Source organism: Drosophila obscura, unplaced genomic scaffold, assembly GCF_018151105.1.
Source record: "Drosophila obscura isolate BZ-5 IFL unplaced genomic scaffold, ASM1815110v1 contig_208, whole genome shotgun sequence".
NCBI classification, from domain to species: domain Eukaryota; kingdom Metazoa; phylum Arthropoda; class Insecta; order Diptera; family Drosophilidae; genus Drosophila; species Drosophila obscura.
In genome coordinates, this window is record NW_024542799.1 from 477,643 (window position 1) to 545,483 (window position 67,841).

Sequence of the window (67,841 nt, forward strand, 5' to 3'; positions counted from 1 at the left end):
ATTCTCTGTGCACAGAAGTGACTTGTGCGCCCAGCAAATGCAATTAATTATAATTTTTAATTAGCTCAACAGCAGCTACAGGGGGTGCGGGCTCCAGAGGTGGAACGGAACTTGTGCACAATAATAAAAAAAAAAAAACGAAGAAAATTCTATTCCATATTGCCGACGCATGACGCGCCTCGACACGCGATTAATAAAAGGGGCCAACCGTGGAGTCAAGTGGTGGGGCCAATGTGGTGTGGGGAGGGTACCCGGCGACAGCAAGTGAAAGGTATTTAGTCACGCGGAAAGAAATGTTTACTTTTATTAGACCCGAACCAGGATTAAAGTGGGAGAAACAGGGAAACTGCACTGCACAAAAATTCATGATATTTGTAAGATTTTCCCTGGCAGCTTCGATTTTGTATAAAGCCTCAAAACTGACACAATACCAAAAATCGATCGTATACATTTTGCACTTAATAAAAGATATGGAAGGAATTTCCATAATATATTTCCATATACATTCTCGCCGTGTGGAACCTGGGAACCCTGGGAGAGTGGCCCTACATGTTGTGGCACACTGAATGTGGATTAGCCACGCCCCCTAGTCAATGTGTTGTTTACGTGCGAATGTGAAATTCTCATTTATATTTCGTTATTGTTTATTATACGTATTGTAATACGCCCACAGTCCACAGCCTACCCCCCAACCCGAAAAAGGATGATGATGATGAAAGCAGAACATGGCCAGAGAGGTAGGGTCGGGCACTGGGTGAACGTTAAGCCCAAACCTTTGCAATCCATCAGCCCGAATGGCTTTAAGCGCGCCTTAGGCCCGTCAGTCTGTCTGCGAATTGTCGTTAATGCCAGCTCGGCCTTGGCGTTCCGTTCCAGCTTCAAGGTCGCCTGTCGCTGAGCAGCTGCTAAGGCGCAAATTAGATTTGGCTGAGCCAACCCGTGTGCCCAGACAAAGCTGGCAAAACAGTGACAGATCTGGGGCCAAAGGGACACCACCGACCGCTGAAGCTGATGCTGGAAGCTAAGAAGGAGCAGGCTGTCTCGTTGTTTGTTGCTAATTAGGCAAAAATTACATTTTAAAAGTCTTTCAAGCGTAAAATGGAAAAAGTTCCCCAACAGAGCTGAATTGTTCCCTGCCCTGCCCTGCCCTGCCCTGCCCTGCACCGAGTTGCACTCTCTGGATGGTCGACTGCTGCTTGCTGCCACGAGGAGGTCATCTCCAGCAGGGAGTGCTGCCACACATGCACAACTTTCAGTGCCTGCCGCCTGTCTGCCTCGGCCCCAGTGGCATTATAATGACTATGACATAAACGTGATGCTGCCACATATTTGTGGAGAGCCAGGAAATGCCAGAGGCGAGTGCAACTTTTATACGCCTTGAACAATGGCAAGGATGAAATTTTTGCACTTAAATGAAAGCCACATGTTCAGGGTCCGCTTTGCTTACAAACTTACAGCTGCATTTGGGGCCCGCCCTGCATTTGAGCCCAACAAATTATTGGCAACCATTCTTGTTTGTGGACAGCAGCATTATTTTTGATATGTGTGCAATTTTGTTTTTGGCATTTCGCTGTGAGGCATTAAATATCACATACATAGCTAACAAACCACCGTAATTTCAATTAGTTGAGTGATAAATGCAATTTTAGAATTCCCGCCAACATCACGCATCATCATTAGCAAAACCAACAAAGTGCACAACAATTTCGGGTTGCAACAATCGCCCCTTAGCAATGCGAGTATTATAGGAATTTTTAGTGCAAATATTTTGTACTTCATACCCTGTAAGCATCCCTTAAAAGAGTGCGGCTGTGATGTATTTATTGTATTTATTTATTTGTATAGTCAAGTTTGTTTTTTTTATGCAAGAAATAAATTAAGAAATAATTTAATAAATAAATAAAAATTAAATAGCAATGATAGCACCACAAACATGCCCAAGTATTGGGTATCTTCGAGTCGTTATATTCGATCTACACAAAATGTAATTTCCAAGCCAAATATGTGACGCAATTATCGACATGTTTGGCATTGCGAAAACAATGTTAGATGATTTATTAAAGCCACAACTTGAGGCCCACTGAACAGAAATGTATACAAAAATATACCAAAAATTTATGCCGGAATCTTACTACACTAAGCCAATAAAAATTCACACAAAAATGGAATGACAGGCCGCCAAAAATGTCAGTGGCCCATCAAAAGGGATTGACACCAAACTCTGGGGACAGACGGCAGCACAGCACAGCGACAGGAGGCAGGAGGCAGACGATGGGTGAGAATGGGTATGACAAGGAGTTGGGCTATTTGCGGCATATATTTTACACGCTTTTCTACTTCGTTTACACGCACGAACCGGAGGACGAGTACCGGAGCAGGACCGAGAAGCTGCGAGGACCTTGCTCTACTCAATCTATACTTTATGCATAGAGTCTCGGGTATATGCAGAGGAGAGAGGAGTCCAAAGTATCTGCTGTGTGTGTGTGTGTGTGTGTACTAGTGCGCATATAAAGTGAAAACATTTACACATGTTTGATTTATGGGTCAAGTGTGTGATAAAACTACAAAAGCAGTCGGCACACACACACACACACACACACGCTGAAGATGGCTGTCTCGCACTGAGGCAAAGAGGATAGAGCGCTGGATAGCGAAAGGGAGGGGTGGGGACATAGAGAGACACTGAAAGAGATGGCGTAATGAAATCTGAGTAAATCATGCAAAATACAAACGAAAGATGAGCACATTTCAGCATGGCCATACAGCAAAATTATGCAGTCACGAGGATGTGCGAAATGTCGCAACGCGAGAGAGTTTGCAATAAAACACGAACAAAATTACAAAGGGGAGGGAACTCACCTCTGCCACCCCCACAGTGCCTCCACTACTCTTCTTCCTCCATAGCGCACCACTACCAGAGAATGTCCATAAAAATGTATTTCAGTTAAGTGCCCAGAAATTGGATACTGTCCAGGGCCCTGGACGAGTGGGTAAACCTGCACAGAGTCCAGCTTAAATAGCATTAAATGCATGCCACACAAGGGGCAGAGGTAGAATTCCCTTTCTGAATTTAAAAGCTTACAAATGGGGCACAAAAAATATATAGTTGCAGGCTTGGAAATCTCGTTTAATCCATTGATTAACATTGTGATGGGAACGTTATAAAATTTTACACGAATATATGAATATTTTATGCAAGTTTGGTGACAAGTTTTGGTATCCAAGTTTTAATCTAAGTTCTGTAAAGTTTTGGTCGCAAAAATGTTCCTGACATCTTTGTTTGAAATTTGCTTCGAAGAAAGTCAAAGAAATTCAGTAATTTCAAACGCTCATCACTCATATTGGGAGAGTTGCAGCCAGAGAACCCCAGTGATTGCATTTGAGGTCAAGTAAAGTTTATTAGTAACGACACTCGCCTACAAAATCCACTTAAATTGTGGCACTCATGATCAGACAACAATTTTAGTTGACGGTAATCTAAGTGCTGGATACACAGGATTCACAATTTTTGTAGCTAGAATTTCTGCACAAATAAACAATTTGCATCTCTAAACGAAATTGGAAAAATAATTATTTACACAGCAATTTGAGTGCAATAGTAACTCTTGCAACAGAAACAAGAACAAATAACAGAATAACAAGAGAGACACCAACAAAGGACAGACAGACAGACGGACAGACAGACCGACAGTCAGGCCTAATTTATGTGAACGAAATGCCAAAAATTCCATTTGAGACAAAGGCCAGGCAGAGGAGCAAAAATTGAAAATGACAAATTGCATTAGGGGCAGGACTAGAGCAGCGGGCTAGTGGTGCGGCAGGGCGGCAGGGCGGCAGTAGGTTAGGGGTAGCAGATATGAAGTAGGAGTGTTTGACCACAAAAATGACAGCACAAAGTGTGCAAAAAGTGAGCAACAAATTTGTCGGGCTTGGTTATTCATTTATGAAGACAGGCACCAACAAAACAACACAACAATGCGACACATAGCCAGAAGGCAATTGTCAGCTAAAAGGGTTTCGTGTTCTCCACCCCCCACTCACCCACATGGGATCACTGGACACAGGGTTTTTCCAACCGTATAGGTTGAGCTATAGGAGTAGGAATATAGGAATGGCTTTGGTCCTAGAAGCATTTTATATATATTTAGATCCAATGTTTCTATGGTAGATAGATAGCTGCATTTGCAAATGATATAGTGATCCGATTTGTGGCTTTATCAACACTACTCTTGAAGAATATTTACCGGAAAAAATAGGTAATAATAATATATATGAACTTTTCGTAATATCCTCTTAAAAGAAAAACAAAACAACCAAAAAAAAACACACACAACGCAGCCCGCTTAAAGCGATTTCATAATCAAAGCCGTATTACTTCCCTAACCTCAAACCACACACACACACACACATGCAAATGCACTCGAACCACCCTCCTCCACCCTTACGCACCAGAGGAAAATTCAATTATGAGCCCAGAGTACACAAAAATTTTCTGTTTGCTGCTCTGTTTTTTTGGCGTGAAATATAATTAATTTGCTATTTTTAAAGGCCAAAATGGGAAATTTGGTTGTAAAACTGGCGCTAAGATAACACCCATCTGCGCCACCATATTTCCCCTGGCTACCGACTACCCCGTGAATAGCATGAGTAACCGCAGAAATTTCATTACATCTGTAAACAATAAAGCAAATAAATTTTGTTGCTGCCTTTTGCGGGTATATGAGAAATCCGGAAATTATTATACATACTTAATTATATTTCACGCTGTACGAGAGCTATGTATATAATTAGGGGGTTGGGCGGCTAGGGGGGAAAATAACCGGGAAAATATACAATAATTAATTAATTAAATAAGAGTTACAACTGTTTATGTGGAGCCTGGGGACGAAGAGATTAGGTATAAAAGATTGCCACGCTCCCCGCTCCACACTGCTCAGGGAAGCGATTACTTAGAATTACTTGGGAGTCTGCTTCAGAAGTTTCAGTCTAATATGTCGCTCTTTTTAATCTACTTACTAACACTCAACAAGCGCATACTTAAGACCGTACCCAATAAATAGGAAATGCATCATTGGAATGCATTTCACAACTCACTTTGCTGCCATTTAAATTGTCCATCAGAGCGGCGCCTTTGGTATTCGCTTTGACAACGTCACAAACACGCAACGGAAGAGAGAAATGTGACACAGAGGGTAACTGTGACAGCGTAAAATGTAGGGTGGGATGGGTGGATTGGGGATGGTGGGGAGTTGGGATGAAGGAGTTAAAATCAGTAACATAATGTACAGTATTCCATTTGGCAGCTGGAGGACAGAATTTGGCAATACCTGACGCGGCTTTGGCTTCACAGTCATGTCAATAAATTATGTACTGGATTTACACACAGATACAAGTCCACACAAACACATACACGTGTTCTGGTGTTGTTTATTTTGCATTTGAAGCCTTAGACAAGTGATTTATGTTCAATATGAGAAAATCATACGGGTAGAGTACTCGGGACAGAGAACCAGAGAAATATACATAAATTGCAGTGCACTCCGGCTACAAACGAATAAATGTGAGTCGAAGCGGAGGAATAAAATCAAATCATATTTTTACATTAAAAATGTACCCGAACATAACGGCAGCCAGGTAGGTCCTGGCATGCCCAATAAAAGCGAAACGTGTCATTCCCGCTCTGTCTGTGTTTGCGTTTTTTCTTTTCGCCCGTCAAAGAAAAGTAAAATTCTTCGCCAAATTGCCAGAGTTTTTTTTTTTGATCATGTTTTTCCTGCGAGGATGTCTACAGGGTGCGTGTAGGGTGTTTTTAGGCAGTGGAAGGAATGCGACACAATGACAATCACGTTGACAAATGAAAATGTCACAATGATGATAATTTATATTCCTTTTCTCGATTGCCCTGCCACTGCCACTGCCCCTGCCCGGCTGCGGCTCTGGCTCGGACGCAGCCGTGTACCACATTCCACGGGCATTCTCGCTTTCATCTGACGTCAGCTGTGACCCACCCACCAGAGCAATGCGCCATTAAAGGTAATATTCGACAATTGCTCTCGGGCTTGAAATTTTCCAGAAGCTCCAAGTCTCAAAGGGAGGGCTCAGACGGTTCTTGAACTTCAAATAAAGGTGATCCGGTCTGGTCGGGATAATATGTAATTTATATTCTTGCTTTCGTTTGCTCGTTCCATCGAATGAATATATCAGCAGCCATTTCGTAGACTTAAGTTGAGTTAAAGTCGAATTTAAATCGTTTAAAACATGCCTAAAACAGTCACACATTTAAGTATTTTCAGGATACGCTTTTGCCTCTATCCAGTAGCTTGAAAACGTATTTTTAAAATGCTACAACAATTTAAAATACGACTCTTTATAAAATATATCTACTACTACGAATAAAACCTAAAAGAGCATTAGATTATGTGCCACATTTGTGCCAAAGAAAAGGTTTTGTACTGCCGCCTATTAAGATAAATTATTTGTTTATTACCTAAAAAACGAATAACTATCAGAAAGAAACAAACTTATAAATGATAAAAGGGGTAAAAGGAGGGACGAAGAAAATGTAAATACTCACTTGTTTCCATTATTTAATACCTCACAAGTTGAGTGAGAAATGTTGAGCGCATTATTTCCGCAAAGCAAAAGCAACGGCACGATATGAGTGTTTTTTTTTCACTGTGAGAGCGCGAGTGAGCGCAATTGCAGGATAGTCTATAAGCCGGCAAGCTCGGGCATTTGTTTCTCCTCGCCTTTCTCTCCCTACCATTCAGAAAGCGAAAGTGTGTGACCGAGCAAGAGCGTACATACATATACATACACTCATATGTAGTTGTGTAGATACGTGATGGGCACGAGTCATAACGGAGCAGACAAAACAAAACAAAAAACCATCACCGTCGCTTGTTTTTGCTTTTATTTGCATGTGCGTAGCGAGATCGCGGCTTCGGAGCATTTTTTCCGCTTTTTTGACGCCAAATGACAGTGGCATTGTTTTTGTAATGTTTCACGGATCATTGTACGCGCGCGACGACCGTCTTGGACGAAAAACATAAAGGAAAGAGCCGCGGCGTGCTCACCTCTGGAGTAGATCTCACTCGCTGTTAGCGCGCTGCTAAATTAACATGCCTCTGGAACAACACTATTGAAAATGTTAACTCATTTTCTGCTGCGCACTTACTTCTCTTTACACCAGAGCCTGCATCTACTTAAAACAAAGTAGTTGTTGGAAAATATGTCGCTCTGACATTTCGGAGAAAAAGCGCTCAAGCAAATACGAACAACCCGGACAACGAATTGGAGCCTGGCCAACTGATATTAAACTTGTTACTTGGGATTAGTAAGTATTTCAAATACGAGAGAGAGTGGCACAGTGGACGAACGCAAAACTTAACGTATTCCAGATCGATTCTACAAAATGTCCCGGCGCCATCCTAAACGTGAGCAGGAAATGCGTGATCAGCAGGTGCTGTATACACGCGGACACGACTCCCTCAAATGGGAGCCTAGCCGCAGCTCCTCTGTAGATTGTGGCAGCAATCGTTCCAGAAGATCCACAGAAGAAGGCTCACCTGAGCGAAAACGGCGTGACGAGAGGCGTTACCACAGAGAGAGCAAGCCCAGAGATCGTTCCAAGGAGCGCGACCATCACTACTCCAGACGCACCAAGCACAGTCGTCGTTCGGATTCGCCAGTTACTGGAGACGACAGTCAGCGACGGCCACCCACAAACGAATCTGAGCAGGATGACCCGGAGAGCCAGTCAAAGGTTGCAGCCTCCGATTCCTCGTCTGCGGTGGGGGACTGTCACAACGCAGACACGGACGAGCCGTTCGACAAGGAGCGCATTCACCGAGAGACGCAGCAGAAGCTAGAGAAGCTGCGCGCGACCATGTCCAAAGAGGTCAAAGTGCATCCCCCAGCCAAGCCGGAGTCGAGCGGCTCCTACTTCGCCAACGACGGATCTTTCATGGATATTTTCAAGAAAATGCAAAACGAACAAATTAAAATCACCGCTCCACACATTGGCGCCTCAGCTCCGCCGCCCCATTTCGTGGGTCGTCGTCGTGGTGGCAAGATCCTGAAGACTGGGCGGTTGCCCAAGCTAAAAGATTCCACTGAAAAGAATGTGGATCCCAAGGACTTCTGGTCAGTGTACCAGGCCGAGGTGAACAAGTACCAGACCACTGGCTGTGACAAAGAGGAAGGCAATCGCAAGTTGGTCAAGTAAGACCATTTGCCACACCGTTCCACGTAGAAAGTTAGCCATTGTTGTCCATTGATTTTTTTTCTGCTTTATTACAATATAATTAGAGTTCGATTCCAGTGCCCAAATGAACTTTATTTAACCTATAATTTAGCCAGCAAAGCCGTTGCTTATTTATTGGATTAGAAGTATATAATTGCATGTCCGAAAATTAGTAGGTAATGCTGGAGCTGGGCTCTCGATATTTATCGCGAGTGGTTCGCTGTGTAAAGCTGCCATGCCATATCCGCCTGCGATTGTGGAAGTTCATTCTCTTTTATTTGCAACACTCCTCACTCCCCATTGATCTCCATTGATGCCCACACAGATCTTCTGTGGCATTGCAGTCCATTCATCTTGCAAAGAGCCCACAAAGCGGGTATTCCAATCATCATCATCATCGCATTTAATACCTTCCCTCTCCGGTAGAACGTGGCGGGGGGAGGGGGTAAACTTTCCGGCTCATGTGCCGCCTTATGCGCCTTATGCGCTTCTTACGCTTTCCACTCAATTCGGTTTGATGGGCGTAGCAGGAGGTGAGGCATTGGGGGCTGTGTGACGCGTTGTGCGCTATTAAACTTTTTGGCATGATATTACCGTTATTCGACTTGGCCAACAGACAAAGAGCGAGACAGAGACAGAGAGAGAGAGAGAGAGACACATGAACATATGTATGCATGCATGTGTACTATGTATATATATATGGCGATAGAGAGAGAAATATATGTACTTACTTGTCATATAATAAACTTTTATGTTAACGGCTTTTGATGTCTTACCAAAACGGCAAACAGAGTCCTGCCACAGGATAGCATAGCGCACACATGGCCTAGTCCTGGCAGCCAAAGGCAGGCCATCCGACAGCCATCCTGCCAGGCACTTAATGCCCATTCCCTGCCATTCCTTTCTATTCGTTTCCCGGCTTACACTTTTCTTCTTGCCGTTTGCACTGCGGCTTTATTAGGCTGAAAAATGGAAAATGCCGGCCCCCCCCCCCAACCGAAAAAATACGAAGCAAAAAGAACAGAGAGAGAGATGAGAGAAACTTGCAATCTCCCAGTGGGCCAGGCACTCACGTTCCATTGTCTGTGTGTCGAGCCCATTTAAATTCTCTGGCTAAATGCATGAATAGCAATGGAAAATATTTGCATAAATCTTTTCCGGACTCCCAGCACAGCGGGTGGCAGGGCCATCACAGCGTAAAGCCCACCAGCTACAGCTACAGCTCCAGCCCAAAACCAAACCTAAAAATCACATCAATAAGAGAAGAAGCAGCACAGTGTGTGTATTACATTGTATTATCATTGGGATGGTAATAACCAAAAACGAAAAATCTTTATTGAATTTTCCATACCGATTTTCATAGTTGCGTAGCTACTACGCCGCTTAAAAATTAAAAACAATTTCCATAATCTTTATAATGCGTTGCCATTTTTTGTTTGCAACAAAAAGGTCAACAAAGTTTTCTTTTTTCTGATTTTTTGTATTTCTGTTTTTCTGTTTTTGTTTTTCTGTTTTTTTGTATTTCTGTTTTTTTTTTTTTGGTTTGTATTTCTGTTTTTATTACGGGCTAGTTTTACACTTAAACATTATTTTATTTGCTTAATTGCAATTATTTTTATGGTATATATTTTCTCTCTGTTCCGTTTATAGCAACATTAATTTTTACCCATTAAACATTCATTTACATGTCGCGACTAATTTTGCATGCGTTTCGGTTTACATTATTTAAATACATATTTATATATATGTATGTATATATATGCTACATATATATGTATATATTGTATGACTACCACACATAAATAGTTGAGTACAGTTTATAGTTTATTCATAGTGGTATATGCATTTTTATTTACAATTTTTATCGAATAAATTCGGGCCATGAGTGACAGTGGCCTTTAGTGGATTTTTTTTTTTAAATGTGTGCCACACGTACGTGTTAGGAGCTGCTATTGCACTCCCCTTCAAGACCTGAACCTGAACAGCGTTCGGTAAATGGAAATGCAAATACATATATTTACTCGGCAGTGAGTCGGCAGTTCGTTCCGTTCGGCCAGGGGCTGGCTGGCTGAGAGAATGCAACCGGACATGCTGCCAGTAGAAGCTCTAAATATTGCTAGAGAGGGCAAGAAACCCATTTCAGGAATTGGTAACGGGAACAGGAACTTCCCCCCCCACATGACTGGCACTAACCAAAGTAGTAGCGTCCCTGCCCAACTGCCAGCCGCTTATCCTTCTCAGCCCAGGGAAAACTCTTAAATAAATTGTTAGCCTCAAAGTGCAGCTAGCTTTTGGCAGGAATTTCTCATACAATTTTGATGTCCCCCATAGATTATTATTAAGAAAAATAAGAGCCAAAAGAATGCCCCCCAAGGGAAAACTCTGCCACGTAAAAAATTCTTCCAAAAAGAAAAAAGAAAAAGGAGTTTAGGAACCTTTGACAAAGTCCACACATCGAAATATTGTACGAGTACATAATGTACTACACTGCTATTGTATTCCTAACTATTTACACGGCTTAAGGTCTAAGCTATACAAGAAAAAAATCAAAAGCGAATCGAATCGAATCGGAATCGGAATACCTTTAGTATTTACAACAATCTGAGTAAATCTTTTCACTACGCAAATGTCTCTATATATATATGTGTATATAGTATATTCAGTATGTGTTTTTGGTATTCTATAAGCTATCAATATGATTATAATTTATGTAGTTTCGCTTATTTGATGATTCGTTACCAAATGCCTTCGCCATTTAGCCAAGTTACTTGCCTGGGCTCTGGCAATTTATGTGAGAAGTTTTATGTACACCCTAACACCCGAGAACACCCTTCTGCTCGGCCAACTAGATCCTTGCACACTTAATTAGAAACACACTCTTACTTACAACTTAGGTAGAAGGAGCAGGCCACAGGAGTAGCAGCAGCAGCAGCAGCAGCAGCAGCATCAGCGGTTGCAACATCTTCATCATCATTAGCATAATTAATTCATTTTTTTGTTGTTGTTTTTTTTTTTGCAGCTCAACTCTGAAGAAAAACTTAAAAGAAAATAGCTGCTTCTGCAACTTCTGCTTCCCCTGCTTCCCCTGCTTCTGCCTCAACCCTGTCTGTGGCTGCTATAAATCATTTCTGCTGCAGCTCTGCCTCATTTAGGTGGCAGTGGCTGCTGCATTGGCGGTGGAATTCCAACGTGGCGACATTAATTTATCACCGTGCATTCCTGCTGCCATTATTGACAGGGCAGCCGCCGCCGCCGGGCGTCCTCATCGGAATGGACATGGGCATGGGCATGGGCATGGTCGTCTCCTGGCCAGCACGGCAACTTGTGGCGGGTCTCTCCTTGGCACGACATCGGGTGGGGCCTCCTCCGCCGGCAGCGCCACCTGGTCCACCAGCAGCGCCCTGGAGCAGCAGCGAGGAGCATGCCTCCAACAATACAAATGCCGCGACCATTGTGCTAATTACTTTGACCGCCTGAGTGGCCTGGGCCGTGTGGCAGGACCAACAGGCCAAAGCGACGGCAGCCGGCGCCGCGTTCGTTTGCATGGCCTCCGGGCGCTCGCCTGTCCAAAGAGAACGAAAAAGCAGAGGAATTCACTTGAATGAGTAACAATTTGTAGTCGTCAGCAGCCGACCCACGCCCCCTCCCCATCCCACCGAACAGGCCTGTTCTCTCGTCGTGCTTTTGTGGCAAGTTCATAAATTGCATAAAGTTTGCTGCAGAGCAAAGAAGCGGAGAGCAAAGCCCGCAAAGATGCAACTTTTAATGCATACAGATCGAGGTCAAGCAGATGCATGAATAAAGAATTTACATTATCAGACTTTAGCATCGAATTAAGGCGGCCTTAAAGTCACAGCACTGGGAGAGAGAGCGAGAGAGAGAGCTCTGAAACCGGAAACGGAAACAGCCCAGAGGCCCAAAAGCATAGCAACAGCAAACACTTACCCTGCAGGACGTGGACGCGTATGCTGGCTATCTCCGAGTTGGATGGGTAACAGGAGTACTTCCCCGAGTGTAGTAGGTCCGCATCGTAAATGAGCAGAATGGATTTGGTCTCCTCCGATTTGATGGTCTTGAATTTCAGACGTCCTCCGCCAGTCTCCTCGCTAAGCACCTGCGGACGATGGGTATGGGGGGTGTGGGTGTTGGGGGGAGTGAAGAATATTAAAACCAAAAATTTTCCCTTGTTAAAAAGTTATTTTCAAAGTGTGTGTGTGCTGGCAGAGTGGGGGGTGTGGGTGGTGTGGGTGGTGGTGCGGCACATAACCTAAATGCAAAAGCATGTTTTCTCATAATCATAAAAGCCAAAATTAAATACGTTGCGTAAACAAACGCGAACAAACTCGCACTCGCACTCCAGCCCCGCACCCCCACAGCCAGCCAGCCTGCTCCATGTCCGGGGCCACACCCTGAAGAGAGGCGCCAGCCCTCGAAGCTCATAAAAGTTAAAAACGTTTATCCCCCCAGCAATTGGCTGGGCGTGGCTGGGTCCTTCCCCGGATACGGTACTCTCTGGTACTCCACCCTCCTGCCCATGCCCTTGCGCTTTTTACTGCGCACAAAACTCAATTATTGCAAGATAATTTGGCACCAAAAAGGAAAACCTTAAATTGGTTTTATTTTTTTCGTGCGTTGGTTCGCTCGTTCGTTTTCCCTGTAAATTGATTTGAAGAGTGCGGATGGAGCAGGGCAAGGCGGAGGATATGTACTTACCTTATCCTGGTGATACCAAAAGATATGGGTCGGCGGCTCTGGGCTGAACTTGATGATGCATGTGAGATTTATGGTGCTGCCCTTGTCCACGTACAGATCGGGTCCGCCCAAAATGGTGGCTGTAGGCACTGTGTGTGTGTGTGTGTGTGTGTGTGGGGGAGAGAACAGAACGATACATTGAAATTAGTGAACATTTTGCAGTTATGCCATTCATTATGCCTCTCAAAATCCTGCTGCCCCTGGCCCTGGCCCCGCTGCTCTCTGTCTGTTTTCCAACGGCAAAGCCTGTCCTGCCACTTGAGCTCTGCCAATCAGTAGGGGTTACGTCGCCTAATCAGCTCCGTTCACAGCCTCTCTCTCTCTCTCTATCGCCTCTGACGAGTTGTGAAATTCCGAAATGGTCATCACCTAGCCCACTGCCATTGCCACTGCCATTGCCAAGCCATGTCATGGCATGGCAGAGCTAGAATTTTCCCAGCAGCCTGTGTTTGAGTTCCATTTGACCAGTGACAAGTGCCGCTCCAGGCTGCCGTTATAGCCCCAGCTCTCCAGCCCCAGCTCCAGCTGCAGTCCCCAACACTTGGCTGGGGAATATATTTTCATAGTTGAAGAGGAAATGTTCTGCCAGTCAAAGTCACTACGTTAAATAATCGATTACGGGCCCCGTCATGGGTGGGAGGATAGGATAATGGGAAATGGGACATGGCTGGGCATTTCCATTCTGTGTACCAATACATTTCTGTGATTCCTCTTTATCGCTCAACATTCGTTCAACATTTGTCCGGCTCGGCTCGGCTCCGTTGGGACTTTTTAAATTTAAATGCCAATCAACGGTGGGCTGTATATGTATGTTTGTATATATATATAGGGGAGAATCAGTATACCCTTTGGACAGTTATGAGCTTCTGCAGTTAGATGTTTATAGTTGTCTAGAGTTGATCAATAAAACTGATGCAGCCTGGGTCTCACTTTATTGCGCCGTTAAATTCTGCTGTTAAAGAGTGGAACACTCGCTCTCTGGACTAGAAGAGATCAGATTGAGCTGGCATGAGTTAACAGTGGATACGAATTGAGAGAAGCTAGCGAAATAGAGAGAACGCTGTTAAGTTTCTTTTCAAGCAACTGTTGTCTCATCACTTGCGCTCTCTTTCGAGGACCATCTGATTGTCAGTTTGCATGCAAACAACAACAATCAAAGTGATTGCTATCTCTTTCTAACGCGTGTCTCTCTGAGAGCCAAGAAAAAGTCCTCACCACAGCGCAGCGAGGGACCAGCGCTAGAAAGAGATAGCACACGTTCTGCACTCTTCGTTTGTTATTGTTTGCATGCGTGATCCATTCCATTCCATTCCACATCCAATAACTGTTGTACTGAGTAAAATAAGCCCCGATAAGTATAATTTCATCATGCTGAAGCAGGTCTGCTTAAGTATTATTAACCTTAAATCCACCTTATTAGAATATTCACTTTGTGCTCTTGTATGTTGCTCTCTCTCTGAAATCTTGCTCTCTCTCTGTAATTAACCGCAAGTATTTCTCATTCACATTCTCACTCACTCTTAATCTCACAAGTAAAATTTTTCAACACTCAGCAATCTGTTTATTACCGTTTCCACACAGAAAAGAAACACAAAACAGTAAATTTTCGTTTCGTAATTGGTATTTCCTTTAAACTTCTGCCATGGAACATAAAACTCAACTCCTGATATCTGTTGCACCTAACAAAAACCACTTGTAGCAGCAGCTTTAGATGCATTAACCAAAATAGGTTTCAGGCACAGAAATGCAACCATTGCAGTTGGTTCTGCTGAGTTTCGGGCTCTGGCTAAGATGCTGCCTGGCCATAGACTTTTGCGAGATTGAGGCATGCCAGGGCATGACGCATTTGGGCTGCAACAACAGCATGGTAAGCATGCAGCATTCGAAGAGCTCTTCTGTTTATTCCTTTATTTTATTTCTCCATTACTTAGAAATTCGATGAAAGCTGCCTGCGGGATCGCCGCTTGGTCAACATGGAAATGTACCGCTCGTATCTGTTGGCGATGCACAACATGTATCGCCAGAGAGTGGCGAGCGGTGAAATCAGCGGCCTGCCAAAGGCCCAGCACATGCCGGAGATGGTGTGGGACATCTATCTGGCCCTGGTGGCCGAATATCATCTGAAGCGCTGCCTGCGTGAGCTGCACGATCTGTGTGTGGCCACGGATGATTTTCCGGATCCCATATTCAACTACGGCGACGACCTACAGCCGCGTCCCACGCATCTCCTTTCGAATATGCGGCAGGTGACCTGTCTCACGGAACGGTGGCTGCACGAGGTCTACCTGATGAAGGGCATACACGCGGAAGCGGCGCCCCATGCGATACGCAACATCATGAACGACCGCGCCGCCTACATGGGCTGTGCCGCTGGCCAGCACTACGACAATCGGAATGTGCGATTCGTGCTGATATGCTACTACGATCTGGAGCCCCCGCGCCACCAGGGCCTCTACGCGACGGGCGATTTCAATGGGAAGCGCTGCCCCAGTGGCAGCAGGAGCAACCGCTACGCCAATCTCTGCAGCACGTTGCCCAAAAACGACTAAAAAAAATACTGGCAGCATAAATATTGCAAGCGCTTTGAGCATAATTAAATGTGCCCACCACTTGGGCAATCAAAATGGTGGGGCAAATAGTTTCACACAAAAAACAAAAACAAAAAACAAAAAAAAAAAGGAAAAGGTAAAAAACAGAACGAGCAAAAGCAGTGAAAAACTGCGAAAAGTGGTGGAAAATAATAAGAGGAGTAGCAAGTAACAAGCGGGCAGAAGTTAGTTGGTAAAAGCTGCTCGGAAAGCAATTTGTTCGTCATGAGCCAGAAAATTGTTCGCTCAAGGCGCAGCAGCAGCACTTAACTCCTCCCGGTGCCCGAATGATTTTCCTTTTTTTTTTCCCCCGTTTGCCATTTCCCATTTCCCATGTCGCATTTCGTGCCTTTCCGAGTACCACACCTAACCAATCCGGCTGGTGGCTTCCTTCACTTTCACTTTAGCCCACAACCTGAGCACGGAAAATGTTGTAAAATATTAAAAAATAATATGCATGCATGGCAGCCCTCAAGCACTTTCCCCCAATCCCCAATCCCCAACCACCAACCACCCTTTTTATGCCACACTTGTCTGTCTCTCTTCGTGCTCTCTATCTCTTCATCTCACGCTTCTCCATCGTGTGGTCTGGGTGTCTGTCTTCATCCGGTTTTTACATCGGTTAGCTTGGCTTGCGGTTAGACTTTGTCAGCATGCGCCATACTACGCGTATGTAAGAGCTTTGGAGGAACAAACCGGCAACTGTCTGGATGGGCCCAAACATGCCAGCGAATTCATCATCGCTGGATTGATACACCCGATCGGCGGCTATATAGAAGGCGTCATCATTGTAGTACTGCTGCATCATGCTGCTGGTCTCGGCATCAATCAGATCTGGCCCCAAATCGGTAACCAGAAATACAACACATAAAAACGAAAAGGAAAGAAAAATAAATAAACAAATGAAATGTAAAAATAGAAACTGTGAATAAATCAGTGAATAAATTATAACCGAAAAAGGTAAACTTAATTAACTTAAAAAGTTAGAAATAGAAATCAGATATATGTAGAACTCTCTCTCGCCCGCCCACTCTCGTCCATTATAATTATAATTAATGCTAGCAGCTCGATAGCTGAACTTTTTTGTGTGTGTTGTATTTTCAGGTCAGGTCTAATGTCTGTTTTTATTTTAAGCTTAAAACAAACTCAACTCATACAAATAATTTCAATAGAAATTCGACTGCTGGACTTAAACATAAAATGTATTTTCCATATGAATTTCTGGTGGCATTTTTTCTCCACACCTTTACTCGCGTATTCCTGTCAATATCAATATCTGTTTTTGTGGGGCTGGAGTTAAGCCAGTTGGCTCGTCGCTCGTCGGTTTTTCAGTCCATCAATCTACCCGAAAGCATTTCAAAAATTTCTCCATGTCCTGTTTTTTTTGTTTGTTTTTATTGTTGTTGTATCCTGTATATTCGACGATTGCCAAGTCTGCATAATTTACACTCTTGCAAATTGCATGAATATGCAAAAAAAAAGAAAAAGAAGAAATTCCCCAAACAACCCCAGACCAGACCGGAAACCCAAACCCCAACCCAACCACCCAATGCCACAGGCATGGATTGTTTTACGTATCCTCGTCAGTATATTACGCATACGCAGCGTAGCGCAGCGCATCGCTGCCGGAAGCCAAACTGAAAAATGCAGCAGATATCGAGGCTCAGCCCCGAAAGCTCCACACCCCATTGGATATTTGTATAGTCCGACTTGATGGACTACTGTATGACTGGACGACTGTACTCACCCACAATGTTCAAGTTGACCGAGTAGCTGCGCACTGGCTGTGTCGATATCTGGCACTCGTAGATGCCCACATCCCGCTGCTGGGCGTACTTGATCTGCAGTGTCCACTCGTCGATGTCCCGATGATAGGAGGTCTGGAAGCGCTGATCCGTCGTATAGGTGTAGGTGCCCACCGTGAGTATGTGCAAGTCCCGATGTCGTATCCAGGCCACCTAAGCAACAGCAACAACAACAACAACAACAAAATCCCATTAATACGTGGCCAAAAGTTGTCTCCATATTTTGTATTTTTTTGTTGTTTATAATTTGTTCTCGTTGTGCGGGGGGGGGGCAAGCAAAATTTATGCAGCTCACAATCTAGAATCGTTTCATACAAGCTGAAATTAGTGTGCTAAACGCATGAGAGACCCGGAAAATGATACTCGGGATGCCTCGGTCCGTGACTCTGACTGAGTCCTTCCTCTCTTAGTGGCTGGCTGGGTTGGCTGGGCTGGCTGCCTCTTCATTTCGACATTCAGTCGACATTGCCCTCACTACATTTTATGCCTGTGCACAATTTTTGAGTTGGATTGCTTTTGCTGTTGCCTTTTCTTTTTAGGGTGGGGTGCCCAGTTTTGGTTCAGAGGCTCCTTGTTTATGCGGCTAACTGTCTAACCAATAGCACACACACACACACACACACACAGTCCACACCAGCGACGAGAGGGCAGAGGCAGTGGCAGTGGCACTGCGTCAGAGTCAGCCAACTGTGTGTTGCCATGTGGCATCCATCTGTGCAGTTCCACTTCTGTCTGTCTGTCTGTCTGTCCTTCCATCTGTCTGTCTCTCTATCTAATTCTGCAATAACAGCACCAACAAAAAAAAAAGGAGAAGGAACCGAAAAAAAAAAGGAAGAGGCGAAAGTAAACTTGTGCCCAGTCTGGTCATAAATTTACTGCTGGCCGAGCGCCGCACTCTCTCTCTCTCTCTCTGTCTCCCTCTGTGGGCTGTCCGTGTGTAGTTTACTGATTGCGGAAGCGGATTTGGCTATGTGCAAATCTATGACCCGGCCTCAGCCATGACTGGAGCTAAATCGCTTAACGTAATCAACGTTGCCACAGCGTTTCGGCTTGCCAACACCTGCAAACTTTCCCATGCTGCAAAGCTGCTAGGCGGAAACATTTTTGGCAAGTGCGTGGAAAGTATTTCTGACGCTGCGGCATATGGAAACAGGATATAGGCAGACTGCCACATGCCCCTCTCCACTGCCATTTGTTATGGCAACCACTTTTCAGTTTGATTGCTGAAATGCAACACTTTGCTGCCTGGCGGGCGGTTTTTAAAGTGCCGCCCTGGGAGTTCTGCTGAAAGACGAGACTTTAATTGGGGCAAGCGAATCAAGTGACGCCGCCATCCAAGGGCTGGAGTTGGTTATGGCCAGCAGCAGCAGCTGGCTGTCTGCTGTTGTCACGTATTACATAATAAACTGGCACCAAATTTAATAAGCATCCTGCCGGAGATGACTACTATCTCGTGGCTGCCATCTAAGTGGACATTTGGTGGCATATTTGCCACACTTGTGGCCACAAATACCCACAGCCAGCCGACCCCGGGAACTCCGTCGGATCTCTCTTTGTTTATTAAATGTAAATAAAAATCAAGATTATTATTAATACAGCAGGCAAGTGTCTCCGTTGTCGACCACTGACCATCGACCACCAACTCACCGTCTTGTTGCCCAGATGCTTGACACGACAGCCCAGATATGCGGACTTGCCCACCAGCGATGTGATGTTCCTGGGCATGGTCAGATCAAAGTACGGCTCGTTCCATTTGTGGCCGTGCGGATAATGCGATGGCGGCATGTGTGTGGGCTTTGAGTCGGCATTATTGTGATTGTGATTGTTGTTGTTGCTGCTCACAGATTGCCTCTGGTAGCACACGGCCAGTCCTGCAAAGTAGCAAGAGAGATAGAGAGAGAGAGAGTGTGTTGAGAGCAGTGATAAATGTGGGGGAAGCTTGGTGTTCGTGTGAGCAAAATAGTGTGGCAAGTCATAGCAAATGGCTGACTCTAATGTGGCAAGCACCTGCTTGCTTGCTTGCTGGTGACGCCACAAGGACCCTCCACTCCTCCACTCACTCGGCCACATTTGTCTGAGCTTAAGTGTGGCCGAAATGTGCCACAGAAAAAATGAAAATGCCACCGAACTGAGCTGCACCTTAACGTGTTTCACGTTGTTTAATTAAAGCGATGACACCACCAGCACTAGCACTTGGACTTGGTCAGAGTTGCTGTGTGCAATTGATACCCTGCTTTAATGGTAGGGTAAATACTAATGTTTAATATAGTGCAGTTTTGTGGGCTGTCTGTCTGTGGCAGCACTTCCGAAAGTGACAAAATTAATCTCTACAAAGTTAAGCTATCTACCGAAATATATATTAAAATTGTAATAATTAATTAATTAATTAATTTTTTTATATTATATTATATTAAATTAAATTAAATATTAAATTAAATTATATTATATTATATTATATTATATTATATTATATTATATTATATTATATTATATTATATTATATTATATTATATTATATTATATTATATTATATTATATTATATTATATTATATTATATTATATTATATTATATTATATTATATTATATTATATTATATTATATTATATATATATATAAAGACGGAAGAAAGAAATTTTTAATTTAATTTATTATTTATTTCTTATTATTATTGTTATTAATTTTTAAAATTTTTTAATTAATGTTAGACTTTAATTAGATATTTTTTCGCATATTTTCTAGAAACTTAATAGGCAACTGAAGGGCATCTGACAGTCGTTGTTGCCTCTAACTAATTTTCCTACTTATATTTTAGTTTTTTTTTTGTAGTCTTTCATTCAATGCGAAGCCTGCGCGAGCGCGAAGAGTTGGCTCGAGCGGGCCCATGGCTGGCTGATTCGCCGAGTGTGGACCATGTGGAGTGGCAGTACGTACTGCTGCTGCTGGTTGTTGTTCCCTTAGTTGTTTCTGTTGTTCCCATTCCCCCTACCCATTCCCATTGCCATTCCCGTTGCAGCGGCAGTTGTTACATTTTCATTTATGGCCGGCTGGTTGGGGTTAATTTTCTAATTACTCGACGCGACGACGACGACTTTCTATGACTTCGTCGTCGTCAGCATTTGGCAGAATGGCAGAAAAGCAGAAAGCTTTTATAGCCCACACTCAAACCAGTGGGTGGGGTGGGGCTGGGTGGTTGTGTGGATTTTAGCACAAAACCCTTTACCAAACGGCAACAGCAACGGCAAAATGGTAAAACTGTAAAACTGCAAACATTTCATTTCCGCCTAAAAGGAATCCCAGAAACGAAAACAAAAAACTAAAAAACCAAAAAACAAAACAAACAACAACCCAAACTGACTCCCAAACGGCGCTGTTCATAAAACTTTGCCATTTACCAAAATGAATGAGGGGAGGGGGAGGGGAACAGGATTGGAGAACGGGTATCTGCAGAACGATTTAGCAGTCAACGATTTTGAAGCTGAAATAATATTGCGTGTGTGAAAAACAAATACAAAAATTAAATCACAGGAAAAACAGCTTAGAAATTCAACTGAAATTTATATGTGGAAATCTGGATAAAAACTATTGGGTTTCCACCCACAATTTCATGTGGGAAAAATTCTGGAAAATAACCACAAACCTTCCTATAATTGAAATAAGTATTTGCAGCATTCGAGCAAGCCTGAAAGCCAAAAGAATTCATGCCACAAGCCGCAGCACACACACACTGGGCGAAAGAGGGAGCGGGGGGGGAAAGAGTGAAGGATACTTTTGGTGGGATAAAATGCATTCAATGGGCAGCTACTCGAGTAATGGCATTACCTCTCGCTCAACTCGTGCTCAATGCTCATTTCGAGGAGAACTCAACCAGTTTGATTTTTTTTTTCTTTTCAGAGCCAAGCCAAAATGTCGCTTGGCCAAACGAATTTGTGGCTGCCACAGAGAGAGAGAGCAAGAGAAAGAGACCTTAAAATAAGATGCAGTGGGGCTGAAGCTGGAGCTGAAGCTGTAACCCTGAAGCACGACAAGCGCCTTTGATGGGTTTCATCCCCAGTCGGAGGCAAACAACATTGCAGGAAAGTGAATGCAAATACCAGCACCAGCCACAGCCACACAGCTACAGAGCTACAGCTACAGCATTGGCATGCTGGGCATACGATATGCATATTGCTTTTATAAAACTGCAAATACCTGACGAAAGACCCATCCACCAGCTCCCATCCCCCATGCAGATTGTTTGTACGGACTCGTTAGCAATGGCCTTTGTGCTGCTGTGGCTGCTGCTGCTGGCCCTCTGTCCGAGGTGGGGGCCACCTCACTCATTCATAGAAGCAATTTAAAGGTGAATCAAAAAAACGCCCCCGAGGTAAATCTGAGCCGAGATTCGAATTATTCAGAGCGGCGACGACAGAGCGGGATTCATGACAAATTTCCGCTAAAAGGTCAAGGTGCTCCAATGGAGACAGAAAACCGCCCTTGGGCACACAGCGTCACAATCGAAACTTGTGCAATAAATATTAATGCTTCGGTTACAGAATTAATTCCGGGCAATAAATCAATTAGTATTCCCCAGAGGGGGGGAGGGCAACCAGAGTCAGAGGCAGAGGCACAGACACAGTCAGGCAACAAAGCCGGACCGGCACACCGTGAAGTGGATTGTGGAGCTGTTGACAATTTATGATTGATTCGCATTGCGGGTGCACTGGCCCCGAGCCACCACAGGAGCCAGGACACAGACCCCCCAAAGGCTCTCTGCAGACCTCCCCCGTTAGTGGCTCTCCACTCATTGTTCATTTGCATATATGCAACATGCAACGTGTCCTGTGGGCCATGATTCGAGTGCTGCGGCTCTGGGTTGGTGGGGGGGGCTCTGCTCTCATTTTACGCAAAATTAGCCTTGGCATCCGCCGCAGACAAGTGCTGCAGTGCTGCTACTAACGGCAAAACAATTGCACCCCCTGAACATGGACCCAGGTAAGGCAGCCACGATAACGATTACGATAACGATTACAGCCCCCTGGTCGCAGAAGAAGCGTTGTGGGGAGTGGGGAGTGGGAGAGGCGGAGAACTTGGCTCAAAGCTTCGAGGAAACAATGGCCATAAAACGCTTACTGCTGGCTGCATGTTTGAATGTGGCCAGGATTACGCATGCCACTCCCCCCGTTCTACCTCTCTCTCTCTCTCTCTCTCCCTCTGTGTGTGTGTTTTTGTGTGGACTGTGGACTCCCATTGCCGTTGTCTGCTTAATGGTCTTAAATATTTATAAAGCAAACGCTGGGCAGCCGCAGCCGCAGCCGCAGCAACTCCAACAATGATGTGAGCAGGGCTGAAAGGGTTAACGATTAATTGAAACCAAGTTGGGCTGAACTACTCCTGTGGGCACAGCTGGCTCGTTACATATTTAAAGAGACAGACAGCCGGACAGAGAGACGCATAAGCACTGAGCTCCCACTCCAAGCTAAATTGAATATAATTCAACTTCGCTGGGAAAATGGACAGAAGCTTAGCTTGGAATCGTTGGCCAACGAGCAGCCAACAAGCAGCCAACAAGCAGCCAAATCGCATAGCCAAAAGCTGATTAAATGCTTACTGCTTTGCTTTGCTTTAACTAACTGACAGTTCAGGCACAGGTTACTGTCTCTCAGGTTGTAATTTTGCCTATAAGAAGTAGGAGAGTGAATAAATGATGTTAATTTGTTGATTGTTCAACGATCCTTTGGCTGTAGCTTCTCTGTGTATATCAAATATATAGAACCATGCTGTTTATGCACACACGATTATCCTTCGCTCATTTTGCCGGCAACTGTTTCTTTGCGCAGCTCAAATCTAACAGCGGAATCTGCCACATCTGCTGTAATTGATGTTGTTGTGCCCCATACAACACTGAAACCCACTCAAAGTTAAGCCCAAAACCAAAAGCGTTGCCCACCCGAAACACACACCAACAGATAGACACACACAGACAGACAGATGGTAGGAGGATATGAAAAGTGTGCCCAGCGGAGCGTGGCAGACAAGACAGGGAGGGCTTTTGTTCAGCTGAAGCTTTTGCTGTTCGCTTTTTACCGTTTTTTTTTTTGCATGCAGAATGTTACCTCAATTAAAGATAAGTATCAAAGTGCATAGTAATCAGAAGGCAGCCAGGCAAGCGACGGGGCCAATGAGTAACGTAGCCACACAGACACCGCGTGGCAAAGAGGCGGGCGTGGTGGGGGCTCAGTTCAGCTCAGTGCGGTGGCAACACTGGCAGAGTAGAGTGCTTGTCAAAATGATTGTCTTACATGCATTACCCTCTTTCCTAGGTTCCGCTCCTCCCCTGCTATCATCCTCCATTTCCATGTTTCATGGGTCTCATCATTCAACCATTTTATGTTTGCCTGCTGGTCGTACAGGAGGGGTTGGTGCTGGGAGGGGGGCTGTGCACCTGGCGTATGCGCAATTTTTCGTGCTTCCCGTGTTACTTATTTTCGTTTTGTTCCCTTTTGTTGCACATCGTTTTTCAGCCACAAAATGTAAAATTTTTGCGCCATTTTTACTGCAATTTATGCACATTGGCAACAAAGAGAAGGCACAGGGAGTGGGAGACGCAGAGGGGAGAGAGAGAGAGAGAGAGAGAGAGAGTGGGAAAGCAGCGACAACAAACCAGAGCCAGACCCTACGAAACGGGCTGGGAGGTGCCCACTTTGGTCATTGCTTGTTAACACACCCAATGGGAGTTATTAATGTTTGCGGGGCTTTATTTACGGCTGGCAGGCAGGCAGGCAGGCATCGAGAGCGAGCTCCTCTCCGGCTGGACAGAAGGACAGCGCCGGACCCAGCGAGTCGATTTTTTACGACTCCCAACGGCCGAACCGCTGCCGAAGGATTCGCTGACAGGCACAGTCGTCCGGGCTTGGTCCGGCCCCATTCCTGCTCCTGCAGTTGATTTAAATTTGGTGTAGTTAATTTTTAACCCAATTTTTACCCAGCAACTTTTTTATTTATGTGTGCACCGCCCTTTTAATGTTGTTGCAACATTTTATTGCCTGTATAAAAATATACAAAAAAGAGAAGAAAAATTGGTGGCTTAAAGGATTCAATTGCCCGAAGCGCTGTTGATGGGAAAGATTATGGACTTGGTTGGCTTGGGGACTCCCTGACTGCTGTCGGACATATTTTAGCGAGAGCTTTCACTCATTTTTAATCAGTTTGAAACCTTTAACAAACATTTTAATTTCGCTTCAAACTTGTCACATTTTCCAAGAATTTTTTGCTGTTGCTTTCTGTTGTCGTTTGCCGCCCCCTCCTTCGCTGACAATTCTTGACTTGGAAAGTTTTCCACTTCAATTTCTTGCCATGTTGCCTTACCCTCTGTGTCATTTGCAAATCAAATTGTAATTGAAGAAGTTCTGTAAGTTGGTGTGGCCCGTGCCCCATCCACTTTCCACCCACACACAAAATGTCAGAGAATATCTTGAGCAGTATATATTGTAAGCAGCATTTCTATGCGAGTATAAGAGTATATGTATATATATATTTATGTATATATAAGTGTATATGTACTGTGTGTGTATTTGACTTGTGGCATATCGAATTCAGATCTTAATCCAGTCAGCATTTGCATGCAAATGTGTGCCGCAGACTGAAACTGAAATGAAAATGTTTCTTAACAATATTCGTTCCGATTTGATTTGCCGACTCTCTAGCGCTGTTTGATTTGGCCTATTAGAATATGCTACAGATATATCCAACAGGAGTGCAGGGTTCACAGGGGTTCACTCTGGGTAGGTAGACTCTGGGTAGGTAGACTCTGGGTAGGTAGACTCTGGGTAGGTTTGTATGTCAATTGCTTGATGTGGAAAAAATCAATAGTATAAGCCTTTCCGGGAAGCAATATTGTCATCTGATTAAAAATGCATATTTTCCATGTTAAAGTCCGGTTGTTGTTGTTGTACGTACGGAGGGAGCCGCCGGATGGGCCCGCACGGCCCGAATGTCACGCACTGTCTATTTGTGCACAGTGCGTGGCACAACTGTAGGGACTGTATTATTGGCTGGCGTAGGTAAGCCAAATGGAAGGCTTATGGAGCCTTCCCTTTTTTTTGAGGCGATTGCCTGAACATAAGCCCTGTACTTATATTGCTGAAACGCACTGCCAGTTGGCAATGTGAATGACCAACAGCCCAACATGCAAATACGTGCAACACCACACACTCCGACTGCTGTTTTCTTGAGCGAGAGAGCGAGCGAGTGCTTCGTGTGCGCCCGATTCGTTGCATGCCACAGCGACTTGGGCTTGCCATAATTCATATTTCATATTTCAGCTGTAGCGTACTCCGCCCGCTGATGTTTATTAATGTTTATTTGTCGTGGTGTTTATTTAAGCAATTATTGCTATTCAGTCATGTCAGCCAGCCAGCAAGCAGGCAGCCAACAGGCAGGCAACAGCCAGCAAGCAGGCAGCCAACAGGCAGGCAGGCAGGCAGGCAACTTGCATGTGGGCGTGGCTGAAATGCTAATTAGATTCTGCAGCTGAATGAATGGAGAAAGGAAGAAGCACGAGCGGACGACAACTATTAAATGGCCATAAATTGAAAATTAATTGAATTTGCGAATGAAAATGAAAAGGAAATATTGCTCTGACATGCGAATCAACTGTCAATTAATGTTGTTACCCGCCAAATGTTGTTGCGCTTTCCATTAAGTAAGTCAACTGGCGCGGCTAATAAATGCCGATGATCCGCATCCGCGTCCAATCCGAGTTGAGGCCGCTAAGCGCATTATATGAAAATATTTCCCTGTTTTTTTCTTCTTTTTTTTTTGTATTTGTTTTGTCTGTTTTTTTTTCCATTTTTAACAAGTGTCCATAAAAACCCGCTTATAAATGAATACGTAAACATGATAAATGTTCAGTGGAAAGGTCTGGGGCGGGCAGAATTTTGTTGTTTTTTTTGTGGTAAAAATATTTGCGCAATTCACACATCAAACGAGTGGAAAGTTATTCTCTTTTTTCCTGTTTTTCCCATTGAGAGATTTTTCTGTTTGATGTTGTTCAGAGGCGGAAATTGCACAAATTGTAGCGCCGCCACTTGCCGGCCACTTTGCCACCCATTAATCCCCCCCGACTCATCGCTTAGATAGCAAACTGTTTTTTTCTTTGTGTGTGTTTTCTGTGTGTATGTTGTGGCATCCATTGGCCAGGCCTTAATTGAATTATGTTTGCCGCACAATTGGCCGTGTGGCCAGGGAAAACAAACCAAAAGAAACCAAATTAAAAGCGAACATTGAACAGTTTTGATTATTGGCTTAGAAATTAAAAATGTATGATGCACAAACACTCTACACCATACCAAGGGCAATCCACTCATCCCCTAAAAACCATAAATTCAACCTCAAAATTTCCATTGAAATGTGGATAAAAATTAACAAAAATCGCATGCACAAATGAACTGCACAAACAGCGCAACAAAAAACACAACTAAATTAAATCAAGTGGAATCGCATTTCAAACGAAACAATTAAATCAGAAATTAATCGGAAACCAAACCCCAACCCCCCGGTGTGTGCTCACACTCTTTTGGAAAATTCTTCGTGCAAATGAAATGAATTCATAATCAATTGGAGCACATAAATAATGGATATGTATAAGCAATATGCAAATACAAAAAGGAAACGGGGCAAAATTCCATTAAGAAAGTTTCAATATTTATGGTGCAGCCAGCACTTTAAGGCTAAGCTAGAAACGGCAAATTAAATTGTATTTATACTATAAAAAATGGGGAGAGTATTCAAAATTCTCAAACATCAGATTATATAGCATTATATAGCCAACTGTCATGTGGCCTTCTACATTTCTGATTGCCCTGGCATAACCCTAATCACTCCTCCATTAGCTGACACTGCCTGACCCTCGCACAGCTACAGTCACAACCACTTCGGAATTCCACTGGCTATCTGGCTGTTGAGATCAATGTTTTATTCATTCCGTTGATGACCCACCCGCACATAAGCAGCTCCGAGCAGCTCATTACAAACAATCAAATGCCAATACGAGCTATAGCTAAAATTACACAGACCACAGGGCTTATGCGAGTGGTTAAGGCCGTAAAAGTAAATAGTCCCACAAGCCCAAGCAAACAAACAAACAAACATAATATATACCATGCGTTCCATGCTATATATAGTGCCAAAAATAAATGAAACAGTAAAACTTAATTTGGTGTTTATGCCAAAAGGAACGGGACGCGCTCTAATGACAACCGCCCAACAACAGCCATATCCTTTGTCTTTTGTGTGGGGTCCAATCTCCTTGGAGGATTAATAAGGCACTGGGATCGCTAATGAACTGTGCCAGCCGCACTCGCACTCGCAGTCTCTGGCAATGAGCTTAAGTCCTGGCCTACGCTGCGTATGTGTGATGTTCGTACGCTGATTGTCAAATGCCTTCTGGCAATTGTTTTGTTTTGTTTGGCCAAAAGTGCCGCTCTCTTGGCCCCATAAAAAATAATGAAGAAAAATAACTTAAAGCGACGGACTATAAAATAAATGATCCGGCAATGGTTGACGCTTCGGTTCGGTTCTCCGAACATCTCCTCCGGCGTAGAGCAAACACATTCGTAAATTGTGTGGAAATTTGCGGCCAAAATGCCCATGGCCTGCGGTCATAGGAATATGTGTATATATCTGCTTACATCTGCTGTATGGCTGTGCATATTTGTCGGTCATTTGCATTTGGGTTGACAGACAGACAGACGATACCCCAAGCACGGATCGGGCTGGAAGTTTTGCCTCAAAGCCCCATTTATTATGCTCCCATGTATGGTGGTGGTTGACATTTGCTGGGAAAGTGGCCAAGTCTCTTGTTTGGGGAATTCTCGCATCGCATCGCATCGCAAAACCCCACCCATCAAGGACAAATAAATCAAAGCCTACTTTGCCATTTTATTGGAATTTTTGGCCAAATTTTATTTCCCCCCCCATCTGCCGCCCCATTCCGTGGATCCACGCAAAATATCATCAAATGGATTTGTATTTTTAGCGCAAATTGCATAAATCAAAAGTTTTGCTTTGTCCAAATTTTGTGTGTTGTTTTTAGTCTGGTTTTTGTCGCTTTTTTTCCGGGCAACAACAAAAGTTTTGATTGCCTTTTTGGATGCGTATATGTATGTACAAGTCCGTGGCCTACGCATAGTCCGCCTCGGAGTCCTTCGAAACACTTCAAACATTCAGAATGCGGCCAGAATGGGCCATGCCAAGACGAAGGCGAAGAAAAGCAAAGGCCATGGACAGAGAGGGCGGCTACTTTTCATATTCCGCATGTTCTGCCAGCTGTAAGCCGCTTTGTGACTTATGAATCATAATTAAATAAATTTCCATTTAGCCTGTTGACACATCTGAGTGCTCATTAAACATTCAGAATGGCCAAACACCCGCGCGTGGCAATATCTTTGAGCACGCTTCGCATAATTTATGCTCGTTTTGCAACTAAAATCGCATTAACTTGTTTAAAATTCAGCCACAAATTCTATATTTTGGCCAATTCGTGTCACTAGGCCACAAAATCATCAAATCATTTCCACAATCAAATTTGTGAAGCGTTTTAGAGACACAGCCACAGCCACAGCCTGCCTGATGGACAGACAGACGACCAGTCTATTGAAAACATAATATAAGAGCACTCAAAAGGAGCTGACGCTTATCGGTATTAAAGTTACAAATTAGCTCAAATATATACATAATCTATTTTATCCATTTATCAACTTGCTTTCGAGCTTTAGTTAATTTAAACAATTTCCGTGTGGGCAAATTCAACAGAAGAAACATTATTTTATTGCTCAGATATATATATTTGATACACAGAAAAGACAAATTGGAAAATTCAAATAATATTAATTTGTTCTGAAAAAATAATTCTATTTAATTTAATTATGAGCCACAGTACGGGGGAAATAGAGAAGTTGCCTGCCTAGAGGCACCAGATAATTCTACACTGCTTGTAGATGAATAATTTATTTTTTACAGATATCGTTTCTCTCCCAAACAAGTTATCAAGGGTAAAATGTGCTTCCCTAATAAGCCAATTACCAAAACTATCCCAAATATCCGCCTAGCCAATTAAAAATCAACCAACTAAAACGAATGATGAGCCAAACAACAAACAGCAACCCTTCCCATCCATCCATCCCATCCAGAACGAACAAAAACTGGTCCTGCTGCTGATGCTGTTGCTGGTCATGTTCCTGGTATGTGTCCATAATTTATGTGACTCTCACAGCTCATATAATTTTATATTTCACTTTTATTTATGCTCCACGCATTCATGATTTTATGAGCAGCTCAAAATATGTGTTGGCCCTATTAGTTTTACACGCTTTTAATGAACGCCCCAGCCCAGCAACAACAAACAACAAACAACAACAACCAGAGTGATTTTCATATTACGTCAAAATGAACAAGAGAAATTCGCAAAACATAATTAGCAAAAAATATATGTGTGGTTGGTGTATTTTCCATAGAAATAAGTTTACAATGTTACCAGTTTTAGTTGAATTTTAATTAAGTCACAATGGATGTGCTGTGGACCCCCGCATTAGGATGAAATTAATTATGGCGACAACAACAAAACAAAAACAAACAAAAAAATCGCTGCTATTTTTTACTTTTTGCTGCTTTAATGAGCCTCAGATTTGACAAAGTTACGGCATATTAAACGCATAGAAGTGGCAGCAGCAGCAGCAGCAGCAGAGACGCTCCACAATCGGTGGAGCACCAAAAATATAAACGGCAGGGGAGGACAAAACATTTTCTATGTTTTTTCTTCTATTTTTTTTTTTTTTTTTTGCAGGGCCCCAACATTATTAATAGGCACTTAGAGTGTGTGTGGGGGTGGCAGAATGGGTGTATTACGAGCTGATGAAGACACGTTCTTACACATTTTGTATATTGACGTTAAAATTAGATGCCAACTTGTCTCCTCGAGTCGCGTCGCGTTGCGTTGCGTCGCGACGCGTCGCCTCGTTTGTGCCACAAAACAACGCGTATCATATTTTAGATGCTGATGAAGATGATGATGGGGATGGGGATGGGGCTGGTGCTGGGGCTGGGACTGGTGGTCTGTGGATGGATATAGGCTGGCGAATGGAATGGGTGATGGGAATGTTGCAGGTGATGTCTGCCAGGGTGATGATATATGACCACCACGTATTCTGACACAAATCAACATGTTAAATAGACTGTGAGTGTGTGTGCCACCTTCCACCTTCCACCGTCCCCTCCCCAATGTTCATACCCTCGAACGCCTCTTTTAGCCCCACGAATGGCGGGTGGTGGTGCCCTCCATGGGCACTACATCCGGATACTGCTCCCCAGTGCGGCACAACGAGGGATACTTGGAATCGGTGCCCGACTGGCAGCTGAGGGCCTTCACCCGATAGATGGGACGATCCACCGCACAGTTGCTGGCATAGTTGCAGGCCAGCAGGAAGTTGTGCTCCGCCTGACGACGCACAAACCTCAGTGCGGCACAACCCACAAAGCTATTGTTGTCCCGGGCCATCACAGCAAAGTTACGCACGGCACTGGGGGGAGGAAAGAAGCAGACGAAGAAGAAGAGTGCTCCAATCAGTGATCGGCGCACAAGTTAAGTTATATAGTTTTGGATCACCCACACTCCCAGCTTGGCCTTGGGGAACTTCTGCACTCGATCGGCGGTCACATTGGCAATCTGGGACCACCACTGCGCGATGGAATCCTTGATCAAAACCTCATCCGTGCGATTCTCCGCGGGCAGGCTGGCGTTCACATGGATCAGGGCCATGTTCTGTCCAGAGTTCGGAAAGTCCCTGGTGTTGAGGCAGGGCTCGTGCAGCAGCGCACAATGCTTGACACTGACTGTGGCAAGATACTCCAGCTCGGCATGCCACTGCAGTGTGGCCATGCGATCGGGCATGGGCAGCAGATCGCTGCTGACCTTTCCAGCTGCGAGGGCATTCCGCAGCGAGTTGTGCTCGCTGAGGATCAGGCCCTGATAGTCGCTTAGATTGAGCAACTCTGTGGCATTCGGCGGACACTGGCTGCCAAAGTGCTAAAAGAGGTTTTGCTTATGGCAGATCTTGCCGTGAATCCCTTATGTAGCACTTACTCCATTGCTCCTGCAGGCAATGTGCTGCTTCATTCGGGGACACAAGCCCTCCTGGCAGTAGTCTGTCGGGATGGTGCTGCTGTTGGACAGCGTCTGGGCATGGCCACCTTGAAGAAGGCACAGCCACAGGCACAGCCCACCGAGAACGAATGGCAATGCTACGTACATGCTGCTGGACACAGGCTTTGACTGCCAGTTTGCCACTTGATTTACCCTTTTATACTGGGGCTTGGGCAGTGGATTGGACAACTGCTTTCCAATCGGGCACTTATTTGGCCCAGCTGTTTTAGCAGCCTGACTCACAGAGAGAGAGAGAGAGGGACTAAGAGTGGATCTAAGCCCCGACGGCACCCAGAAATCCATTTCGGGTGGGGGAAATGGGATTTGCTGACACTTGCCTCGAGACTATTAATGCCATTGGCAGGTACACAAGTTGGTAGCCTCAGCTGCAGCCTTCCATCCTCTTTGCTGCCATGCACAGACTTATGCCACTTGACATATTATCCTAGTTGCACCCCCACACACCCCACCCCAAAAGGGAAGGGAATCAGAGAATCGAAGCAGCATAGAAGTCGAAAGGAAAACGAATCCTTAAATGTGAAAAATTCCTTTCATAGTGCAATTTAAACTGCAAACAAACCGAAAGCAGCAGGCAGCAGGCAGCAAGGCAGGGGACGAGGAATCTCGGCTCCAGCTATTCACACAGATCCGATCCAACAAGAAAAGGAGGCACAAAAAAAAAAAACGAGGAATGAAGCAAAGAATATACGAGAAAAAAACAGAGACAAAGACAGCGAGAGACAGAGAGAGAGAGAGAGAAAATGACGCCATGTCCTTGTCGTTCATTTACGTACCTCAATTGAAATAGTTTTCTCCTCGGCAGCAAACTGTTTGTGGGCGGGTGTCTTCTGTCTCTGGTGCAACAGTTTTTCCCTTTCATTACAGGAGGCAACAAAAACGCAAACGAGGGCTGTATGAAAAGTTATTGGATGTTTGGATGTGGGCGGGAACGAAGAAGGGATTCTCCTGGTCAATGCTGCTCGGCCACTTTGCTGCCCAACAACTTATGCGGCAACCCTTGACCCCATAATATCTCATTCTCTTTCACCGTAACCATTTCTCGTTCCTCTTGCTTCCCCTCTCTCTCTCTCTCTCTCTCTCTCGCTCTTTATCCGCATTGTAAGTGCAACACGCAGTGACAGTTCGCAGGAGACAAAAGTAAGCCAAGTCCAAGTGCAAGAGGACTGCCGTGGGAGGCCTCCAGTTTCTGCTCCAGCAACTGGGCAACAAAAGACTCCTTGCTGCCTTTTAGCAAACACATTTAAGCATTATTATTTATTATTACTATTACCATTGCTGCTGCTTTTGTTGGCCAATTTCATTTTATGCTTCCAAGGAACGATAGAGAAAAATGCAAAGAAAAGCGCAACATAAAAGGAGACAAGCAGAACGAAGAACGGAGAGCAGCTGGCTGCCTCAGCAGGAGAGAGGCAGGACTAAATCCACTAGCCCAAAAGAGTGTGGGGGTGGGTGGGGCACAAACAGGAGAAGGTCAGCAACAGCTTCAGTTGCCACCCACAGTTAACAACTACAGGGGGGCCCCAGCCCACCCCCTGCTCGGGGCCAGGTAAAGTATCGGCTTACACTTGCTTTTCACTTAATTGGATTTGCCTTGGCAGCGTCTCGCTGTCTCGCTGACTCCCCCCCATGCCGCATCCGAGGCTAATAATTGCACTTTGTAATTATTTTTATGCCCCTTAATTTTGCTGCACCCGTGCAAAGGGGCCGTGCGCACCCCTTTCGCTGTTCTGTTTTGCTGCTTTTGAGCCGGGCTTAAGGAAGCGACAGCCAAGTACTTGCTAAATGTCAATTGCGAATTAAAACTTTCCAAGGGCTTACGAACGATGGGAGCGATGGGATCCCTGAACGCCTTAAAGGGCATTGTGTGTGCGAAACAATTTCAATTTGGTTTAATTTCCTTGCACACCAGAATTTATTCAGTCCGTCCGCCCATCGATTGGGCGTGTGGTGTGGGTTGGGGGGGTTTTCTTTTGATTGGCAGAAATTGGTGGCAGAGGGTGTCAGTGGGGGGGCTTCGGGGAGATTGTGTGTGCCAGAGTGTTGCCACCGCAGCAGGAAATTGAAATTTTCACACACGCCCACACACACACACACACGCCACCACACACACACATTTGAAAGGGGGAAAAGAACAGAACTTTTGCTTCCTTTTGGGGCACTTTGAAACATTTATTTTGAATATTTTAAGTACAAATTTAAATGTTAAGAGCTCTCTATTCCTTTTGGGAAGTCGTATGAAAATGTTTCGACTATGGCATACCCCTTAATCAGATGGTAATTTGGATGTTCTTTACAGTTCGTGTGACAGTTCGAAGTCTCCAATGGAGCATAAAATAAGATACTTTGTATCCACTTGCCTGCAAGCCAGTACTACGGGTGGCCGGGCTCCGGAGAATGTCATTTACACGCCACACACACACAGTCACAGACAGACAAAGTCTGTGCAGTGCTCTCAACTCAATTCGCAGCTAGACCACTCTCGGACTCGACTTGGGGCATGCTGCAAGCTGTCACTTAAAATGCCCGTCTCCACTCAATTCGAATGTCACATCGAAGGGAGTCTCACTTGGAGCTTCAGTTTGTGTCACGCATTATTAACACACGCCCGGACAGGCAGAAGGACAGACAGCCAGGCAGACAGGCAGCCAGGCAGACAGGCAGAACGGTTGCTGTGTCCGTGCCACATGCCCATAACCAGTTCGACAAATGCAATGTGAACGTGAACGTGGCGTATGCGCAATGCACTGGAAGGCGAGTGTCCTGTGTGCACTGTCTGTCGAGTCGTGAGATGATTGCTAAACGCATTTCCTAGCCCATGTTCTATGCGTGTTTTACGTGGTGTGTGTGTGTGTGTTGTGTGTGTGTGTATTTGTGACTCAGATTTGTTTGCCTTGCCTTGCAGAAATATTGTCCTCGACTTTTCTCTATTTACGTTTAATTTTTTTGTTCTGTTTTTCCGCCTCAACATTTTCGTTTTCTTTGTTTTCGTTTTGTTTTTGTTACCCCTTTTGATTTTGTTGTCCGCCTGCGCTTATGCAATGCTTTTTGGCACGTTCCGCAATGCCAGAAACGTGCTGGAAGCTGCCCATGTGTGTGTGTGTGCCGTGCCTTCGTGTGGCATGCTGCAGCTGACTGTACGGCACTTGCACTAATGAAAAACTCTGACGGTTGCGGCACTGGCTTCAACTACTCTTTGCCCTGACCGACACTTTAGCGCAAAGTTCTGCCAAACCGAAAATGGTCCACAATTCCCTAGAGATTTACGGACAGGTATGGCAGGGGGTTTTGGTGGGTGTTCGGGTGACAATCTCCATTTGTTATCTATGGATAGATTGCTAATGAAGCCTCTCGTGTGCACGGTATAATAAATAGAGCGAAGACGTTGTACCCATCAGCACTTTATGGCTCTTGCCTCCTCTCTGTCGCATAAAATCTTCTTCTTCCCACCCGAAACTTAGGTTCAAGGTCACGACATTTTTCGTGTGAAGGAGCATCGTCGAGCATATTGATGTCATTATCCTACCTTAAGCAGCGCCAGCAGCCTAGAACATTTTTGGTATTTGTGTCTTTTTCTTGGGGTGCCCGTTGCCGCCTCCACCCCCCCACTCTTGATATGCAACAGACAGACAGTGTTGATGACACGCATCGGTGGCATATGCCACAAGCTGCTTCTAGTTGCCATTCCAACATGCTACGCACACTCGCACACTCGCAATCTCGCCATCCCCTGCCCAAAAACAAAATCCCCTAACAAACATTGCCAGCATGATGTCGTTCTCGTCGTCGTTGTCGTTGTCAATGTCGTGTTGTTGCCTCGTTGTTGCTGCTGCTGCTGCTGCTGATGTTGTCGCCGCGGTTTTTCCTAGAGCACCCCTCTGTATTACCCCTGCCCGCCCCACGCCACCAACTGTTGTGTCTGCTGTGATTTCTTGCCAACTGATTTTGTGATTTTCGCAGGAGCGCGTCCCGCCACCACTTGGGTGGTGCCACAGTGCCACAGTGGGGGAAGCTGGGTGGGAGAGAGTCTGCTCATTAAATACGCTTTGTCAATCGCTGCGCCCTGCCACTGCTTATCTGATTGGACCCCAGACAATGTTCGCCCGCTCTGCTGAACCATCGCCAAACATGTGTCCGCCTGGTACGCGTAGATCCCAACGTAATTAGCTTCGTGATCTTTAAATTTGTCTGCACTATAAACGCCATATGGCTGTGGTGGGTTGAAAATCTGCTGTGTGCTCCCCTGCTCTGTATATACATATTTTTTTTTTTTTAAATATTCTTGCGTACAAAATCTGACATGGGGAAACACCCGCAAAAACCTCACTCTCCTCTTGGAATTTCTCGCATAATTGTTATGTTGATTGCAAGTTTCCAGGGAGGCAGAGGGAGAGAGAGAGAGAGAGTGGGAGTGTGGGAGAATGCGACCAGAGCTGAGCAAAGTAAATTCCCCAATTGCTTGCTAAACAACGTTGTTGAGCGGCCCCAGCCAGAGGACACAGCTCCGTGTTGGCTCTGGGATGGGAATAGGAAGAAGGAGCTTTGGTATGGTGATAGCAGAGAGCTCTGCTCTCTGGCTTGGGCCCAGGAGGCATCCACAATGGCCGTTCGGGGGGTGTTGCCGCACTCGAGACGCACTTTTGACATGCAAATTGTATGCAATTTTATTTTTTTTTAGCTGTTTGCGATGCATACATCACAACATGTTGCCCCAAACCCTCTAATGATGATTATACTGTGTTTGTTGTTGTTGTTTTTTGTTGTTGTTGAAATTTCATGTTTTTCAACACTCACTGCAATCGCTCCGCCCCAGCCGACGACCCTCCTCCCGCTGCAATTGCAATTAATATAATTTCTGTTTTCGTACGCATAAATTTAAAAACATTTTTGCCGCTCTTGTCGTTTAAGCCTGGTGGGCCCCCTGCGTGACTTTTAACGAGCGCTCACGAAGCTCGAAGCCATTTTGTACCGCAATTTGAGTTGCAATTTTTCACACTTGACAACTGAGCTGGCAGAGCCCCCCCTCCCTGGTCACTATTTTTCCATTTTCCACACTCTCTTTTCAGTTGTTTTTTTGTTTTTTTTGTTTTTTTGTTCTTGCGAGGCAGCAACTAATTAAGAAAATATTTGCACAGCTCTCGGATGGGTTGGGAAATTGGGTTGAGGTGGGTCTCGGAACGCAATACGGCCACACTGGCAGCAGCGAGGCGTGCAATTGCCGCATTTCGTCTGCCCTGCCGAGACTTGCTGCAGTTTGTATTGCTTCCTGCCGCCGCAGCTCCCTGCACCCACCCGGCAGGATGCGGATGCTGGCACAATACAATTCTCAAGAATCAACATCTTCACAGTGCCAACAGTCACTGGAGCATAATATTCTCGGCCACAACAGTGGCGCTCTTCTCGTATACCCTTACCGACACTCCAACAAAAACTTTGGCTTAACTTTCACAATAAAAGGTACCGCAAGAAGTGTGAAATATGTGTGGGAATTGGGAACGTGTCCGCCGCACATTAAAGAGAAACCATTCAAGGATGTTTCCCTGGTGGAAACTACTTTAAGCTGGGGAGTCTTTGTATGAGCCATAAAAAGATTCCACTGCGGTAGGAAATTCCTTGAACTTTGATTCTCAAATCAGAGACAAACTAAACCCTTTGATTCCGCCTCACATGACACTCGGACCACAAAACATAGTGAAGTTTAGCTTAAACTATAAAAATCCACTTACAAGTGGGATGGAAATACTTTGGAGTTGAGTTTCTTCATATCCGAACTTGCCACGAATTGAAGACAAAACCCTTTGATTCCGTTTGAGATCAGAATGTGACCGCTAAGGGAAAAGTTTCCATATTTTCGCTAGTTTCGCCCGCAAACTTTTCCACAAAGTTAATGCACCCCAAATGGTCGCTCGAATGTGCGCTTGGGCCGCCTCTAGGGCCGCCCTTCGTCGCACATGCACTTCCCGTTCCGTCCTATGAAGCCTTGAAGAACTGGGTTACGGGTCAGGTGCGGATCTCAGATCTGGGATGGACATTGTTCATCTTCCATCAGCTGTGAATTCGCCCTCTCGCTTTTATGATGAGGCCCCAAAAGGCCTCCTTGGACCTAAGTTATTCAAAGGAGGTGGTGTCCAGAAATGAAGCCATAGTCAAGGTCTGAATGGGATGGGCTGCAGCAAGGTTAACGAATGTGGTTGGGTGGGAGCTTAATTTTAGGGGACAGTCTCTTTGTTTCATGCAAATTCAAATGCGTTCTTTTGGGACACAGAGGCAGTGCTCTCCGCCATAATGATATTCAAGAGCAAAGAAAGGGTGTTTGAGATAGGGTATAGCGAACAGTGGCGTCAATGTAAACAAACATGCCATGCCACATGGAGCGCCGCAAAAATTAATATTTGTGTTAATAAAACGCGTCAAGGGAAAGGGTGATGGCAGAACAGTGGGTGGGGGAGCAGCAGATGTGCGGTTATAAGTGTTTACACAACATGTTTTTGGATCCACATTTAGTCAAGCGGATGCAGGGTGTTGTGTGTGTGTGGTAGAAGAAGATAAAACGAAAAACGTGCCAAAAACCAAAACGCTTAATATAGAAACCGAAAACATAAGCTTCAAATTGCGCTCCCTGCCTAACGGGATCTGTCTCTTTCTACCCTCCAGCACATCACTCCAATGGGACAGCTGGCATCTACCCATTCCTCTTTCGCCACTGCAATTGAAGCTGTGCAGCGCACAATTCAATTAACGGAGTTTACTCTTTTTTCCAACTTTGCTATCCCTCCTCCTGGCTCTCTGTCGCTTTGACATTCCATTCCCCGTTCTGTGTTGGTGGGGACGTCTCAATTTTTACCATTGCCGCCGGCATCGATGGCACCGCAAGCCAAAGAGTGGAAAACGATTAAGAGAGTAAAAAGAGAGTAGCAGTACACATTGCAATACAGTGGTAAAAGCTAATGATCTGCAGGGAATAAATATATGTAGGTAAGTTATCCATAAAGAACACGGATTCATGGCCCACCGCTAGTCATAGAACAAACTTTTCGCATATGAATTATCGCGTCATTTGATCGAAATGAATACGAGTGCAAAAACAAACGAAAGCCGAGAGGCTTAAATTGTTCTTTTATCCACTTGTTTCGCTCATTGCACCCATTGTTTGACGCCTCTCTCATTCTCTTCCTCTCACTGGCTCACCCACACCACACTTTTGTTTCTCACACTCTTCAGTCTCGCGCACCAGCACGCTGCTCGCTCTCACAGACAAACAGCCACTTGGCATTTTATTTCGGTTTTGTGTTTCTTTTTGTGCGCGGTGCCCGTCGGGAATATTTGTTTTGCTGAAGAACTTTAACACGCAAAATGCAGCGGAATGCACAGCTTTAAACCGTACATTCTCGGAAATACAATTCGTACACGGATTTCTTCCAAAATAAGCTCTGCCATAATGCCCAATATCAATACAGTTACCAGTGAGTACTCTAAACACAGTGTTCTTAAAAGGGTATTTGAAAGTCCATGCACTATGCTGTAGCATACCTTCTTTACTTGTTAATTTTTTGTTTTGCTGTTTTTCTTTTTACTTCAATTCCACGGCTGGAGCGTGGCAACGGATGGCATTCAAGTGAAATAAAACTTCACACCATCACCGACACTCCCTTTTCACTCTTCCTTGTCCGTTTTACCGTACTCTCTGCCTCTGCCTCTGCCGCTGCTTCTTCTCCGCCCGCGCTTACAGTTTTCTGCTTAGCAATGAATGAAATGCAATTAAATTGATGTCGATACGAGTTTACAGTGCCTTACTGAGCGACATTACTGACATTCTAGGCAGCAGGCACCGAAACAAAGCAGCTCCTGCTTATTGATGAGTGGCGCGGTTGTTGTTTGTGCAGGCACTGAACCGTTGTCAAAGGAGGAGAACGAATGAGTTCCCAAGAGCCGTTTGGAGTGTTTTTTTTGAGTGCATTTGAGTGGTGCTATCGAGTAGTGAGTGAGTGAGTGTGTTTTGGCACTAATGAAGTCGCCTTAGTGGTAGTTGTCATAACGGCTATGGAGAGACCCATTTAATTAACTCAATGCTAGAGTACATGTACATACGTATGTACATATGCTAGAGTACATGTACATACATATGTATGCACATTCTGCAAGAGCCGAAACGCATTCCATATTTCAGCTTCTAATTAAGTGCAACTGTAACTGTAACGGGACTAGTCACGACAGCTCTCTCGAGCTCTGAGCCAAACAAATATTATTAAAATAAACTTGAGTGCAAACACAAGGCCTTAGCTCTGCTTTCCTTTTGTTCTCTCACTCTCTCTCTCTCTCTACACTCCTTCCAAGCGAAACGAGCCTTTGCTTACAGTCCGTTACAAAAGTGTATGAATGAAACGGAGGCAAGAGAGGCAAGAGAAAACGCCCATACAGATACAATTTAAAAGTCGTGTGAAGTTCATTTTTAGAAAAATCTGTTTAAAACGTTAACGGCCTATTTAGGACAATTCTGCCTTGCAAACTTTTTGGCAACAACTTTATGCAAATGAAAATAATTAGCTTAGAAATTGTCATATACATATATATTTGTTGGATTCTTCTTTAAAGTTTTGTAAGGCACTGTCCATGTCCTGGTAGTGAGAAAAACTGTCAAATAGTCGAGAAACTAGCAAAAGTTGCACATGCCACACATATGTACATATGTACATGTCTGCCACGCCCACACACTTAGTGGGCTGTTCCCATAATGGCTTTCGGTTAGAAAGGAGTTGTGGCGGCTGTGAATGAGTAGAGGGGTAGCAGGGGCTCGAGACAAAAGGCAGGGCAAAAATTTGCGGCTACAAGTTCATTTATCATTTTGCTTGAGTAATTGAAATTTCAACGTCGCCCCGGCCCAAGCACACAGTGGGGCAATCAATGGGGATGGGAGGAGAGATGGGAGAGAATGAGAATGGTACCCGGAGGATGCCAGCACAGACTTCGAACCAGACCCGAACCGAATCGAACCAAAGTGGAAGCCAATACATTAGACGGTTCCGTTGTCGGTGCCTTTGCCGCCTGTCCGGACACATCTTTCGCTTTGAACTTAATGGATATGAAATAAATAAAAAATGTATATTCACCTACACTTTGCACCCTATGCACGAGACCAGACCAGACCAGACCCGGCCACCCCATCCCTTGCAATCTCTTGCCAACCCCTTTCGTTCCCTGAAAGCATATGCAAAACGAGTAGGGAACCTTCCTCAAAGTCGCCAAATGGCGAACGAACGAACGAACAAACGGAAACTCATTCAATGAGTCTCGCTTCTCATCTTTTCTTTTTTTTTTGCTGTGCCCCCTGGAAAATCGATTGGGGATTACTTTCGGGGCATCGCTTTTCATTTTTACCTCGTTTCACGTACATATTTATTTTTGGGCCTCCAGCTTATCCCCTCGTGGCGGTGGGGGCGGGTAAGGCAGGGGTATTAAGGCTCTTAGGGGTGTCCGCTTACGCATCGTCGCACAAATGATTTATAAGCTAGACAAAGGGCAAAAATTGAAGCCCTAGTCGGATAGTAAAAGCCTCACCTTTGGCCAAGGATGGCAGAGCTGCCGCTCGGTTGGTGACACAAAAATGAAATCATTTGACCATAAACATTGAACTAAATTCAAAATCAATTTAGCGAAATAATAAAACTGAGCCAGATTAGAGGGAGGAAATCAGGGCAGAGCAGAGCAGAGCAAGACCAAGAGCAGCTGCTGTGTCCTAGAAGTCTGCTGTTGGGCAATTATGTCAACAATTGACTTGAATGGCCATGGAACGTGGCCAAAGTCATGGGAGGCTGACAATATTGAGGAAATTCCGAACTGTGCAGAGGGAAAATGGCTGTATGAAAACATGAATAAATTGTGGATTTTCCAGATAAAATATTCAAAATGCAATTGAAAAATGAAATATTTATTCAACACTTGTAGTTTAATCTCCAGATTAGGTAAAATTACGAAGATTATAAATTTCTCAAACAATGAACTATCAAGAGTCGCGACAGTAAACTTCCGGTGAAAAGTTGTCGACATTTTGTGTGTGTTTCTTTTCGTGACTTTCCGATGTTTATACGCAAAATCTCTGGACTTTAAAGTTGCAAACTTTTCATGGGGATGCCCAAGGAGTTATGTACATATAAAGATGGCATCAGACTGTTGGCCAACTCCACCGACAAATAGCCATAAATAAGTTCCCAACACAAACAGACATACGAGTATACACAAGTATGTGTGCATACATGGTGGGTATAACATATAAGTTTTGGTATTGGCAACATCGACCATTGTTGGCCCAAAGCGCAGTCAAGCGGCAGCCAAGCGGCGACAACTGCAGCTAGTCTGGCCCAAAGCTTATTTATGCCCTCAGACACAAACACCAGGAGAAGGACGAGCAGACTAAGAAGAAGCCTTGCCAACCCAGAGGGAAAAAATGTAGCCAAAAGTCAAGTGAATTTCCTCAGCACAACAAAACACACACAGATACACACCAATACACACTGAGAGAGAGAGAGAGAGAGAGAGAGGGATGCAGGAGACACAATGCCATGAAATGTAGTTTGTTATGAATTTCAGCTACATCCTCTTTCGGTTTGGGGGTTTCCTTTGCCCCAGAATCGTGCCTCGGAGAAGGACACAAGCACATCCGTAAACAATTTGTTCTGCTCTTATTTTTTTATCCCACTGCACTGTTATGTCTTCTTTATCCTTTGTGGGAGGATGTTCTCTGATAAGCAAAATAAAGAAATGAACAGAGAAATTGAAAATAGGCAACCCCATTACAAGGGTTCCAAAACGGCAGCCCAACAAAAAACAATTCAAATGAACTGCCATTGCCGCAAAAGGGAAAAGGGGAAAACACAAGCAGTCCAAGAATTATTCAAGTTGCACACAAAAAAAAAAGGGTTAAAAGTGGCAATCAACGCCTCGGATTACAAATTCCACTTGGCTGAGTGGGCGGGTGCCTCCTCTGGGTAAGATGGAACCTGAGAAAGCAGAAGGCATCACAAGAAAAAATTGTGGGCAGCTCGTTAATTACCAATTGTTAGCGAATGTTGCATTTAGATACATTAAATGTAATGTTTTTCTTAACGCGGTTTTTTCTCGATGCTTTTTGTTTTTGTGTGTTTCCATTTGCAAAGTGCTTAAATGAGTTTATATTTTTTTGAACAGTTAGGCAACTTTATTTTTAAACAGTAAGGTAAAAGTTGTAGCTACATTTAACATAATTCCAAGGCTGTATAAACCTTTCAGACATTTTAATCTCAGTTGAGTGTATACCTTTTTTTACAATATGTATTTCATTTATTTAAAATATATTTTAATTTAATACTTCTAATGACACTTAATTCTCTATTGATTTTTAGGATTATGCCTGTACAGCAGCCGACCAATTTCCAGTTGGGATGACAGAAAAGCAATGGCATTTAACTATTTTGGTATGTTTTGAGCTTTATTTTCTATCAATTATTTTATTAAATTAAAACTATTTGATGGGTTAAACGCTGCTAAACCGCCCAAAATAATCTGAACAATCAATTCCAATGCCAACTCACTCTTCTGCCCCAAAGCTCGTGAAATAATTAAATGCTTTGTTAATTTGCTTGTCAAAGAAAAAGAAACCAAAGATTCAGGTTTAATGGATGAACGCTTGCGGGATCATTTCATGGGACCACCAGGTATCGCTCCTCCGATTGCCAGAGGAAGCCTTTTTATTATTTATTGAATATTGAATATAAAATGAATTGTTTTCTATTTAATTCAACTGCATCCTCCGTCGGCTTTGGACAACGAAATACGATATATGTAGCAGCAGTAATACTGCAAAAGCAATGAAGAAAGGTCATGGGCCTGTAAATCTTCACGCAGAAAACAGACAGCGAATGATTGCATTAAACTGTTGCTGCACTCATCCAGAGTGCGTGGCAGACGGACAGCTCCAAAGGGGGGCAGAGCGAAATGATGAGCCTGCTTAGGCCAATCGCTGAAGGCATTAGTGTGTGTGTGTGTGGGAGGGGGAGAGCGCGTGGCGTAGTGTGTGTGTGTGCGTGTTTCACTGTGTCAACGTAATTTTTCTCTCGCTCTCTTTGCCCCACTTCAGAGCGTTCCTGTTTGCCATTTCATTTCCATATGCACAAAGCAAATAGGCAAACAAATTGTGGGGGGAATGAGGTGGGGTGGCTGGTATGGAGTGGAGTGTGTGCGGATTGTGAGTGAATGTTAAAGCAGCATTGGCAACAACTGCTGTTGTTAGTCGGTTGTCTTGGCAGCAGTGTTATCGGGTGTTGCGGGGGCGGTCTGGTCTGTGTGTCGGGATTCTAGGGTTGTGGCATCTTGACAGGCAACAACTCCATGCTCAGTGACACGTGTGAAATTTTTTGTCGAGACGACGAAACGGGGTACAAAAGGCAGCGAGCTACAAATTTTTTGACATATACAAGGGGCGAAACGCTGGCAAATTGGAAAGTCAGGCCAAAAGTTGACAGGATTTGCGCGCAAAAGGACTTAGACCGGGAAATATATACCAGGAAATATGTTTGCGAACGGGAAGTGGAATTGGAGCAGGAGAGGGTATTCGGCAGAAGGAGGGGGATTCTCAAAGGCAGGATAATCGACTGCCTGTCATTGTGTTTACACTAAATTTCAATTAAATTTTGAGGCCTACTTTGACAACTGACAGTCAGCCAGGATCCAGGATGCAGGATCCAACGACTTGGCAAATCAAGCGAAATAAGAAGAGAGGAAGGAAGGAAATCAAGGACTATAAGTAGGAGGAGCAGAGGAAACCAAGCAGCACAAAAAGAGGGATAAGAAATCACTCTGAATAAATATAGGACGAGGAGCAGGAAGAAGAGCTAAGTCTGAGGCAAAGGATAAGCGTAAAAGAAACAATTGCAAATACCGTACTTGGCCCCATGCCCCATTCCCCATGCCACATGCCACTTTTAGGCAAACGACAACAAATCTCGGGGCCCACAACTCTCTGGCAACAATTTTATGCGGGAAAATGAAGCCACTTTTCCTTAGCGCACACAACAAAAATAACAACAACATACAACAAAAAAACTAAGAACAACAATCCCCAAAAAGGAGGGCGGGTGGGTGATGGGGGCATGGCACTGTGCTGGATTTGCCAACTGGATTTAAAATGGAAATTATTTGAAGGAAACCAATTCGCTTTATTACTTTGGGGCATACGCAGCGGCAAAGTAAAACAAAAGCAGTCGACGGTAACGCCAGAAGCAGCGGCAGCGGCAGCAGCAGCAACAAAAATACAACAACTGTGAGTGAATGAGAAACAAGAACAGCGACAACAAAATACAACCTAAAACAAAGAACAACAAAACTAAGCGACCATAAAAAGTAATGCAATAAAAACACATGGCAACACTGGCAGCAGGCAGGCTGGCAGGAAAACACACACAAAACAAAAGGACACTAAATAGAGAGCTACACTGAGAAAAAAAAAACACAACAATTTTGGAGCTTAAAAAGTTTTTAAAAATGATTAAAACATTAAACATTGATTAATATTAAAATATTACAAGTTAGCTTACGGCTGCCTACAAAAATGTTCTTGATATGCGACTTAATTTTAAGCGACACGGAGTATCTTCAGTTCTTTTATTACAAAATTTTCTCTCTGTGTCGAGGGGTAGCCAGTGAGGGAGAAAGAAAAGGACAGACTGAAAGTCAGCTTGCCCCACGTTCGATAGTGTTTTTGCTTACACAGAAAGCGTTGATTACCTCACCGATAATTTATCGCTGTGAAAGTTCTAAATTATTGCTGACTTCTTATGTAGAAGTTTTCCCTTCTTATGAAAATTACCAAACTACTTTACATAATAAAAAAAAAAAATTGCTGATAGAAATAATGCTTCTATAATTCATATAAGTATGTATGTTATCCAAGGATAACATCCACATTTTTAACTAACATCAATGCATCACTTATTGACAGATAACAATGCATTTCAGTTATTAATTGGAAAAAAAGCGGATAAAATCAATTATTGTCTGATACTAATTATAATTAAATGTATTAACCATAAATGCATATCTGTTAATTGGCATAAATTAATGAGATATCGAAAATTAATTGTATTAATTGTATTTTTAAATGAGACTAAATATGACCACTTGATTGCTCTCTTAATATAAATTTAAAGATTGATTGCAAATACTTAATTAGTGCTGTTTTATTTTATTGTTTATTGAGGTCAGATAAATATATACTAAATTAACTAAAATCAGTGAATATATTTGGAGGTGAATGGATGTACCGCTTGCTGATAATTATTTAAAAGAAGCATTTAAAAAGTAATTTTAGTTTGCCATTTTGCGGCCGAGCAACTAGACAAACCAGCAATCTTAGGCAGATACTCGAAGAAAAGTATGTTTGTGGCAGGATAATACCCCTACCCCTACCCATATATCTTCTCTGCTTTTATTGCGCTGTTCTTTGGACTCCTGACTCGTTTTCCTACTTTTTTCTTGGCTTTCACTCAAGCCTGCAGCAGGCGGTGGCAATTAAAAGGACTTGCGAGTCATAAACATTGCGCTTGAGTGAATTGCTGGGTGTGGGTGGGTGGTTCCACAAGATCTTTCTTCGACTGTTCCTGGCTGTTCCTTTTGCCTGTTGCCTGCTCGCTTGATTGAGCTTACAGTTTGCGGCTCATAAAGTCACAGAAAGAGAGGGAGAGGGAGAGAGAGAGTGAGAGTCCCAGCCATAATTACACTTTTCAATTATGCATAATTATGTGTAGAGAGCAGAGAGCAATTTGTGTGTTGTGTTGTGTTCTGCTATGCGTTTGGCTGCGTTTAAAATTTAAAGTGCAGTGACACGACACGACCCTCGGCCTGTCAACCCTGCCTGGCACATCCCTCATTGGAGCCAGCCTGCGCCAGTGCCATTGCCACTGCCGCCGCCGCTGTTATGCGATATGCCCCAAAGGCGACCCCAAGCGAGCCATGCAGCGACCGCATTTGTTTGCTTTGGCCCTCTTTCTCCCCCAGACTCTCATTCTGCTCCCCTTCTGCCCCTGCTGCGTACCGAACCGAACATAACAGAAAAGAAAAGAAAAGAACAGAACAGAACAGGAGGACTGACTGCAAGGACAACGCAGCAGGCAGAAACATAAATCAGGATTTTCACAGCCTGAACCACAAATGTTTTTAAAAGGATTCATTGCTGTGGCAGCCAGCAGCAATAATAACCTTGAGGAGGGTGTGTACCCTCTGTACCCACGTACATATATGTATGTACATTGTACATATATCGCTGATAATCTCATGCATGCTTAAACAGGATATGGGATAGGTGGGATGTACGAAGGAACGCTTTACCTATGCCATTGCCATTCCCATTTCCCCTTCTTCAAACGTGAGTGACGCGAATAGGAGATGGGTGGCTGTGGCTTAGCGTCCTTGTTCTTAAAGTAATCCCGCAGAAATCTCAGTTTCAATCAACTTTAATTGAATTCCAAATATGTCCTTAGGCCATTCACTTGAATTTATTTTTATGCGTGGAATGATGGTGTTTCGCTGCATACATTTCCCATAAGCAAAAATAAAAGGAAAACCATTCGCTAAGAGATATTCGGGTATGGTATAGTATAGTATATAGTTCTTAGTTATTAGAACTGCTGGAAATCAGTTAGTAAATAAATAGAAAACAAGTTCTTGAGCGATCAACTTACCCGTTAGGCAGCAGAAGAGCGCCGTCCACAGGGTCAACATCTTGCGATGACCCTTTTTGGAGTGGCTTCACTTTCTAGTCAGTTGTTCTAGTCTCTTTCCTCAATTCCCTTCTTCTATTGCTTTTGCTTTATACCCGCTTTATCGGTTTTGCTTTGTGGTGCTATCAATTCTCACTTTGGTTGTGTTTTTGTTCAGGTTTTGATCTATGGCAATCTCTGGGGAAGATACGAGTATACTATATTGAGTTTATTCCTCTTTTTCGCACACTATCAACAATAACTCCCATTGTCTCTTCCGCGTGGCCATAGTTGCCAGTGTCTCTCTCTCTCTCTCTCTCTCTCTCTGTCTTTTTGCTCTCTTTTCCGCTCGTGAATTAAACACTTGCAATGACATTTAAAACACTTAATATCAATGGCAGACAATTTAATCCTTTAACGCTCGTTTGTTGAACTTTTTGTATGCTGTATTGTCCTTGTTTCTGCACTCGATGCTGCCGTTGCCGGTGCCGTTGCCTTTGCCATTGCCATGCCCCGTGTCCTTGTTGCTGTTGATGTTGCAATTGTGTTTGCACTTTTCGCTGGGACCGAACCCGGTCCTAGGCCTGAATAATATTTTTATTTTGCTTTCCCCCCTCTCGCATTCCCCAGACCGGAATTTTCATTTTCGTTTTTAGCTTGGAACCCAACCAAAAATGGATTTTCATTGAGCTTTAACGGGGGGATTTGACCATGTTATGGCAACGGAACATAAATTGATTAAATTTGTTTTTGGATAAGCCAGATTTTGATCGAATGTGCAGCCTCTTTTGTTGCAAGAGGAAAACTCTTAACTAACTCTTGGCAGGAAATGCAATTTTCCGTTCCAAAAGAGCCAGCAAAAGCTTCTTAGGGCCGCACAAAAACTAAACCAAAAGCAACACTTATCGATTGAATGCCTGATGAGTGGATGCCGGGCTGTAATCGTTGGTATAGGGTTTATATATATATATTTTTAAAGATGCTGGAAACTTTAGAAGTGGCTGCCAAAGAGTGAGTGATTTTCCGAATTTATTGGGCCATACCATTTTAGAAGGAGGGTGCAATATTGATGCCTCATTCTTCCATCTATGAAGTACTCTTTCCGCTGCTTAAATTTTCCTGTCACCTTCACCTACTTTTCTCACTCCAAGCATTCCCTTGGGCTCTAAAGTTTACACCAAAAATTAGACCGAAGGTTTTCCAGGGGCAACGCCCAACCCTTTCCTCCTCTCACAAAATAAAGTTTGTCCTATCATACAATTAATAATTGTTAATGGATAAACTAGAAGCGGTTTGGGGTTCAGCTCATGTCATGTTCGTTGCATATTTCATAAGTCTCGACTCCAGCGACTTGGATCGCATGTGTCCCCGAGTTTAGGTTTCGGTGTCCGAAAATAAATGCCGACGAGCAGCTCAAATACGGAATAAGGAAAATGGGAAAATGGACAAAGCAAGCCATATCCTGTCACGCCTCTCACTATGTCTCTGGCTATTTCTGGACCCCCACTTTCATCCATCCATCCAGCCATCCATCCATCCACCCATCCAACCACTTTGGCATCAATCAATTTTCTGTCCCCCATCCCCTTGGTATATGGTAGCTGGGGAAAACTAGAGAAAAGTTTAGTTTAACTTTACCATTTCCCTGGCTTCTAATTTGTTAAACATTTGCTGAGAAATCGCCTTTTTCACACGCCTCTGGGAAAAATTCTTTTTTCCAGCAGTACAGTTTTTCCGCCTGCGTTTCTCTTCGTCGGCTGTGTGAAATTAATTAAAACTTAATTAATTGCAAACTCCCCCCTCTCGAGAGGGTGCTGGAGAAACTAATGAGAGGAGGTAAAGTCCAATCTCTAGATCCCACGGAATCCCATGCCATGGCCATGGCCATCTCCTGTGTGGCTTCAATCAGGAGTTGCTGCTGCTGACAGATTGTCTACTGGACTCTGGGTCCTTGGCCGGGGACCCCAGCCACTTGTCACTGTTGCTTCCGTAATGGAATTAGAGAGGGCGGCAGGTGGGTGGAGTGCAGGAGTGCAGGAGTGGCAGCAGTGGCAGGTTTCCAAGACTGAGACACATTTCCAGACTACCCAGCAACGTCAGCAAATGCCTCTCAAAAGTGTTAACGCACTCAATTGTTGCAGTCTCTTGGCATCCCTTTCTCTGTCTAACTCTTAACTCTCTCACTCTCTCTTTCGCACTGCTAAATGTTGCCCTAGGCCACCAGGCATGAGCTGGAGTCGAGTATCCTCTGGTAACCCTCTCGCTCTCTCTCCCTCTTTAATTGTAAACGTCTGCACTTTGTTGTCCTCGTCCTTGAGGCAGTGTGTTTGTGTGTGTGTGTGCTCCTGCTCTAATGCTCAGTATCTGTGATTAGGAAGCAACTTAAGTTCCGGGTTCACCCACAGCGTCCCCTCCTTCCCCTGTTCTCATTTCTCATTGTTATTTTCCCTATTGTGTGGCAGTAAATTCGTACCGTATGAATATTTTATTGGGAAAGCTTTTCGTTTCGGTACTTTGGTTGGCTTTTGGGGCAGACAAAAGGAAAGTACACAATAATTATAGAATGGATAAAGAGACTAATCATAGATCCATTTAAAGATACATTCCAATCTCTTTAGACACAAAATAAGATAAAGAAACGAGTTAAATCATTTCAGAAACTCAACAGAATCTAAATGTATTTGTTGATCATTGATTCTGACTTGAACCACTTTAATCCAACCATGAAACCAATAAGCAAGCGCTTTTTAAAAAAGTTTTCATCAAGACATAAATCCCATAACAGGACTTAGGACTTTCTCAACATTTCTGTGAAACAAACAGATAAAGAAGAAAAAGAAAAGCCTTGAAAGCACTTGACACTTGACAATTTCCACTGTTCTTATTTTCATTCGCTTTGCCTCAAGTGTTTTTTCTGCAACAGCCGAATGTGTGAATGTGAGTGTGTGTGTGTGAAAAGTTTACCAGCGAAAGTTTTTTCCTTTTGTTGTCAGTTGAAACAAAAGTTCATTTTCTTAAGCAGGCAGACACAAAGATATACTGAATAAGAATATTGTGCGTAGTTCTTTTATGTTAACGCATTGCGCATACGCAGTGTGATCGGCAAACAGCATCAGAGGCTGGCACCAGACCCTCCATCCCCGCAAGAACATAAATTTCCCTTCATTTCCGTTGCTTTTTTCAGCAGAGTGAGAAATTGTAGAGTAGTTTTAAGCATGGGAAATGGCGAAGAGGGGGAACCCAGACTTTTTTTCTATTCAATAAAAATAAAAGAAATATCAAGGATCTGTTGTTTATTATTACAAATAGTTACGAGTATATTTACTCTTTCAATCTTTCATTCACTTTTGTTTACTCTAATAATGTTTGGGTCTCAAGATCTTTCGTATTCAATTTCGAATCTCTTCAAATCACTATACTCTCGTACTCGTATTCATAGCCAGATAATCACTACATTTTTCTCACTGTGCATTGCCTTAATATTTTATGTGTTTTCTATTAATTTTTGTCACATTCTTTTTCCGTCTCTGTTGAGCAAATATTGTATTACACTTGGGCGGGGGACGGGAATATATATTAATGTTCGATATACCATTTGGGACGGCGAACAATTTCTGTTTTGACGCGCGCTTTTCGTGTAGGGGTGGGGAAGGGGGCGGTAGCCAACAGATCAAAGATTTGGTTCTTTGGTTTTGGTTCTTGTTTTTCTTGTTGTTCCAAATTTGTTAATTTATATTTGGGGTCTCTTTCGAGCATTATTTGGGGCTTCTCCTGCTTGCTGTCTCATTCCTTTGTCTAAATATAAAACAACTTAATTTGCTGCATGCTAATGAGACGCGGTGGGTAGGTGTTGTATGGAAAGGAGGCGGGGCTGGAGGTCGTTGTGTGGGCGTTTAACACTTTTATAATTTGTTTGGCTGCGACTCTCCTTCTGTTGGTCTGGTCTGGTCTGGTCAGGTCTGGTCTCTTGGTTTCTTTATTTTTTTGTCGCCTGCCACACAGCTGACACGCACCAAATTTTTGGGTGTTTCTCTCTTGGTTTTTCTTTCGAAACGAAATCGTACATAACATTCAAGACGATGTCATAAAGTATTCGCGTGCCGAGCGCATTTTAACTTAACTGTCCGACAAAAATAAAACAGCCACAATAACTGGAACAACAACAGCGACAAATGCGACAAAAGGTCATTCAATTTATTTGTATTTTTGTTTAGGGGGTCTGCCGGCAATGAGGCAATGAGGCAATGAGGCTTTTCCTGCGTTTTCACACGTTTTCCAAAATTTACGACCCAATTTTCGCCTCCTTCCGCCGCTGACACACACACACACACAGCCGTACACACTGAGTCACACACGTATATGCACACCCATCTGGTGATGGTGATGGTGATTGTAGATAGTTTCGCGTCTCACATTTTTTGTTGGGCATTACATTTTCAGAAACCTTTGCGTTGGGGAATTCCCCGGACTTGGAGTTGGGTTCGTGATTCTCAATAATTATCGCGTTGTGGGGCGCCGCCTTTGCCTGCGTTCGCTGTCGAATGTCGCGCTAAAACTGAAACTGATTTGGGGCCCTCGTCCATGGCGGAGGCCCAAGGCAAGCAGCGGACAGCCGAAAGAGGGGCGGCCGAGCGCACACGAGCCTTTATCAGCAGCAGCGAGCAGATGGACGGCTCGGCTGCGCTTCGTGTGGCTGGGAGTGGGTATGTTGGCCGAGCCGCCAATACTGAGCCGAGCTCCAACTGCATGCTCTTGCCGAATTCGCCGCAAGGAGAAGGACTCTCTTTCGTTCGTTTGCAAACTGCCTCTCTCTTTTGTTTCTCTCTTTTGTTGCCATTCTAAGCATATTTTCTATTGTATATTAATAAATGGTGAAGAATTTCTGCTCTTCGAGTTTCGTTCTCTCACAGAAAATAAAAGGAAAGTGATACAAAATTGTCCTCACCTTTTTATAAATAGCCCCTGGGTTTTCTTTTTCTCTCTTTTGCCTCTTTGTGCTCTCTTTATATTTTGATTATAAATGCTCTCTTTCAAGGTCTAACAATAAAATGTTGGAAATAGCTTCAGCAATCGGTAATAAATATATTAGTGGAGACAGGTGAAAAGACTTTATGGTGTAGAATTATTGCTATGCGCTTAATAAAAATTTATTTAATGATATTCCACTTGAGAGCGTAAATTAATGTTTATGGCAAGCACTTAAGATATGCCTCACAGTAAGTAGATGGGGGCTCAGGCTGCATTTATTTGAATAGGAATCGGAAAATAAGTAACAGCATTGGAAAATGATTTAGGTGCATCCATCATTAAGATAGTTCCCTCAAATCAACAGCAGTATCTTAATTAACAATCCCCCTTATCACAGCCTCACTGACACTATCCCAAGCGAAACGAACGGCCTTTAGGTCAGTGCCAAAGAGAACCAACCAGCCAGCCAGCAAAATTTAAGCTAAGAGCGCGCATGCCAATGAAATATATATTTAATTTTAAATCATGCTCTTGTTCTCTCTTTCTTCAACGGCGAATTCGTTAATGTGGCCAGCAGGCAGAAATTTCAATAAAATACACTCAGCGAGCGGAAAGAAGTTTTGCATAAAAAGAGCTAATGACAATATAAATTCACATGGCGTATGGAAATTTGCCGCAGATGGGCAACGGGTGCTGGGCTGAACGTAGATGGGCTGCCGCTCCCGCTCTTTCCATGTACCCCAAAAAAAGAGACCAGATAACAGATCCCAGATCCCGCGTTCCTGCTCCCCAGGGAGGGTTATGGGTTACGGAAGCAGCGGGGCGGCGGCTAACAGCAGTTATCGCTGGGGCGAAAGGCAGTAATTAGCGTAAATTGAGTTGGTAAAAAGCGCAAGTGCTCAAAATCCGATGGGCAGAGCCTCCGGCAATCTCCCCCCATCATTACACTTGGGCAAAAATGTATTTCAAGGCACCAAAATTGTGATTTTGACATTTGCAAAACTATGGCAGTCAAGTCTTATTTATTTATTTATTCCTATGAAAAATGTATTCCCTTTTCTCTCAGTGTAACCCATCCAATAGTTGTCCCTTGTTGTTGTGGTTACTTCGTGGCTGGTGGCGCTGCTGGTGGCACTGCTGGTGGTTCTGTTGTTGATTATGTGGCAATTAGTTGTCGCTTTTGTGGCAAGCCGCGACCAGGACACTTTCAATCAGAGAATCTTATTTCGACTGAGCCGCTAATGCCCATCCAGGTGCAGCTTACTGAGCTAATTAAACAAGCCGATTAATGTACGTCCAACCACCCGCTGACCTTGAGCCACAGCCACAGCCACAGCCTCCACTTGTAATTCCCACCGTTTCCCCCACACTCTTTCAGACAACTTTCCACACAACTCCTATCAAGCCTGACGCCCACCACACACACACACACACACACACACACGCAGCCTTTTCCCAGCTATCAACTTTCCACACATATTGTCCGAGCCGTCTGAGTATATTGGTTTTCTGGGTGAAGGAGGTCACTGCTGGGTTCTAGTTGGTGCTGGGTGGTGCTGGGTGGTGCTGGATGTTGGGTGGCGTTTGCGTCAAGTTCTAGGTGAGAGCAGGCTCCAGCTCCAGCTCCAGTCTAATGAACGCCAATCGCCCTGTAAAGCCTTTTCTGGACATTCGAAACTTTATGGAATGCCAGAGAACCAAAAGTTTCCAATTTAGTTGCATGGAAAATATTGTTGCAGGAGATTTTTGTGCTTTAGCAAAGCAGAGAATTTGGAATGCTCTATGAAACATGGAGAGGGGATATTTGATAGAGAATATGTGATTTAATATTTGCTTTTCACTTATATTCGCTTATGGGAACGACTTTAAAACGGCTAATAAACCTCATGCGAATGTACCTGAATGTGGCCCATGTCTAGCCGGTCAAGTAAATGTTGTCAAAACTCTTTTTCTTCTGTCTATTTTTAGAGCCACTTGGGTATTTTTCCTTCTTTGTTTTTCTTATGATTGATCCTCGAAAAAGAAGTGAAGCCCCAAGTCAAAGTCCCAGCAATGAATGCCAATACATCATCAATCCATCTTTCATTTGGAAGCTGCCCAAGTCACTCGACCCCACAAACTTTGCTGCTCAGCTTAGGGACCCACACAAAATGTAGTTCATTTGTTGAGCGAACATTTTATGATTTATGAAAATGTTCTATGTCTGTTCCTGTCTTCTCCCCTGGCTAAACAGTTGGGCGTCATTCCGCCCACTTTGTATTACAATCAGAATCTGGCTTGGAATTAAATCTGGTAACCGAGTTATAGCCAAGGGGTGGGGGAAGAGAGAGAGGCAGAAGCAGAGGCAGAGCTTGGGGCCGTTAGGCAGACTCAGTGCTCTGTGCTCTGTGCTCTGTGCTGGGGCATTGTTGCATATTCAACAATTGCAACTGCAAAACCGACGAAGTAATAACAAATGCAAATTTTAAGCTCAAGAATTTTCAGTTGCAAAAATGGTTACATTTTTTTTTTATTTTGTTGTTGTTGTCAGTTTTATATTCGTTTTTTTTTGTTGTTGTTGTTGTTGTCGTATTTGGTTTTTGGGTTTTGGGCCTGGCCTGGGGAAACAGCAGGCAAAAGTGCAAATGAGTTTTCCTGCCCCCTCCCTGGACAATTGAATTTGTTTAAATTGTTGCAACTTGTTATATATATATATATTTCTTTTTTTTTGGGCTTGCTGGAGTGGTCCATGCATCAGCAATCAGCAACAGGGAATCGGCAGCGAATCGGTGTAAACTTTAAGTCCGAACACAATGTCCAGAGTGTCGTCCTTGGTCCTAGCCAATATAATCAAGCGAAGGCAGCAGCAGTAGCAGCTGGCAAAAAATGTAGTACCAAAGTGTGGGTGTGGGTGTGGCTGTGGGGGTTGTGTGTGTGTGTGGTGTGGTGTGGTGTGTGTCTTGGTGCGGGCAAGTTTGCCGGATGGGATAGTCATATAGGACTGGGGGCACTGATGAGTTCACTTCAGTGAGCAAATGAAACGATATTGTTGTCAATTTAGGTGCAACAAAGAGCAGCAACGAGCCCCATACCCATACCCAGAACCAGAACCAGAACCAGCCCCAGTCACAGTCCCCCTCAGACAGGACAAGACAAAAACAAACAGCATGCAGGATGAGCGACAGAGACAGGCATAATCAGAAATAGAGAGAAAGAGAGAGAGAGGGAGAGAGAGAGGGATAGCTAGTGTAACAACAAAGGCAAACAACAACAAATTGCATGTCCTTCCGCCTTGGGTTGCAACACAATATACAACGCACTCATATTTACTTTGTTCGAAGGATCCTGTTGCAGTCCGCCTCCCACCCACCAGCCGGACACCATCCTATGCAAGCGCCTCCTGTGCCATGCCACATGCAGCCTGCAACATTAATGAAAACTGCAAGCGACCTGACACAGATAGTAGGTACCGTACGGCACAGTGGGATGGGGACCAGGGACCGGGACTGCCACTGGTACTGGGAGGGCGACATTGCTGCACCTTTATTTACAGACAATGCGGGAAGGGCCAGTGGGGCAAGTGGGGCGGCAGGCATTACGGGCAAGGCAATTGGGGGAAAAGCATTTTCAGAATAGGGCAATATTTTTAGTCATTTTCTGTGCAATATTCGTTTTACCTTTTTGACGTTGCTTGCCCCTTCAGGTGATCTTGGATAATTGCCAACTAAATTGGGTTTAATGGGTTAGCCAGGGCATTTGCTAACTGGCAAATCAGGCATAGTTGAGGCAAGATGTAGACAGAGTTGCATGTTGATAACAGTAAGAACAGATGGACACAGAGCCAGAGAGAGAGAGAGAGAGGGAGAGAGAGAGAGAGAGAGGGAGAGATCGAATGGGTACAAAAAGATAATTATGAAATAATTGGACAAGATTGTCTGTCATTTTGGGAGCTTGGTAAATTTAATTTGTGCCCGCCCTGGAGGCATTCAATTAATTTCCTACAATTTCCAAACAAAATGAAGTACAGTTGGGTCAACAGATTGCATGAACAGAAGCGGGGGGCAATAAGTGAATAAATAATAAATAACAAATTGATGAGAATATTTTAGGTGATTTTCAGAGAGATACTTTCCAGTCTGTCATCTACAATCGAAACGAAGTACATTCAATGCACATGTTTGCAGAGTCAGAGTTGCATTTATTATCGATAGATGGGGCCGATAAATGGATAGGTTAATAAATTAAATAAATAAATAAATTAGGCACATTACATTAAAGCGTAGGACTACAATTTAGATAGCTGAGAAGAGTCGTTGAAGGAGAAGGACGACAAGGAGCACATCCCTTTATTCTCTATGCTTTAAATCTGCTTTAGAGCCGTACCACCTCAACGCCCTGCGGCGCAAACAGCGATTCGGCGGCCAATTTGAGCTTCTCGTTGACCAATTTGGCAATTTTTGGCGTGCGGCGCCACACGAATTCGCGTGTTCTATCGTGATTGTCCTTGCTCTCCACCTCCACCTGCAATACACAGCAGAAGTCAAAGGTTAATTGGACAAAGGACAATGAAAGCGGACGCGACTCACCTGCTTGGGCTGCTGCACCTTGATGGACATGAGGGTGGCCCGATCGTCCACCACACTGAACTTGATGCGTCCGATCATCTCGTTGGTCCTGGCCGTGGCGCTCTTCACGCTCCTCACGCTGCCGCGCTTGAAGGACTTCTCCACACGCAGTATCAGCGGACCCAGCGTGAACTTTGCCTTAATCGTGGAGTTTCGTCCCTCCGCGTCGCTGACAACCTTCACATTTCCCACCCGTTTGAGGGAGGCCAGCCCAGAGAGACTGCCCTCGGCCTTCTGCAGCTTCTCTACATCACCGGCCTTGCTGGCACCCGCCGGCTGATTGTAGTTGCCAGATTTCACAGCTGTCGTACCCGAAGCCTTTTTGTTGGTGTTGCGGGTCTTGTGGGTCTGAGTTGAGGCGCCCGCCGCCGCGTTCGCAGTGGATTTCTTTTGGCCGCTTTTGCCACCGGACACTGTGCGCACTTCCGCTTTGGGTGCATCGGAATCAGTGGCCATGGCAGGAGTAGAGGCCGAAACTGCGGCCTGGTCAGCGGCAACGGGCTTCTTTTCGATGGCTTTGATGGCCAGCTCCGACTGTAATTGCATCAATTGCTCCTGCAATTTGCCAGCGTCCTCCTCCTTTGCCTGATTGTTGGCCCTTGGCTCGGAGCGTGTGTTCTTGCTGCAAGAAATTTCACGAAAATTTGCATCAATTCACTCTGCTTCTGGAGAGAGAATCTACGAAAATTGAGTGACTTTTAAAACAGCCCCAAGTACTTAAGCGGATTACGCACGCATTGCGAACTTTTCATTGACTTTTCTTTGAATTTTTTTGAAAATGTTTGGATAAATATTCAAAAAATCCGAATGATGCTAGTTTTAGTTTAAAGCTTAAACTATCAACAAAATTAAGTATATATAAATATCCAAAGAATATTTTCTCTGAAAAGTTGCGAAATTTAATTTAATTTCTGTGGATATTTTTGGGAGTAATTTTTGAGAGTGTTTTTCTTCTGCCGCCTGCTACTACTTACAGTTTCTTGTGTCCGCCGGTCTTGGTGCCTTTGTTCTTGTTGGTGGAGGCCTTCACCGTTGTGGCACTGCCTGCGGTGGGCGTGGCTGCGCGTCCGGCCAGACGCACCACAAAGGGATCATAATTGTCGGATACGATGCGATTGATGCGCGAGAAGATGGCGTCGATAAAGTGGTTATGCCGCGCCTGGAACGCATCCGTAGACATGTCGATGACGTTGTTCTTCAGGTCACCTGCAGCGCCAGCGTCAGCGTCAGTTGTGTGTCAGGGGTACGAAGGTGGGCAGGAACGGAGAGGAATGCACATTAATTCGGATCGGCATACGCAATGAAAGTTCAATTTGCGGAGAGAGGTGTGGGTGGGGGGAGCGGAGCGGAGACAAAGGTCGCTTGTGAAGAGGAAGCTTTTGTGGTTTTTCCTTTTCAGTGATTATGTGTGTTTGTGTGTGTGCGTGTGTTTGTGTTTGTGTGAGGGCTTTTCATTATGTTTTCAGCCTCTAATTACATTCAAGTGCGAAAGCGTAAGCTCATCTATGTGGGCATAAGCTGATGTTCGTTGTAACCACAACAACACACAGACAGACAGGCCCAGGGACAGTGATTATTCTGCTCTGCTATGCTCTGTGTGTGTTTGTGTTTGTGTGTGCGTGTGTGTGTTTGTTGGTGTGGGGGAATTAGCAAAATAATGTACATACAAAAAAAAAACATTGACATTGAAGCCAGAATCAGGCGTCCACTCCCCTCCTTCACCGCACTCATTCAGATAGAAATAATTATAGCTCTTTGTCAGGGATGGGCGCAGCGATTGATTGCCCCCCGATAATAATTCATCGCGTGGCTTAATGGAAAATAATCTTGGCTACTTTATCATTTGCTAATTGAGTGATTTGTCGCATATTTCTATTTAAGAAAAGCCATTTCACCTGACCCCAATAATAGTTTAAGAAAGCTATATTTAGAAGCAGATTACAAAACAGCAGCTATTGCCAAAAAGTGACTACTTTTAGTTTAAGTTCAAGAATTATTATTGGGTATTTGTAAGACTTTTATATATAGAAATATTTGATTTATAAAGTTTGATATTCTCTACGTCGAAATGGTATTTATTCGAAGTTTTCCCTTTGTTAATGGGATTAGTTTTAGTGACTTCTTCAGTGGGTTATCCATCACAGCGAGGCCATGCAATTATTCCAGAAATATCCCACCCTCTGGTTAGATCTAATCTCTGTCTTTCACCTGCTTATCGCAGTGACCCACCATCCCGGCAGTGCCTGTTCCATTGGAGGAGGCCCATCAGAGGGGGCTCGAGAGCCCCCATCCACAGGCGGATATAATCGGAAACTCGACCACCGTTAGGACATGATGAGGTACTAATGTACTTTTTGCATGTTAGCCCTGGTCCGCCCCGAACCCTGCTTCGTGCCTGCCTGCCTACCCCACAAAAACAGTGAGTCTGTTAAGTACTCGCCCACTCGGCCCACACTCTGGCGTGTGTTGGAGCGGGGGGCCGGGGGCATTTGCCCTTTTCTGTGTTTGTTAATTGAAGCACAAAAATTTTAAATTTAAAGCGACATATTCTAAAATAGATAATTGTGTGGCCGTGTTGCAAAGGCCATGTGGGTGGAAGGAGAGGCTTATAGGGGGCGGGGATACACAAATACATGGGAGAGCAGCTGCAGTAGAAGCAGGAGCCAGAGTCGAACTAATTAGAGCGAATGTTACAGCAGCAGACAAGCGGGATGGATGGTATAAGTACGGAAATAGATACGGTACGGAACATTACAGTAATGACGTAGCAGCAGCAGAGCTAATGATGAGCGTGTATGTGTGTGAGAGAGAGAGAGAGAAGGGGAGATACAGATACAGATAGAGACAGTGACAGTGACAGTGACAGTACCGATATCCTCGCCTAAGGTAACGCTTGAAAGTACATACTCTCCTCCGAGGGATTCCACACACAAAATAATTATACAATTAATTTCATTTTCGCAAATTTATTTAAGCAAATTTTTGTGTTGTGTTTTTTCATCTTCTTCTTGCTTGATTTGTGGTTTTTGTTCGGTTGTTTTTTTTTTGTTTTGTTTTGTACAATAAATAATAAATAAATAAATAAATAATAAATAAATTACAAATTAAATGACCTAAAACGCAAAGTTTAACATTTTTCTATGGTTCTTTTGTTCTTTTGTTTTTTATGTGAAATTTTGCGCTGCTGCCTTTCAAGCGTTCAACTTTTAGCTACAATTTGTTGTTGATGTTTTTCTTCTTTTTTTGTTGTTGTTGTTGTTGTTATTAATTTTTTAATTAACAAAAATTTTTGCGTTATTTACGTTTGGAAAATTATACGAGCCGAAATAAGAGATAGCGAGGAAAAGCCAGAAATATTAAAATTCTTTTTTGTTTTTGTTTTTTTCGTACCAAAAAAATATTCAATTGTAAGCCAAATGTGTGAAAGCAAGATAGCGATAGTGCGTGGGTGTGTGTGCATGAGAGAGATAGAGAGTGATAGACATAGATAGTTTGGGTGGGGGGGGGAGGCGACATAGTGAGATAGATATGTGTGTGTGTTTTCACATCATGATAATTAATTCCGAATCTGAGAAATTATGGTGTTTAATTACAACTACAAATAAATAAATTACACTAAGTGAACAATTCTTATTGCTGTTTTACATCAATTTAGCTATAAGTGTGTGTGTGCTTGTGTGTTTGTGTGTGTGAGAGAGATAGATAATAGATTTTTTGGGCAGGGGGTTAGAGTGCGAAAGAGAGCAGGAGGCGGTCAGAGAGCAGCTCTAAATGGTGGTTGTCTCTTTCTGGCCACAGCTCTCACTGGCCACTGGCCACTGGCCACTGCTCCTGCTCTGCTTCTTCTCTGGAATGGATTCATCATTATCATCATTATCAGCGCCTTCTCCTTCTTCATCTTTGTCTTCTTTATCATCATCTTCTTTGTCTTCTCTTTTCCAACCATTTTGTGCTTGGGCATTAAACATGTTGCTGTTGTGTTGTGTTTTGTTTTGTTTTGTTTTTTTTTTGGTGCGGTACAGTTGCTCTTGCAATTCTTAGTCAGGTGAAAAACAGTCCGTGCGTAAATAACTCAACAAAAGGTGCGTTACATTTTTGTGGGGGGCTGTGGGTTGTGGGTTGTGTGGACAATTGTGCAGCGTGCAGCTTGAAATGGTTGCAGTTGCATTTTTCGTACTCTTTTTGCAGATAGTTTGACTAGCACCAAACTCTCAATCATCTCCTTTCGAGGATGTCTTTTACTTAACTCATTTTAAATAAATTAGAAATTAACTTGGACTTGCTAGGGATTGCTATGGGGGGCGTAAGTGCGGATAGGATAGTCAGTGCAGGCAAAGATCTGTTGTCCGGATCGAGTCCTACCCCTTTGGGAGTTATTTGGAAAATTCACTTTCCTTTTTGGGGCTTTCGATTGTCATCGTTCATCGTTTATCGTTGATCGTTGTAGTGGTTGTTGTTGTTGTTGGTTGGTCCCTGTCTTTAGTTGTTGGTTTTGTTTTGTTTTAGCAATTGTTTAGTTTTGTTGTTTGTTATGTTAATGCTTGAGCTCTTTTTTGGTCTTCTTCGAGGGACTTGTAGATTTCTTGACTTTGGCTGTTTTTGTGGCTGTTGCTGACTTGGGCTTGGACTCACGTGCTTCGCGCCGGGCCTCAATGATATCATCACCAATGATATCATCATCGTCGTCGTCCTCATCATCGTCGGCCTCCTCGTCGTCGTCGCCGCCAGCTAAACCTGCAATTTCACCAATTTCATCGACTCCATCATCAATATCATCATCATCATCATCATCTTCCTCATCGTCCTCATCGTACTCGTCGTCATCGTCGTCAGCGTTGTTGTTGTTGTTGTTATTTTTATTGTTGTCGGCGCCGCCAGGAGCAACAGCCCCAGGATCAGCCGCCGGAGCGGGCTTACCCAGAGCCGCTGGTCCGGTGACTACTATATGGTTGTTATTATTATTATTATTATTACTTGTATGGATACTGTTGGTTAGAGTGTTCTGCGTGACTGTGCTTGTACTGTGATGCTGTGATGATATTTGGCCCGTGATCGCTGCAGACTGTGTGGCCTGCTGCTGTTGCAGTTGCAATTGTTGCTGTTGCAGTACTTGTTGTGCGTTTGTTTGTTTCTGTTGTTCGTCAATTGCATGGGTGCTACTTAAACTAGTTGTGCCACCACTAATACCATCTACAAGTGCATCTTCATCGTAAAAAACATTTTGTTCACCTTCGTTGTTGCTGCCGCTGGATGCAGCCGTGGCAGGTGCTGCCGCAGCCGCCGATGAAATGTCCTCGACATTGCCGGAGGCGGCCTCCACAGCGTTGCCAGACTCGGCGGGCAGATCCACGCCATCGGAGATGCCAGAGCTGACAGAGGAGGCGGCGGCGGGTGCCACCTCCTCCAAGGCCTGGGCAGGTGAGGCGGCAACGGAGCTCTGCTGGGCACTGGCAGCGGGAGCGACCTCATCATCGTCATCCTCATCATCATCATCTAAGGGCGGTTGCAAAAAAGTTGATGTGGGTTATCAAATAGGAAAAGGTAAACACTAGGCTGGGCCAAAATTTAACCAAAAATATTTTTTTTTTCTTTTTAAGCGGACATCCTCTTATTCTTTTTTTTTTTTTAGAAAACAAAATAACATTTTCTTAGTTTAAAAATTTGTATAGTTCGGTAGCAAACTCTACAACATTTTTTAGAATTAAAAAAAAAACACAAAAACAATTTTTTAACCCAAGATTAAAAAATTAAGGGGGTTGTTTCCCGTTTAAATTAAAAAAAAAACACCTCTTTTTTGGCTCAACCTAGTAGGCACACACTTACCTCCCAGGATGTCGTCGAACAGCCTGTCTAGATAATCGTCATCATCATCATCCTCCTCATCATCATCGCTGGCGGCGGCCACTGGCGCTGCTTGTCCCTGTGGCGTGTCATCCTCCTCCTCATCGTCATCGTCCTCCTCCTCATCATCATCTGAAAGTCCCGAAATCAAAAGAACTTTGTTACCCAAGGGAAGGGACCAGAAGAGTCAAAAAATTCTGGTTAATAAAAAGGCTGGACAAGATCGCGATCGCAGGTGGCTGGTGGCAGGTGGCAGTTCAGAGTGCAATTTGCTCGGTGCTCAGTTCATGCATTGCATTGGCTTGCTAGTTGGTGCTGTTGGGCATTGGTGGTCTGGTTGGTGGTCTGGTTGGTGATCTGGTTGGTGGGTTGGTGGTGCTGGTGCCAGTGGGCTGGTGCTGATTGTGGTTGCCAGTGGGCCAGTGCTGGGGTACAAAACTAATTCAAACCCTCTACATACCATCATCATCATCGATCAGATCTCCTAGATCGGGCTCATCATCATCATCGTCCTCGTCATCGTCATCATCATCGTCATCGCTGGCGGGTGCCGCGGCTGGAGCCACATCATTGTTGACCGCCTGCTGGCGGGCGACAGCCCGTTCGCTTCTGGAGAGTAACTGCACCGGCGAGGCCTCGATCTGCAGGAGCAGCGCACTCAGCACGCACAGCAATATCACGAACTTCATTCTGTCTTATCTTCAGATCTGCAAGGAGTACACACAGAGAGAAGGAGGGGGAGGGACTGGCATGAGAAATCAGTTTTCTTTTGGTACGGAGAACTTTTACTTTTTGCTGCGGCTGACTTGACCCCAATTTACCACTAACTGGTTGCAGGAGGCAACACTACACTTTCTTTTTCATGGCATCGAAAATTACATATTTAGTGAGCAAAAGTCAACTGGCGCAGCAGCGACAATGGCCAGCAGCCAGCAGTCATTCAGTCATTCAGTCATTCAGTCAATAAGCCAGCCACTAAGCCCGCAAAGAAAGCAGACAAAAGAGAGTCTCTTGTGTCTGTATATATGTGTGTGTGTGTGCTTCTATGTGTGTGTTTGTGTATGTTGGAGTGCGAATGTAAACATGTTTTTGAGCTACGCCTCAAAGTTGCCGCCGGCAGTGTCCACATGTCCATTTGCTGGCACTTGACACACAGCAACAGCAGCAACAGCAGCAGCGACAGTAACAACAGCAACAACACCTCTTTGTACAGCTCCAGGCGCCGTTGAGGAAGCCGCCACAGTGGCAGGTAAAGGCACTGATGGATGCACACCACATCGGGCAGCAACGTTTCTCTATAGTGTTGGGCCCTCCCCGCACCATAACAATGGCCAATGGAAGTCCTTTATCTACGCAGGGTATTGCCCGTTTCGGTTTGAAGAAATTTCATTGTGTTGCCATTGTTGCTGTTGCTTTTTGGTGGCTTTTTAGTCATGACAATCAGCACGGCCAACAGCCAGCGGCTATGACCAACAACCGCAGCAGGAGTAGCAGCAGGGGCAGCAGCTGGGGCCGGGGCAGCAGTAGCAGCAGCTGGGGCAGCAATTGTTGTCATTGTCGTTGTTGTTTGCTGCTTTTGTACCCTGGCACACAGGGTAGGATCGAATCCCTATACCATTAATGCTGCCAAAGGGTATCCAACAGCCGCGATCCATTCCTTTGCCTGCTGCTGCTTTTGTTGCAGTGTAAAGTGCGGCCTGCTGCGGCCTTAGCCTCTTGGCCAAGTGAAAGCGACGCCGACTGTGGCGACGACGACGCAACGACGTTTTACCCAAAACTTGTTCGCCTGCCGCAACGATTTGTTGCAGCCGCCAGCAACTGTTGGTGTCGCTGCTGCTGCTGTTGCCGCTTATTGAAAAATGGATAAAACGTTTTCTGTAAATCGAGTCCAGAGCTGATAAGCAAACGGCAAAGTGGCCATAAACTAAAGTGAAAACCCAGTGACCCACTGGCCAACTGCAAGAGGCAACAACAGCAGCAGCAGCAGCAACATCATCTACAGAGCGCAACTTTTGACAGCACAGCCCCCGACTCCAAGTGGGGATTGAATTACGGGTCTTAGGGCCTTGCCGATGACTTTGCTTTGGCTCTGATAAGCCGTCGAGTCGCAGTTTTATGGCGTCCCAATGCCTCAAGACTGTGGGGTTGCCAGGCGGCAGATGGAAGCTGCCACGCGAAAGAGGAGCCACCAACTGGGGCTCTGCTCTGCTCCGCTCCGCTCCACTCAGCTCTGCTCTGCTCTGCTTAATTAAAAGTTTTGCTGAGCGAAGCTCTTGAGCGGTGTTTATTAAATACCAATGCCGCTGGCAAAGGGGAGAAGGAAGTGGAAGTGGTGGGTGGGAGTGGGTGGTGGGGGCGAGTGGTTCTTAGACTAAATATGATGATAGACAACCTGGGCAAGGCGTTGGGTAAACTAAGCCCAAATACAGTGGGTGTCATCAATGGCAAATGAGTGATGGAAACCTTAGTGGGTGGAGTTGCATGGGAAGTGGAATTGTTCGCTTATTTCACTTAACATGAACTGATTCATGGAAGCACTTACAACGCTTAAGGGGCATCCTTTTAATGGGGATTAAAGATAAGCAGCCATGAAGCTCAATGATGCCAAATAGTTTTCCCACTTTCAATTTCCCCTTAACCACACACACAGAGAGAGAACACACACACAGCACACACACTCTCGTGCATATTCATAAAGTTTTGGTATCACTTTGGTGGCATCCACTGTAGCTGCATGCCGCCTGTCTACTCCCTCCTCCCCGCCTGTCTACTGTTTCCAAGTACTTATAAACTCCTGCCTATTGAAGGCTTGTGGAAATTGCATTTACTTTCTCCCACCTCCCAAGTCTCCTGCTGCTGCCTTGACAACACCTCCAGTACCGACAACCCAACCCCCCTACAATGGGCTCTTTTATCTACCCACCGAACTCTGAACATTTCACGCGTCATGCCGCAGCAACAAGAATGGAAAGAACAAGAGGAGAAAGAAGCGCAAGAAGAGCAAGAAGAGTGGCAAGACTCAAAGTGGGGGAAGAGAGCAACAATGCAATGCAAAACTTCTGACAAGCTTGAGTGGAAGAAAGAGATGCAGGAGATGGGGATGGAGATGCAGGCAGAGGCAAGGGCAACCTTTCTGTTCTTTGGCAACTGCTTGGCGCTCTCCACGCCTTCTCTCTCTCTCTCTCTCCTGCACTTTTTCTGCTCGCACTTTTTCCTCTTCCTCTAGTTCTAGTTCTTCTATATCTACCGCTTCGTCTGCCTTATCTTTGTGCTCTTCTTATTGTTGCTGCCGTCTATTGTAGGGACTAACTCATATGGAACACTGGCTCCCACTATATATTTTTTAATGCCTCGCCCCCGCCCTCCCCATAGAAAAACGCAGCTAACCGTGTGTGCATTTTACATTAATATTCATGTGCGTGATGCTGATGGAGCTGGGAGATGATAGCTGGAAGATGGTAGTCATACAGAACAGTGGAGAGTGGAGAGGGGGGATGAGAGGGTTCCATGAGGGGTTCCATGAGGGGTGTATGACGGCTCTGTGGAGTGTTTGCTGTGCACTTGCACGTCACACAGGCAGCAAAAATTACTTAAGCTCCAGCTCAGAGTTAGGTTGTGGTGTGGGGGAGGGTTGGGGCAAAAGCGGAGTGAATCTATTGAAGGCAATGCCTGAAGCGAAGCAGCAGCTGCCACTTGATGAGGTTCCCCTCACTCCCACCGCTCTGTGGCCGCATTGTCCTATCAGCGTCATATCAATAAATATGCAGGGCCCCCCTCCCCGCCCGCACAAAAGGCCACGTGCAGACAGGATTTGCATGTGGCAGCAGGCAGGCCACCACCACCAGCCGCCATTGTCTCCTCTTGTTTTTGTTCAACTTTGTCTCATATGTTGCACGTAGGCGGAGGGCAGGGCCGCCTGGCTGCAACTCCTGCAGCTTCTGTGTCTCCTCCTGCGTGGCAGTTAATTCTCCAAGACTATGCCACCCACCGAAAGGTAAAATAGAAAAATAAGCCCCACCACCACCCCCAAAAATAGAGTAGGCGACTTCAAGGCGTAGAGATTTTGCAGCATGAATAATGCTCCCCCTATTGGTTGGAAGTAGGTGCATTTCGTTAGAGTCTCTACTGTATATACGCAAAAGTTCTCCCTCTTTTGGGGCCCTCTTTCGCATGCATTCGCACGTCACATGAATTAGGACTTTGTTATCGTCGCGTCAGCGTCACCGTCAGCGTCACCTGGCGGAACAGCCACTAAGCAGCCTTCGTGGGACGGGAGACTGCCACAGAGGGGTGGCGGTATGCCCTCAAGGCGAAAGGTAATGGACGGGACTGGGTCTAGCCATGACTGACAAGCTGCATAAACTTTACCATTTTGTGTCATGAACTAACTTCTGGTGAGGGCGAAGCAACAGCACAAAATATAAAGAATGAGCAGCAGAATACCCTTGTAGATATAGTCAATGATGTAGTCCAATGTGGATCGAGCATTAAATTTAGATTGAATTATATTCAAAGATCGAAAAAGATCAACCTGCGATCGTTCTTTTCTCTGGCAGATTCTTCAGTACTTCACCCATTCGTTGCTTGTTGCAAACTCCTGGACAATATCTGTATACCCCCCGTTCCTAAGGCAAGGTATAAAAATAAAACACTCAAAACAAAACAAAACAAAACCGAAAAAAACTGTTGAAGAATGTGTGGAAAAGTGGCAAATGAATTGGGAGCTGGGCCAGGGGCCACTCAAATTTCGCCAGCCAACAGCAGAATTCCTCTGTTAATAGCTTGTCCTTGCTGGAGACCAGTACCCACCACCCACCCGCCCCGCGTCTCCAAAGCCTTGAGTATGTTTTGTTTTGGCAGCAAAGTGCTGGGCAGTGTAAACAGTGTAAACTATAACTTGGAACTGGAACTGGTTGAGGCTGCTTGCTGCTGTTGCTGCTGCTGCTGCTGCTGCTGTTGATGCTGGCCAGGAAACACTTAAATTAACTGCTTCGAGTCGTTCCGTATGTAGGTCAGCTTGGAGGAAGAAACCTGAGAGCCATGAGAGATGATTACTCAACTGGGTACTCTTTCTGTTCGGTTTGGTTTGAGTTTGGGTTTGGGTTTGGCTGTCTGCT

The 67,841-nt window shown here is 44.5% G+C and overlaps 5 protein-coding genes across 11 annotated transcripts in view; 2 read left to right on the forward strand and 3 right to left on the reverse strand.

Annotated features, from left to right (window-relative positions):
* Positions 1-7,218: 7,218 nt before the first annotated feature.
* Positions 7,219-8,227, forward strand: LOC111070906 (uncharacterized protein ZK643.5-like). The gene is made up of 2 exons (XM_022361948.2): positions 7,219-7,336; positions 7,401-8,227. Exon 2 carries the CDS (start codon positions 7,415-7,417, stop codon positions 8,225-8,227), a length of 813 nt encoding a protein of 270 aa, XP_022217640.2. The 5' UTR covers positions 7,219-7,336; positions 7,401-7,414.
* A 3,013-nt stretch (positions 8,228-11,240) lies between these two features.
* On the reverse strand, positions 11,241-51,852 carry LOC111070921 (zwei Ig domain protein zig-8). Of its 3 annotated transcripts, none has more exons than XM_022361972.2 (8): positions 51,744-51,852; positions 47,294-47,509; positions 19,038-19,261; positions 17,333-17,543; positions 16,282-16,419; positions 12,959-13,086; positions 12,191-12,359; positions 11,241-11,807 (listed from the first exon to the last, which is right to left on the reverse strand). In XM_022361972.2, the coding sequence occupies exons 2-8, from the start codon at positions 47,331-47,333 to the stop codon at positions 11,452-11,454; spliced, it is 1,266 nt and encodes a 421-aa protein (XP_022217664.1). In that variant the 5' UTR covers positions 47,334-47,509; positions 51,744-51,852; the 3' UTR covers positions 11,241-11,451. The 3 variants fall into 3 exon arrangements, with proteins under 3 accessions (XP_022217664.1, XP_022217665.1, XP_022217670.1); XM_022361973.2 differs by having other exon boundaries at positions 47,294-47,529; XM_022361978.2 differs by lacking the exon at positions 16,282-16,419.
* Positions 14,544-15,692, forward strand: LOC111070925 (venom allergen 3 homolog). Its single transcript, XM_022361983.2, has 2 exons — positions 14,544-14,864; positions 14,929-15,692. Exons 1-2 carry the CDS (start codon positions 14,742-14,744, stop codon positions 15,544-15,546), a joined length of 741 nt encoding a protein of 246 aa, XP_022217675.2. The 5' UTR covers positions 14,544-14,741; the 3' UTR covers positions 15,547-15,692.
* On the reverse strand, positions 29,797-31,587 carry LOC111070922 (antigen 5 like allergen Cul n 1). The gene is made up of 3 exons (XM_022361980.2): positions 31,509-31,587; positions 31,036-31,451; positions 29,797-30,945 (listed from the first exon to the last, which is right to left on the reverse strand). Exons 1-3 carry the CDS (start codon positions 31,539-31,541, stop codon positions 30,672-30,674), a joined length of 723 nt encoding a protein of 240 aa, XP_022217672.2. The 5' UTR covers positions 31,542-31,587; the 3' UTR covers positions 29,797-30,671.
* A 4,583-nt stretch (positions 51,853-56,435) lies between the features above and the next one.
* The window catches only part of LOC111070918 (ubiquitin carboxyl-terminal hydrolase 36), a 12,437-nt gene continuing 1,031 nt past the window's right edge, over positions 56,436-67,841 (reverse strand). For 2 of the 5 annotated variants that reach the window (XM_022361965.2, XM_022361966.2), the window contains exons 2-8: positions 63,185-63,431; positions 62,707-62,880; positions 62,113-62,376; positions 61,516-61,617; positions 57,858-58,089; positions 56,845-57,505; positions 56,436-56,779 (exon numbers count right to left, since the gene is read on the reverse strand). In XM_022361965.2, coding sequence (XP_022217657.2) covers positions 56,630-56,779; positions 56,845-57,505; positions 57,858-58,089; positions 61,516-61,617; positions 62,113-62,376; positions 62,707-62,880; positions 63,185-63,413 — 1,812 coding nt within the window. In that variant the 5' untranslated portion in view covers positions 63,414-63,431 and the 3' untranslated portion in view covers positions 56,436-56,629. The remainder of the gene's footprint in view (positions 56,780-56,844; positions 57,506-57,857; positions 58,090-61,515; positions 61,618-62,112; positions 62,377-62,706; positions 62,881-63,184; positions 63,432-67,841) is intronic. The other 3 variants (XM_022361967.2, XM_022361968.2, XM_022361969.2) reach the window with 3 other exon arrangements.

Coding starts and splice junctions, on each gene's coding strand:
- LOC111070925 (XM_022361983.2), top strand. CDS start 14,742: ATGCAACCATTGCAGTTGGTTCTGCTGAGTTTCGGGCTCTGGCTAAGA. Junction 14,865..14,928: donor TGGGCTGCAACAACAGCATG/GTAAGCATGCAG, acceptor TCCATTACTTAG/AAATTCGATGAAAGCTGCCT.
- LOC111070922 (XM_022361980.2), bottom strand. CDS start 31,541: ATGAAGCAGCACATTGCCTGCAGGAGCAATGGA. Junction 31,452..31,508: donor TTGCCTGCAGGAGCAATGGA/GTAAGTGCTACA, acceptor AACCTCTTTTAG/CACTTTGGCAGCCAGTGTCC. Junction 30,946..31,035: donor CCCAAGGCCAAGCTGGGAGT/GTGGGTGATCCA, acceptor TCCTCCCCCCAG/TGCCGTGCGTAACTTTGCTG.
- LOC111070921 (XM_022361972.2), bottom strand. CDS start 47,333: ATGTTGACCCTGTGGACGGCGCTCTTCTGCTGCCTAACGG. Junction 16,420..17,332: donor GGTCAACTTGAACATTGTGG/GTGAGTACAGTC, acceptor ATTTGGGGCCAG/ATCTGATTGATGCCGAGACC. Junction 12,360..12,958: donor TTTGGTATCACCAGGATAAG/GTAAGTACATAT, acceptor CATCGTCCGCAG/GTGCTTAGCGAGGAGACTGG.
- LOC111070906 (XM_022361948.2), top strand. CDS start 7,415: ATGTCCCGGCGCCATCCTAAACGTGAGCAGGAAATGCGTGATCAGCAG.